Genomic DNA, 72,089 nt, shown 5'->3' with positions numbered 1-72,089 from the left:
TTTTACTATAGTCATTTGTGTTCAGACATAAATTGCATACAGTTGCCTTCATTGGCGTCAGGCCTATTTCTGAGCTATTTCACGCAAGAAACGCTACGCAAACGTACTTCCAAATGTGAATTAGGCCCAAAGAGTGAATTCCCCCTATACGTGCCCTCCCTCAAATCCCTTTTAAATAATCACAAGCTGCAAAACAAAATCTCTAGTGTTTGTATAACCAGGCACATTTGTAGCCCACACTCAGAAAGAAATAGCCCAATCCTCCCAGCTCCTGATATCAGAACATGCAAAATGCTTCCAGCCAGCCTGCCCGTTTCATGTGTAAAATCTATGCACGTTATATTCAGGCGCAATTGCGCAAAAAAATGGGTCATGTGATATATATATATATATAAACTGTGGAAGGATGAATTTCTGCGTTCTCTGGTATACGGTCCGGTTCCGGGCATACACAGAGTAACTGTGCACACTTTTATAGTCCTGTAAGCATGAAGCATGTTAGAATAATGTTCATTCATATACTTATTTTCATATACTGTTCCTATACTGTACTGTTAAGCTGTTAGTAAAGTTGTTGTTGTTTTGTTTTTTTGTAAAGGATGAGTGACAGGTAACTAGAATCCTATTATCGACATTGATTACTTGTGTACAGCTCAAAATAAATATTTGTAAATATTTTTACCATTTCGGTCTCTTATTAGAAGGTGGATTGCTTGTAATTATACATACAACAGGAGATGTTTGATCTGATCAATGAATATTTGTAGCATTACATGACAAATCAGTGATCCTAACAAGTGAAAACTTTGGCATTGTTTGAAAATAAACTATTGCTCTGAGACCTGTTGTCTTTTTCAGGGTAATGTTTACAGAGTCAGTTATATATTGTTCTATAAAAGTTATTTATGCAGACATTGTACTTGGCTTCCCTTGAATAAGGTCATTTTGTAAATAGTGCAGAAATAATGCTGTATGTTATTTAATCGTTGTCTGGTGGTTTTGCTTACAAGCTTTCTGTGCATCCAAAAAAAAAAAAATTATTTTATTGCTGAATTACTGATTGTATAACATTTGCTCCCCCTTGTGGCAAATGAGAAAATGACAACAGCTAATGTATACTTTTCAAAAAGAAAGAGAGTAAATGAGTAATTTATGCCAACACACGACAGGCAACGCATAAAAATATTGCGCCTGGTTCATTAAGGATTATAAATGGCGATATGTTACATATTTTGCGCACAATTACTCTGCGTATCCCAAAAACCGAGCCATACGGCAGAAAACGCAGAAACGTTCAATTCATCTTCGAGCGCAGAGAACTGTTACTACAGCCTACGATTTCATGGGTGAAACAGGGAGTGATATAGGCGTATGCATGTAGTCAATGTACAGTAAGGGCATGCCAAGCTGGAGCGCATGCAGCAGTGTCCAATTCAAACTTTGGGCATCTCTCAGGTACGAGCTTTTCAGTCGTATCCCTTACACTAGCTACAGGTCGGGTGTAAGTGCTGATTACTAGTGATGACGGCTGTGTATGTATGCTATAACATGTTTTTGCAATCAGGAGCAACTGTAACAATGCATTTTATGTACAGTAGACATTAAGAACATACTCAAAAATTTATTTTATGGGGGGGGAATGGAAAACATTTTTTATTTTTTAAGTATTGTCATTTATGACTATATGATTAACAGGTGCCCTTAATTCAATAGTTTTATTTTGTTTATGTGCTTTGTTTTGTGACTTGATATTCCACATATGCTTTGGACGTATCCTGCACTGTATTGTCTGTTACAGCAGAGTCGGCCGAGACAAGTATTCATCAACAATCAAAAGGCACATTGGGCCTGATTCATTAAGGAAAGTAAGGCAAAAAAAGGAGTACATTTACTCCCGGACAAACCATGTTACAATGCAGGGGGTGCAAATAAGTTTATTATTTTGCACATAAGTTAAGTACTGTCTATTTTTTTCATGTAACACACAAATACTTGATAGCTTTATTTTTACACTGAAAATTAAAGTTGATCTAGGACATGCCTTACCCCAACTATAAACCTGTCCTCGCATAAATCCCCCCCCCCCCCCTCCAATGCAACATAGTTTTGCTCAGGCGCAAAGTTACTCCTTTTATTTACTTTCCTTTAATTAATGAATCAGAACCATTGCCTTCGTTTTGTGTTTGTTAATGAATCAGGCCCTTTATGTCATGACTTAAAGAAACTTTAGAAACAAATAGACACCCTTAAAACAAACTGGTGAGTGATGCACCTAGCTCAGATGAGGTGAAGTGCACTGAAGAAGTTGAATTTCCTGCTTGCTGACATTTTACAGCAAACCTAATTTAAAAAACATTTTCTTAAGCCTACTGACTGTAGGTTTGTTTATGATATGTTGTGTTGCTGTGTCAAACTGTCGCCATTGAGCAGCTAATCCCAAACAAAAGGATTCTGAATGACATGATAACTGCTGAGCAAGGCCATTGAACCAGAGCCCCGAAACTTGCTGCGACACGCCTCAGATCTCTAAGAACTCAAAGATGCAGAGTTTAATAACACAAAGACAGTACGTTCTTTTTATTTAGTTATCGCTACTGGTTCATAACTCCTCAGAATTTTTTTTTACAAAGGAAATATCTTAGTTCCATTCTTGGAGACCTTTTTAAAGTCTCTAATAAGAGAGAAGCTGGACATATATAATGGATAACAACTTATTTGATACCTAGTGAACTTAAAAATAAGAGTTTAAATAGTTATTTCTTGCATTGTAGGGTCCAAATACCTCTTTGGACAAATGAATAGAAGACCATTCTAATATATTTACCTCCTGAGCTTAAAGGGGTGTTCCTCTTTAAAAAAAACAATTTACTAAAATAAATTCCAATAATAGTACTTTGATGGCTGTTCCCTCCCTGGGACTGTCACTACTTGCTTTATTTAACAGGTTCCCGGCTCATACATACAGCACATACGTTGGACATTGACCCTCTATACGGGATCTATAAGGTTTGGAATTTCTGTGTCAGTTCCTATCTGCTGTAAAATGTATGTTTACATTTTCAAACTTTTGTATAATTATATTTTCCGACTTCAAATTACAATGACCATAGATTCCTTCCTTACTGTAATGAACATTGAAAATATTTATCAAAAACAAAATTAAATGGTACCCCCTGAACATACCTTACTCCCATCGATCCCCTCTCCTCCAACACACACCCTTGAGCCCCCTTTCCCCCCATCCACCCCTCCCATAGGGGTAATTTACTGACACACCGAGTACATGCTCTTGTCTGTTTTCCATAACTCTTTGAGACTATGGGGTATATTAACTAAGCAACGGTTCAGACAAACTGCAGATTCTGGGCGGTGTGCCATCATTTATTAAAATGGCAATTTTATTAAAGCATATGGGGTTTTGTCTTTAATAAAATTGCCGTTTTAAGAAAATGACGGAAGACCGCCGAGAATCTGCAGTTTGTCGGAACCGCCGCTTTGTAAATATACCTCTTTGTCTTTCAAGTTTTTACTGTTTGGATATAGTACTTTTCTACGTCACTGTGTTTATTCGATCGATGTGTTATACATGTATGCCTTGTACATTGTACTGCTTTTCTGACAACATTTGAAAAAATTCCATAAATAAAGTGACCTAAAAAAATCTATATATATTAAATGTCATCTATATTAGGTGATACACAGCATTAATTACAACATCCCAATAATGAATAAATGATAAACTCTTTAAGACCCTGAAGACCCACTCTATTCCTCCAGCCAAGGAGTACCGCTTTTTAAAACGACATATGAATAATAACAAATGTCCCAAATTACATCTATATAACAAATTCAACAAAACAAAAACAAATAGGAAATAATAAATATTCATTATTTTGCGTCAATGACTATAATAGTTACATTTTTGTTACAAACTGTTGTCACATCCCTGATATCTTTTAACCATTGTTTCCTGTACATATATAATGAATATTTTCATTGACAGAGCGCCTATAATACAGTCCTACATGATTTTGCTCATCATCTGTCTCTCCTTGGTCCAGGACATATTTTGTGTCCGTCCGCAGACTATCCGTCTTTGGATATAACAGACAAAAACCTGAGCAGTTTGTAGAACATTTTCTTGCACATTGTCATGCTGTGTTGCTGGCTTTTTAGCTCTTGAGTAAACACGAAGATGACCGTTCTGAATAGTGACATGCAGGAGAATTTTTTAGTTGGTACATGTTCCTCGTTCTACAGGGATATCTGTCAATTTCCTATTTTATGCATTAAATGTTCCTCCCCGGTGATAGCCTCAGGGTGCTTTCACTAAACAATTAATGCCAGGCGTCTCTGGAGATCTTAATGGGTATTTAGAAATAAGTTCACTTCTACCCAGTTGCATAATGTGATATTTTGACAATTGCATATTTTGATGAGGTTCTGGAAAGATGTTTTACTAAAGATATTTACATGAAACTTATTTGTAAACAGCGTCTGTGTCGCTGTTTGTTATTAAACAGTTCTTTATGCTATAAACTAGTCTGTTTTGAAAACAAATATGCTGTTAATGTATGCAATAAAAGGCAATATCTACTGTGCAGCATGTTTGTTTTAAAAAGATGTATACATTTTAAATGCCTGATTGAATATAAACTGTAACTGTCATTGGTTCATGCTAATCACAATTCTTCAAATACTGCAATAAGTGTGATTTTCAATTACTTACATTTACTTTATTAGAATTTAATACAACCATTGCAGGGTAGATGACGTGTCTGTATATTTTTATGTACAATTACACAATTCCTAATTTGACAGATTTTAAAAAAGGGAATATGGTATATTTGAAAGTTTTTGCACATGCTGTGGTGAGGTTGAGATAGGACTGAGAATTCTGGGAGGCAGGAAAATAATAGAAGGAATTCCACTCAAAACAGTTATGGCTAGATTTACTAAACTGGGTTTGAAAAAGTGGAGATGTTGCCTATAGCAACCAATCACATTATAGCTGTTATTTTGTAGAAAGTACTAAATAAATGAAAGCTGATTGGTTGCTATAGGCAATATCCCCACTTTTTCAAACCCGCAGTTTAGTAAATATACCCCTTAGGGTCTGATTCATTAAGGAAAGGAAAGAAAAAAAGTAACTTTGCACCTGGGCAAAACCATGTTGCATTGGAGGGGGAGGTAAATTTAAAATGTGGGGACAAATGTATTATTGGGGTAGAGCATGCCCTAGATCAACTTTAAATTTAAGTGTAAAAATAAAGCTATCAAGTATTTCATCATCATCATTTATTTATATAGCGCCAACATATTCCGTAGCGCTTTACAATTGGGGACAAACGTAATAAACTAATAAACAAACTGGGTAAAACAGACAAAGAGGTGAGAAGGCCCTGCTCGCAAGCTTACAATCTATGGGACAATGGGAGATTGACACATGAGGTTAAGTATACATTTTGCATCTTGGCCCAGCCAGACTGCAAAGGTAGGGTGACTCATAAGCTAAATGATCCTGTCACACAACAATGTTGGTCCGGGGGTAGTTGTCTTGTGTGAAATTGTGTAACAGGCTAAAGGTAGTGAGGTTAAGATGGTGGTTGAGGAATATTATAAGCTTGTCTGAATAGGTAGGTTTTCAGAGAACGCTTGAAAGTTTGTAGAACAGAGGAGAGTCTTATTGTGCGAGGGAGAGAGTTCCATAGAGTGGGTGCAGCCCGAAAAAAGTCCTGTAACCGGGAATGGGAGGATGTAATGAGGGTGGATGAGAGACGCAGATCTTTTGCAGAACGGAGTTGCCGAGTTGGGAGATATTTTGAGACAAGAGAGGAGATGTATGTTGGTGCAGCTTTGTTGATGGCCTTGTAGGTTAGTAAAAGTATTTTATATTGGATTCGGTAGAAGACAGGCAGCCAGTGTAGAGACATACAGAGTGATTCAACAGAGGAATAGCTATTTGCAAGGAAAATCAGTCTTGCCGAAGCATGCAAAATAGATTTTAGGGGTTTGAGTCTGTTTTTGGGAAGACCAGCAAGGAGGGAATTGCAATAGTCAATGCGGGAGATGATTAGTGCATGAATTAAGGTTTTAGCAGTGTCTTGTGTGAGATATGTGCGGATTCTGGAAATGTTCTTTAGATGTATGTAACATGATTTAGATATAGAGTCAATGTGGGGAACAAAGGATAGGCGTGAATCAAGGATTACACCTAGGCAGCGAGCTTGTGGGGTGGGATTTATGGTCATGTTATCAACAGAGATAGAAATGTCAGGTATGCTCTTGTTGGCGGGTGGGAATATTATTAACTCTGTTTTAGAAAGATTAAGTTTGAGTTGACGAGAGGACATCCAAGATGAAATGGCAGAAAGACAGTCAGTTACACGGGACAACACAGATGTCGAGATATCAGGAGAGGATAGATAGATTTGGGTATCATCCGCATAGAGATGATACTGAAAGCCAAAGGAACTTATTAGATTTCCAAGAGAAGCGGTATAGATAGAGAACAGCAGAGGACCTAGCACCGAGCCTTGTGGTACTCCAACTGATAGGGGAAGCGGAGCAGATGTGGCTCCAGAGAAATTAACAGTGAAAGAGCGATTAGAGAGGTAAGATGAGAACCAGGATAGAACTGTGTCTTGAAGACCTAGGGATTGCAGCGTTTGTATGAGAAGAGAGTGGTCAACGGTGTCAAATGCAGCCGAGAGATCCAGGAGAATTAGGAGAGAGTAATGGCGTTCAGTCTTAGCAGTGATCAGATCATTAACAACCTTGGTCAGCGCAGTCTCTGTGGAGTGTTGAGAACGAAAGCCAGACTGAAGAGGATCCAACAGGTTGTTTGCGGAAAGAAAGCGTGTGAGGCGAGTGTAGGCAAGTCTCTCTAGAAGCTTGGAGGGGCAAGGGAGCTGAGAGATGGGACGGTAATTTGAGAGAGAGTTTGGGTCGGAGTTTTGTTTTTTTAGAATAGGAGTAATCACTGCATGCTTGTATAGTGATGGAAAGATGCCAAGTATTTGTGTGCTACATGAAAAAACAGCCAGTATTTAACTTATGTGCAAAATAATAAACTAATTTGCACCCCTTGCATTGTAACATGATTTAAACCAGGAGAGAATTTACTCCTTTTTTCCCTTACTTTTCTTAATGAATCAGGCCCTTAAAGTTGAATTACTATCTAGATTTTTTTCTCTAAGGTTGCCCCTCCCGGTGGCTGCTCCATTCAGTTACGTTTCCAGGGGCTTCTCTATTTCTCTCACAGGGGTGGGAGCTAGAGAGTGTGAGGATCAATCACAAACCACAATTAAGAGATAGCGGCTTGCGAATGGTCTTGCCACCCGCACCCTCGCTTTGCGGACATTTAATCTTGGATAATAAAATTAATTTGCCTGGTTTTGTATTGCAAAAACAGCAGAGCCTTGGGAAATACAGCTACATATAGCAGACCCCAGGGCTTCGGGTAAGGGTAGCTTTAATGCCAAAATTCCTACAAAGAATTTCACTATCAATTGTCAAAAAACCTAAATAAAGTCTTAAAAACTCATGAGATCCAAAGAAAAAACTGTTCGATTCGGTTAGACAAACCTACAAAGATCTTCTTCACAGATGCTGGACATAAGGTTTAGGTGGGACAGAGAAAACTGGTTCTCCAAACCATTGTCTACATAAGGATTTGGACTGATTGGCTAAGTAAGAAAAATGCAGGTGTAGTTTGGTATGTAACGGTGGTAGTATGAGTTCTCTATCTGTAGAGCAGATCTTGGTTGGTCAGATATAGGAGCTCGGAACTCTGGCTGCAAAGAAACCACTGAAAAGACTCAGTGATTAGCAGGATTCTAAACTTTTGTTTCAAATTTGCTTTGTACCTGGTGACCCTTAGAGGTACAGCTATAGACAGGATTTCAATTCTTTAGTCTGTACTCAGACAAACAGGATTTTATTTTCCTTGAACAGTTGACTGCAAGGTGAGCGTACATGAGGTTGTGATGGAAACTATGCTAAAAAACATTTATAGAATGAACTTGATGACTTTCTTCTGTCACTATAATTAGTAGAGGACAATATGGGGGTGAATGATCCAGCGAATTTATCCAATTGCTTTTTTTGGGGTGAGGATTAAATTGTCTTCCCTTATGAGGCTAAATTGATTTTGTTGGAGAAATTGCCGGGTGAAGTGCACATTATCTCACATATGGTGGACCTGGCAAAGTGAGCTTCTGGGGAGATGTTCATTACTTTAGCTAGGAAATTACAAAAGTTGGAGAACTTCCGTCCAACCTTTTGTATTCCCTCCTCCCTCGTCCAGTCCCAGACGTTCCAAATCATATTCTAAGACCAATAGGTCATATACTCAAAGCATCCAGGTGATTAGTAAGAACTTGACTAATAGAAAGCCCCCCCCCCCCTCCCACGTTGACTGCACTAAGCAATAAGATTTGGCAGATATTCAAGCGGAAACACGATCACACCAACCAATTTGGAATGCGTGGACCTTTTCCTATGAATCTACCTTATTCTCATCTTCCCAAAACACTTTAGCCTTGGATTACTCTCCTTAATGCCAACTCGGTCTCTGACCCCAATGTATTTTACAAAGTCTTTTTGGGCCAGTATTATATTCTGATATGAGAAGTTCTGTGGGTCCTGTTCTGAATATCAGCTGTTGGTGCTTATGCTACACTTTTTAGCCCTTTGGTTCCTCCACCTATTATAGAAGTTCCTTTTGAAAGGATGACAGTGGACCTGGTTGAAATACTATTGCAGTCCTCTAGGGGGCACCAATATATATATATATATATATATATATATATATATATATATATATATATATATATATATATATATATATACTGGTATTTCTGTATTATGTTATGGACTATCCTGAAGGACTATCTCTTATTATTAGTAGTATTATTATACTTTTTTTTATGAAGCTCCAACATTTTACATTGAACGGATCATGATACAAATAAATAAACGTACATGGAATGGAACAGAAGATAATGATGACCCTGACCGACTGAGCTTACAGTCTAAGGGATGTGGGGAACAATTGGCACATCAGGTAGTGTAATAACAATTTTAGCTCGTGGTGGGGAAGGTTTCTGTGGCTTCTGGAGGACAGTGGAAGGTGGAGACATGAAAGATGAACCAGTCACTGTAGAACTTCCTCTTCTAGAAGCGGTTATACCTGTCTACGTGCACTGACAATCCAATAGAGGTCCTTATCTACACCGTTACCCCTTCACTCTAAGGCTTCTTGTGTAAATAGTTGGATATCAAACATTTACATACGTAACGTTAAAACATTTAACAGTGCCTTGCAGGAGATGTTAAAATAAATTGAGGACTGGGACTGTTTGCAATAAGAAAAGTACCTTAATGTTCTACAGGTTTATCACAATTTGAGATGACACCCATGTATTCTTTTAGTAATTCCACCATGAGATACATCATTTATTAGGATGCTGTAAGGTCTACTGAACATAAAATACATTTTTACAGTTATTCCTGATTGCAAACACATGTTATAGCATGCATATAAGACTGTCATCACTACTGATCAGGACTTAGACTAGCCTTGTAGCTGGAGGCAGAAAGACGGCAGAAAAACAAAGTAATTTGTTATGCTCAGAGCTTGATGCAGATCTGACTGCATGCGCTAGAGTTTGGCATGCCCTTACTTTAAAGTGACTATGCCCAGACGCCCCTTCTCTGCCCCCTTGAACCCCCCCCCCCCATAAAAAAAAATTAGGTTGTAGTAAGTGACCTTTGCGTATGAAGACGGAGCAGTCAGGGCTATGTTTACTGGCGTATCTCCCATATAATAAGCTTAAATTCGGCAAACACTTGCCTTGATGAATCAGGCTCAATGAGTCATCCGTGGGTGGGTGCTTGAGAATAAGCGCGTAGAAAAGACTAAGGCGCCACCTTCACATCTTCACCCTCAGTAGCGCTCATTCAGGCGTCCGTTCTGCTATACAATTGATTTTAAGGAAAACGATTTCCGAGACCCTTTTGGAAAAATCAATGTGGAGCTGAGTTTAGAAAACGTGGGAACATATGCAATGGTTGGGGGGAGTTGGGTGATGGGAAACAGATTCTAAATTAAGGACAAGTTTGTTTTTACCTACTGCGTATTAGTCTGGTTGGAAGGTGAGTGGGCGCTACTAGCGTATTAGTCTAGGGCGGCCTGGACCCTTCATCAGCCCCTGGCTTTGTTGATGCCCTCTTTAGGATGCGTTGCCTTTGAGCAAAAAGTGTCTGTCTGACCCTACTGACTCGAACACAGAGTGAAGTATGTGAGAACGTAACTACAAGAGCGCTGGAGGAAAGATATTGTTCTCTCTGAATGCTGCATGTTTCTGTTGGGCAAATCTTTGTAACTCAGCCTATATAAATGCTGGATGACATTGTCTGGAGTTTGACTTGGACTGAGTTCCCCGATCTATAGTCTAGTAAAAGGCGGCAGCTATAGTTAGCGTATATATATAGATGTCTCAAATGTCATGATCTTATATGAACTGATCATACTTACCCATACTTGCCTACTTTTAGGCAGTGCAGTCTGGGAAAAGGGCGTGACTAGAGGGTGGGAGGGGCAGGGCATGGTCAATCACATCATTTTGGCCCCGCCCCCGTGACAAAAATTATATTTTGTTTTGTGGGGCGTGGTAAAAATGATGTGATTGACCGCGAATCCTGTTATTTTGATCAGGGATTTGCGGGATGCAGGAGACTTGCCTGCTCTCCCAGGAGTCCAGGAGACCGACCCAAGTTTCGGGAGTCTCCGGGAGAGTTGGCAAGTATGTACTTACCTACGCTCCCGGAATGTCCCAAATTTCGGTAAGTCTTTCTGAACTCTGGGAACAACAGGCAGGGTCTGGTCTTAATGATAATCAGGCCCCGCCCCCTGCTGGGCGATGTTGTAAATCTCATCATTACATAGAGGCCACGGTGATGCCCCTTCCCGCGCATGTCACCTAAGCTCAGAGATCCCGGGGGGAGTTAAAAAAAGTTCCCAAGCATAGAATTGTTTGAGGATCACAAATAACTTCAAATAAGTTATACAATTATGCACAGATTTACAAAACAGTCTTATCAAACTATAACACTGCAGATTGTAACACGTTCAAAGCAAAAAGAGACATTTTTGCTCCTAGAAATATTTGTATGTTTAGCTACTAATGTATATTATGGATCATATAATAAAGCAGACCTACAAATTAAACAGGCAGCAATAAGCTTTTGTGAGCATTTTTCTACCAAATTCTAAAGATTAATTTCCATCAGATATAAAGAGCTAGAGACTACCAGGCATTTTTATGAAAATGACAACAAAAGTTTGGCAATAAGACAACATATCAGCAATTTTATTATGTGGCTATAACGTAACTAAAAAATTGTTGTTTATTCATTAGCTTTTATATGGCGTCTTACGGAATTTTAAGTGCGGGACAGCCAATAAAACGTTAGCTTAACAATCGATTAAAAAAAAAAAGTACACTGCAAAACTCTCGGATGTTTTGTAGGCTGGAGATGAAACCCATTTTTTATCTTATTAAGCAATGTTTCTTAGAACACAGATCCAGTTATATCAAAAGCACAATATAAAGATTAATGACATGTGGTAAGGAAGTTGTTGTTTTTTTCTGTTAGTATAATATATGTCTCTCATAAAAACGAGATAAATGGACTGAGGGAGTTGCATGCGACTCTGGCAAGTATAAAACTGGTAATGATGCTCCAATAGAGAGGATTTATTCATTGGAATCCAATACGACACATACAGCATATCATGTTTTATTGCTAATTGAGTTTCCGTCTTTGGTCTTCAGATTGGACAGGGTATTCATGATTTAAAAGTGTGCAGCGATTTCCATTTTCTTTTAGACTGTTTCTTTCTCCCCTTTGAATGTGAAAGAGGCCAGCTATGGGCACAGCGCAAGCACAACATAAATCTTATTGTCTACTTAGCGCGGACCTCTTCTGCGGAGATGTGCGCAATACAGGAGGGGTAGGACTACTTGTCTATACTTCTGTGCCACTCTCTGACAACACTGGTCAAAAATAGCAATATCTTTCCCTACGGTGGCCAGTTTAAGACATGAATTTATGCCAGAGACAGAAATAATATACACTTGTGTTTGAGCAATACCTACAGCTTCTCTGCTTCATTCTTCTCTACCTCACTCTAAGCTACCTCATCCAGACTGGTGGTAGTCATTTTCGCATTGACTACATCTCCGACATTACTTTAAAGGACTCGCCAATTTTGATGCTTACAATCTACACATGTTGTAAAGACCACTAAAACGACAGCTAACATATCCGACGGGTGTGCTAAAATGTGCGACACCACAAAATGCTGGCAGTGAGGATTCGCGTCACTCAACATAGTAACAGGGGGCCTGATTCTTTAACAAAAGTTAAGTAAAAAAAATTGAGTAAGTAGTCTTCTGGACAAAACCATGTTACAATGCAAGGGGTGCAAATTAGTTTTCTATTTTGCATATAAGTTAAATACTGTCTGCTTTTTCATGTAGCACACAAATATCAACTTTAAATTTCAGTGTACAAATAAGCTATCAAATATTTGTGTGTTACATGAAAAAACAGACATTATTTAACTTATGTGCAAAACAGAATACTAATTTGCAGCCATTGCATTGTAACATGGTTTTGTCCAAGAGACTACTTGCTCAATTTTTTTACTTAACTTTCCTTAATGAATCAGGCCCAGAGAGATTGTCGGTTTTAAAGTGATAATGGCAGGACCAGTACCAAAGATTGCTTCACCAATTTTTACAGAGAATTTATACACAACTGAACTGTAGACAGACAAAGCTTCAGTGCTATGATTACTCCCTATCAAGGAAATGCAGCAATTGTCACATTGGGGTGTCAACAAGGACACTGATGTGTGAAACTGACTCTCCACCACAACCTGGTCCACCCAGTATATAATGTTCTGCTCCTTTTCTCCTATTTTTTTGTATTGCTGTAATCTGATTAAAAAACAGCAATCCCATGGAAAATATCAGGTTTGTATTTTTAACATATGGTAAATCCCTGGGAAAGGCTGCAAGAAATGTTGCTATTTACCATTTCCCTTGTTTGTTTCCTCTGGCTGCTATTAATGATTGATGATTCTGGACTACCGTGGCAACCACAGTCACATTGCCCATGATTGGAATAATGCTCTGAGCGCTGTCTGCACTGTGACATACTCCTTGTCACCCCTACCCACGCCATTACATGAGATGCTGAGAGCTGTGAGCCTGTGCCTGTGTGGCAGACTGACTGTGTCTGTGTCTGACAGCCATATTTGTTTACCAACCAGGGAGCTTTTGAAAAGGAGATAAAGACTTAAAGGCAAACAGCTAAGAAACATTACAGATCCGTGCTTAAGAAAGTACTTAACTTGCTATTTAAAGAAGAGGAAATGTGGGATTAAATAATTAAACTAATTGGTTATTTATTTTAATATTATTAAGTTATTATTAATTTAGCCAATGTTACTTGAACAGGGAAAAAATTGAATTAGGTCATGTTGGAGGATCAGGTGAGGGAGGTGAGGGGGGGGCTAGGGGCAGCGTCAGTCAGTATTTGGAATGTCGCTGGTTCTCCAACCGCTCCCTCTCTCACCTTCCCTCCGCAGTTATTTTAAACTGGTAAAATTAAATGTTCTGCAACTTACAGGGCGATGCAATTTTAACGTGAAGAGCAACGTACTTTTTCATCTGTTTTAACTTCCAGAAAATGTAGAAAGCGATGTCTATTTATAAAATAATTTCTGCTGCAATACAATTATGGTGTAAACTCTATAAACCAGCGGTAGAAGAATATTTTGCAGAAAGTTAGGTTAACAGGGCAGAGATTGTCTTGTTACTTTGTAGATGTACACACCGTGCTATAAATACCTTCTGCAAGCAAAGCTCACATTCCGGTTTATTTATTTTTATTTTAGCAGCAGTAACATCAGCAAGCCTATTGAATCCGACAGCCACAGCAAATGTAACATTTCAGCATTTAAACATCTAATACTGTAAATGGCTATTTGGATTATATATATATATATTTATTTATTTTTTTGCAGGAGATATGAATTTTGTGTACTGGAAGAAAATGACATTTGTTCGATACTGTGTCTCAGTTTATTCGGCTAGAAAAACACATTTCTGGAAAACATTTATGCTGTGATTATTAGACCGCCAAGGGAGTTTTATGAAGCTTCTTTTGTGCTCAGGAATGCGAGCTTCACACAGCAAGTCGCCTTCACTCAACTGTCAGACATGTTTTGCAAATACAGCCCCGATCCTATGTTTGATCACGTGCTAGGTACATTCTCTTGCAGATTGTATCTGGCACTTCACTTTGTTACAAACTCCCCATCTCATCACCTGGACATATACTTCTGTGATATCCATGATGGACCCCTATTACATTTTAATTAATTGGGTTGTTCCTTCCCCTTAGTGGAGCCCCAGTATCTGCACACTAAAATAGTGAAATGGAACCTGGCTGATCACGTGGATCAATAGGAATTCACAATCTCTCTTCTTGCAGCTTTCCATTGGTCCACACAGTCACGCCCCCATAGGCTGTGCTTCTAGAGGTCCACCTTGGTTTGGGGCCCATCAAAGAATCCTTAGGTAACCTTTAATGGCCAGTGTAAGGCTTTGTGGGGAGATAGCTCAGTGTAGGGTTACTGATTACTGATAGACATAGAAATGTCCCTCCCGGGGATTGGTGTGTTTTATCTGGCTCCCCTCATTCTCCATTATTATTTATGCCCACAGCTGAGGGTCCTCTATATGGCTCCTCATTAGGGCTCCATGTTCTGTAAGTAAAATGTGGCCCTAGGTCTAATGAATAGTACCAAGAAGAAACCTCAGAGATGTTTCATGAAGTGGATCTTCCGGTGATTCACTTCTTGCGGTGTCCCCAATACATTAATGAGTATCCCCCATTTGCCACTTTAATAGGATGCCAACGAGTACCAGTTTTACCAGGATGGTTCTGGGTTTTGACAATATAAATCTGCAATTAAGAAAACTTATTTTCATAGAAGTCGGCTCTCTTGATTATCGTGGAAAACAAGGATGGCTAGGAATAGATTTCTATCACAATATCGCTACCTAAAATGTTCTTTGTTGAGCCTCATTGATAACATTAAGGGCCTGATCCAAATCGGAACGCTACCTGCAAGCAAGCTGTTGTTTTAAAAAGTTGAACTTGAGTGTAGTTTTGATCATATCCAAATCCAAGCGGATCTCAAGATACATTACGGTTTGAATCTGGGTGTAAGTACGCTGAGCTTAAACAGTACGTACATTTACAGAACAGACCACAGGATACGTACAGACATGTGCGATATAAGATCACACCAGATACTTACCTCTGCCCTATAGCTGGTGCAAATGATATGTCTGAACCCAAGAGTACTTACCAGAAGTCCAGGGCTTGGATCTGCAGCATCTGTGTTGGCAAGGCCTGGGTACACCCTTATTGTAGAGCAATTTCACTTGTTGTATGTTGCACAAATGAACTTACGGCCGAACATGAATCAGGCTCAAAATGTGGGAGTGAGGGGATACAGATACTGTCGTTGTTAAACGTGGCACTTTTGTGTGTTTTGGAAAATTTTATATACATTGGACAATGATAGACTAGAAATGTGCTGAATGTAACTGTAAGATTCATAACGCATCTTATTATAAATATTTGAAGAGACCCGTTGAACGCCGACCCTCAGCTGGTGCAACAATGCGTTTGGCAAGTGAACAAGGCTGGGTGTCATTCCACAAAGCAAAACAATACATTAAATCCCTGCCCTTTAATAATAATAAGCTCCAGAAAAATAAATCTTTATTTCGCATGGGTAGAACTAGGCACAGCCATATACCCTGTCCGCAGTCCCACCGTCCTCCACCCATCTTCTCCCATCGGCTTGTGCAAACGTTTGCACGATGCATACATCACCTTTGACTGCAACCCCATGAGCTTTGTCGGAAGTCTAGGCACATCATCCCTAATCAAAGCATCTGACATCCCCAAAGCAAACTTTACACACCACCTTGCCCATTTTGCATGTTGGGCCTGATGGAGAATTAAACGCCGCTTGGACCTAATTTACGTCCAAGAAATGTGCATGGAAAAATAGTGTATCGCAACCCATATTCTGAGTCGCACAAATCGGATGTAACATATGCTCCTAGTTTACAGCAGGCACACATACACCCCCATACACAGACCCAGGCCATGTTCCCCGTTCATCAGTGCGCCCCTTACATGCTGGTGCAGTAATAGGTGCCAAGTGCTTAGTATAGGAGATACACAGGATGAAGCATACTTATACCGGGACCCTGGACGTCTTCTAAGCCCACCCCTTTAACATACTTCCCAACCCAAGCCTGGGGTACTGTATAATTGAGGTGTCTGGACTCTGCCCCGCTTCACACAGCTCTGCTTGAAAAGTGAGAGCTGCGTGCACCTAACAGTAGTGCACGCAGCATTGCCCATGTATATTATGGGGATAGGAAGAGTTGGAGAGCAGCCAAGCACTGTCTAAAATTATAGCTACGCCCCCATGCATGCTGGTCACGCCCACTGGCGGCGTGGTGTGGAAGCCTCCCTCTACAAATCCTGCGTTTGCCCCTGCAACCGTCCTGATTTCAATGAGACAGTCCCGAATTTAGGCTGCCAATAGGGGACACCGATTGGGGTCTCTTTTCATGAATGAAGAGTTTTTAAAAAGTAAAAAGTAAAAACTAAATAAATGAATACAAATCAAATCTGTTTCTGCCCAGTATAAATGCATAGGCTAATTAATAAAGGTACACATATTTGGATTTTTGGATAAAACCTAGTTGGCCTGATATTGTGAATGTTACCTTTGGCAAAATATTTTAAAAGTGATTTTGTTTCCCTATTTTTGGCCTATCATTTCCGCAAACCTGCATGACAAATGCACTTTAATATAAAAGTATAATTAGATTATTGTTCGGTACATTTTTGGTACTATACAAAAAGGCAAAGTAATCCAATGCCGCGTCTATATACTGTATGTCCAATACATAGATAGAGGAAACTCTTCCATTACAAATGTTCTTTTCCTGCAAATATGAACAATGAGAGGCCACTGTTGGCCACAAGTGGTACTGCAGCTATACCTCTCACTGGTTTTATGGATTCCTGTTGTATCGTGGAAGTCCTTAACTTAGAGTAAAATCTATACACCCATCATCATCATCATCATCATCATTTATTTATATAGCGCCACTTATTCCGCAGCGCTGTACAGAGAACTCACTCACATCAGTCCCATCACACTGTTATTATACATTGATATGTATGGGGCTTCACAGTGACCCAAAACTAGTCAGACACCCCTAGTCTGTCGCATTCCCAAGTACATGACGTTCTCTATTCCAGATTGTATACTGTAGGGTCAACCTTAAAGTCCTGTGTATACTGATGGTGATATGTGTATGCCATTTCATTATTAAATTATTGACGCAAAAATTATAAAAACTCTGAAGTGCAAACTGACTGAAGAGCTACCCATGGGAGATATTTTGTGGCGTTTCCACTAATGTGGGTCTGATTGCTTACATATACTATGTAACAATATCTTTACTGTATAGTGTTCTTTAATCCAGATAGTGAGCTTGTATGTGCACTGCCTGCCACTTCCGTTGCATCATCTGCCTGAGTTTGGAATCACCTGAGTATATAGCTGTAGGTGCTGGTGACGGGGACAGTAGATGTGTTTTGTGCTGCATCTCCCTGAAGAGAAACATAACATAGAAACATAGAATAAGAACTACTTCTCCCACCTAGTCTGCCCATTTTCTAACCTATGGTAACCTCAAACCCATTTGATCCTTAGTTCTTTGTAAGGATATCCTCGTGTCTATCCCAGGCATGTTTAAACTGCATTGCTGTATTATCCTCTACCACCTCTGATGGGAGGCTATTCCACTGATCCACTACCCTTTCTGTAATTTTTTTCCTCAGATTTCCTTTGAACCTACTTCCCCCCAGTGTCAGTGCATGTCCTCGTGTTCTAGTACTTCTCTTCCCCCCAGTGTCAGTGCATGTCCTCGTGTTCTAGTACTTCTCTTCCCCCCAGTGTCAGTACATGTCCTCGTGTTCTAGTACTTCTCTTCCCCCTTGTGTCAGTACATGTCCTTGTGTTCTAGTACTTCTCTTCCCCCCAGTGTCAGTACATGTCCTTGTGTTCTAGTACTTCTCTTCCCCCCAGTGTCAATACATGTCCTTGTGTTCTAGTACTTCTCTTCCCCCCAGTGTCAATACATGTCCTTGTGTTCTAGTACTTCTCTTCCCCCCAGTGTCAGTACATGTCCTCGTGTTCTAGTACTTCTCTTCCCCCCAGTGTCAGTGCATGTCCTCGTGTTCTAATACTTCTCTTCCCCCCAGTGTCAGTACATGTTCTCGTGTTCTAGTACTTCTCTTCCCCCCAGTGTCAGTACATGTCCTCGTGTTCTAGTACTTCTCTTCCCTCCAGTGTCAGTACATGTCCTTGTGTTCTAAAACTTCTCTTACCCCCAGTGTCAGTGCATGTCCTTGTGTTCTAGTACTTCTCTTCCCCCCAGTGTCAGTACATGTCCTCGTGTTCTAGTACTTCTCTTCCCCCCAGTGTCAGTACATGTCCTCGTGTTCTAGTACTTCTCTTCCCCCCAGTGTCAGTGCATGTCCTCGTGTTCTAGTACTTCTCTTCCCCCCAGTGTCAGTATATGTCCTCGTGTTCTAGTACTTCTCTTCCCTCCTATGTCAGTACATGTCCTCGTGTTCTAGTACTTCTTTTCCCCCCAGTGTCAGTACATGTCCTTGTGTTCTAGTACTTCTCTTCCCTCCAGTGTCAGTGCATGTCCTTGTGTTCTAGTACTTCTCTTCCCCCCAGTGTCAGTGCATGTCCTTGTGTTCTAGTACTTCTCTTCCCCCTTGTGTCAGTACATGTCCTTGTGTTCTAGTACTTCTCTTCCACCCAGTGTCAGTACATGTCCTTGTGTTCTAGTACTTCTCTTCCCCCCAGTGTCAGTACATGTCCTTGTGTTCTAGTACTTCTCTTCCCCCCAGTGTCAGTACATGTCCTCGTGTTCTAGTACATCTCTTCCCCCCAGTGTCAGTACATGTCCTCGTGTTCTAGTACTTCTCTTCCCTCCAGTGTCAGTACATGTCCTCGTGTTCTAATTCTTCTCTTCCCCCCAGTGTCAGTGCATGTCCTCGTGTTCTAGTACTTCTCTTCCCCCAGTGTCAGTGCATGTCCTTGTGTTCTAGTACTTCTCTTCCCCCCAGTGTCAGTACATGTCCTTGTGTTCTAGTACTTCTCTTCCCTCCAGTGTCAGTACATGTCCTCGTGTTCTAATACTTCTCTTCCCCCCAGTGTCAGTACATGTCCTCGTGTTCTAGTACTTCTCTTCCCCCCAGTGTCAGTACATGTCCTTGTGTTCTAGTACTTCTCTTCCCTCCAGTGTCAGTACATGTCCTTGTGTTCTAGTACTTCTCTTCCCTCCAGTGTCAGTACATGTCCTCGTGTTCTAATACTTCTCTTCCCCCCAGTGTCATTGCATGTCCTCGTGTTCTAATACTTCTCTTCCCCCCAGTGTCAGTGCATGTCCTCGTGTTCTAATACTTCTCTTCCCCCCAGTGTCAGTGCATGTCCTCGTGTTCTAATACTTCTCTTCCCCCCAGTGTCAGTGCATGTCCTCGTGTTCTAGTACTTCTCTTCCCCCCAGTGTCAGTACATGTCCTCGTGTTCTAGTACTTCTCTTCCCCCCAGTGTCAGTACATGTCCTCGTGTTCTAGTACTTCTCTTCCCCCCAGTGTCAGTGCATGTCCTCGTGTTCTAGTACTTCTCTTCCCCCCAGTGTCAGTGCATGTCCTCGTGTTCTAGTACTTCTCTTCCCTCCAGTGTCAGTACATGTCCTTGTGTTCTAGTACTACTCTTCCCTCCAGTGTCAGTGCATGTCCTTGTGTTCTAGTACTTCTCTTCCCCCAGTGTCAGTACATGTCCTCGTGTTCTAGTACTTCTCTTCCCCCAGTGTCAGTACATGTCCTCGTGTTCTAGTACTTCTCTTCCCCCCAGTGTCAGTACATGTCCTCGTGTTCTAGTACTTCTCTTCCCCCCAGTGTCAGTGCATGTCCTCGTGTTCTAGTACTTCTCTTCCCTCCAGTGTCAGTACATGTCCTTGTGTTCTAGTACTACTCTTCCCTCCAGTGTCAGTGCATGTCCTCGTGTTCTAGTACTTCTCTTCCCCCAGTGTCAGTACATGCCCTCGTGTTCTAGTACTTCTCTTCCCCCCAGTGTCAGTACATGTCCTCGTGTTCTAGTACTTCTCTTCTACCCAGTGTCAGTGCATGTCCTCGTGTTCTAGTACTTCTCTTCCCTCCAGTGTCAGTACATGTCCTTGTGTTCTAGTACTACTCTTCCCTCCAGTGTCAGTGCATGTCCTCGTGTTCTAATACTTCTCTTCCCCTCAGTGTCAGTGCATGTCCTCGTGTTCTAGTACTTCTCTTCCCCCCAGTGTCAGTACATGTCCTCGTGTTCTAGTACTTCTCTTCCCCCCAGTGTCAGTGCATGTCCTCGTGTTCTAGTACTTCTCTTCCCCCCAGTGTCAGTGCATGTCCTCGTGTTCTAGTACTTCTCTTCCCTCCAGTGTCAGTACATGTCCTTGTGTTCTAGTACTACTCTTCCCTCCAGTGTCAGTGCATGTCCTCGTGTTCTAGTACTTCTCTTCCCCCCAGTGTCAGTACATGTCCTTGTGTTCTAGTACTTCTCTTCCCCCCAGTGTCAGTACATGTCCTCGTGTTCTAGTGCTTCTCTTCTCCCAGAGTCAGTACATGTCCTCGTGTTCTAATACATCTCTTCCTTTGTAGAATGTTTCCCTCCTGCACCTTATTCCATTACTTGATATATATGAAAGTTTCTATCATGGCCCCCTTTACCTTCTCTGCTCCAAACTATACATATTAAGATCTTTTAGTCTTTCTGGGTAAGTTTTGTGCTGTCGGCCATGCACCATTGTAGTTGCCCTTCTTTGTATTTATATCCTTCTGGAGATATGGCCTCCAACACTGAAAACAGTATTCTAGATGAGGCCGTACCAATGACCTATACAGTGGTATTATTACTTCTTTCTTTCTACTACTGATTCCTCTCCCTATGCAACCAAGCATCTGAGAAGAGTCCTCAGCAGTAGCCAATGGTAAATACTGTCTGCAAAAGAGAGTATCAAACCAGTAGCAAAAGTCAAACTTGAGTTTATTATTCTTAATTATTCTTTAAAAATATTGCACCAATATTGTTTATTCATTCACATCAGTCCCTGCCCCAGTGAAGCTTACAATCTAATGTTTCTACACAAATACATATTCATTAGGGCAATTAAGTTAAAAGCCAATGAACCTACCAGTACATATTTTTACTGTGGTAGGAAACCAGAGCACTGGGAGGCACCCACTCTAACACTGGGAGAATATACATCACGAGGATAACACTGTGATTGTATTAACATTACTCAAAATTGTGTAATAAGTTACATTCTGTATAGTTTCGGTCACTTATAGATTTTATTTTTTAATTAAAAACTGATAATATTTTGCATGTTATACTAAATTGTAAAAGGCTACGAAAGTGAAAAGCTGCCAATGATTTTTTTTTTTACACAACCCAAACAAGTTTTTCTATATATTCACCACTTTTGCTAGGGCCGACCCAAATTAATCCTGAAACAATCAGTTAACTTTAGTTGTCACATAGGGTATTGTTTGGAATCCACCTAGTGGACAATGAAACTGTTTGCACTGAGTTTAAAATACATACACCTGTCTGTGAGAGGTCCCACGGTTGGCTAGTGCAGTCCCAAACAAGAGCTTCATCGTAAAGATCAAAGAACACTCAAAGCAAATCCGAGAGAAGGTTATTGAGAAGTGAAAAATACCAGTCAAGAGAAAGATACAAAACTTATCAAAGACCTTTACTATCCCTCAGGGTATTGTCAAGTCCAGCATAAAGAAATAATAAGAATATAATAAAACTATAAATAAGTTTTTCGGTGATTCATGGGACATTTAGTTCCTAATTACATTACTAGCCTCTATTTTTAAAACTTAGTTATTAACTGCAATCCAAGACTAATTAGCTTCATCCCCCCTGTAAAAATTTAATGATGAGTGAAAATATTGGTAAGTTCAGCGTGTGTCTTGTGAGATATGAGAGGGTTTTATGTTGATGGCAGACAGAAAATATTCATCGAATGTCACCATAAAAGTACAAGCTCTTCTCCTCTGAGGACCAATTAATGAAATGGAAGAAAATCTAGTGCTAGAGTGGCTGCCAATTGGGAGAATCGAGTCGATGGCGATGAGAATGAATAGATGTTTGGGATTTACTCGTTATTCCTATTCAAAAAGCAACACATGTCAAGTGCGTTAATTAATTTTTAGGAAAGATTGTAAATACCAATTTAATTATTTAAAGCATACGTGCGTGCATATTATTATTTAAAGATTAAAAGCGTGAATTGACATTTAATCACAAGTCTATTTCCCTAGCACATAGATACAGAAATATACATATTTCTATTGAAATAGTAATTTATACAAATAGCCAAAGCCTCCTACCCTTAGCCAGCCTAGAACACCTCATTGTGCTCAGAAATGACCTGTCTCACCTTCAAGTTCCATCTCAGGGTTTGTTAAACTTAGATCTTATCGCTATGTGAGTTGAAGCCAAATGACAGCCCGAGGTGTCAGAGGGTCAGCAATTCCATGTGAATCATTGGAGAAATGGTAGTGGGTAAGAAACTGTACCCAAAGTCAAAAATCTGGACTCAGCACAAGTAGGCAAAAGACATAAGGTCACCTCCCTCTGAATTTCTACTTTTCTGGACTAAGTCACAAGATCTATGACAAGTATCTAAAGTTGACCACACACAACTGGTCAACCTCAGGACATTTGTTTCCATACAGGCTAGACTGCTTCTATGCAGGTTAGATAGTGTATCATGTATGGCCCTCATAATATATAATTCTGAACTATCAAAATTAGATTATATTGGACTTGATCAGGTTGAATGTAAGATAATTATCACTCATGGCCCCAAGCTTGTGAAACCATCAACAGACCCAGAATTGGAAAGAGCAGCCTTCATTGTATGGTCGTGTTGTCCAACTTGGCACTGAATGCTTAAATCTGGACAGTTGTGGATTAAATCCCATAATCTTTCCACTAGAATCAGTATTTCACTAGCCCAAAAATCAGGGATTGGTCTGTACCCTATCAATTGGCTACAAATTTCACCATCAGAGACTCAGCACATTGATTTTAGTCCTATCTGAACACATGGCTCAAAGTATAAGAGAAACATGGTGAACATATTGCCCTAATTAGACCATTTTGCAACTACCCTCCTAATGAAAACCTGCAAGGTTAAAAGAAACTTCTTGCCTTCGCTTTGACACCCTGCTGCTCTTTCAGTCTGAAGACTTTATGTCATGCTGGCCTACTCTCTTGGATTGTCCGGGAGGCTCCTGAAATTCGGCGATTCCTCTCGGACTCCCGGAAGAGCAGGATGGAGATGTGGCTCATCATCATTAGGCATCATTAAGCCCCACCCCTACCTCACAATACAATAAATCATGAAAGGGGAGGGGTTATGAAGTCACAATGACATCACCACGTCCCCTCCCACACCTGACAGATGACCAACCCTCTGGGATCTCAAGTCAAATATTGGCAAGAATGCTTTATATTGTTGTGGGTAATGTAAAAAAAACAGTTTTTTGAAGTAAGAAAAAATGAAGACAACCTGAAAGGCTAAAGTGAAATAGGATAAATAAGTATAACATAATAATAATTGTCACATGTCTTCAGGTGGTTATTTCCCCCAGATATGTACCATTCAGCTAAGCATAGAACTACTAATTCATAAAGAGCCCCCCAACCTTCATTAACTTTTCGAAGAGAGTGAGGGGCCTTTGGGATTGTGTTTACCGTTTGTATAACTTATGTGTGCTACCACCCCTTGAATCTCATTTAACTTATTGCATTCATGCTCCTAGCCTATATCTAGCTATTTACACCTTAATCTACCCCACTCGTCCTATGAGAAATGCAGAGACGCAGCCACCGCGATGAACAGATCTCAAAGCGTCCTGTAAAAATAGTAGGAGTTCTAAATAAAGTGGGCACACAGCAACGCAGCTAATGCACAGATAGGGTACAATTTTGACCGTTAATATGTTTCTATGTTATCAATGGATCATTCAGAACATTGTTTAGGCTTGTGAAAGTTAAAGATGTTTTTGCTACTAAGCAAAACTTATAATCTGCTTCTTATTCTGCACCAATATCTATCTTATACAGCTGTCACTTTCTACTTTCTTGTCTTCAATGCTTTTTTTTACTTTATTAACAACTTACAGTTAGAAGTCCTTGAATTTTTTTATGTATTCCCATACCTGACATGGCCACCAGAAATGTGTATGTATACATCAATATATAGTTGTTTGTGTATTGTTGACTTACATCTCCTTACATCTGGAGAAACGGAATGGGGTGGCCATGGACGCGTATGAGTATAGTCTGGGTACAGTAAGGGTGTTTTTGCCTAATTCTGACACAATTAGATATGAATGCATCCGCAGAAATGCCTCTTAGGAAGTGTGTTTGTATTTAGTTATATTTTATATTGAAAATGCAACTTTAGCATTTATTTATAACTTTTCAGATAATATTATCCATGACCTGTGCTGATAATGATGATGATGATGATGATGATGATGAAGATGGTGAAGATGATGGTTATTGTGGTGATAGTGATGGTGATCATGGTAATGATGATGATAATGGTGATGGTAATGATGATAGTGATGATGATGATGGTAATGATGATGATGATTGTGATAGTGATGAAGATGATAGTGATGATGACAATGATGAGGATGGTGGTGATGATGACTATGATGGTGATGGTGATGATGATGATGATGGTGATGGCGATGATGATGATGTTGGTGATGGTAATGATGATGGCGATGATGGTGATGGTGATGATGATGATGGTGATGGTAATGATGATGGCGATGATGGTGATGGTGATGATGATGATGGTGATGGTAATGATGATGGCGACGATGGTGATGGTGATGGTAATGATGACGGTGATGCTGATGATGATGATGGTGATGGTAATGATGATGACGGTGATGGTGATGATGATGATGGTGATGGTAATGATGATGGTGATGGTGATGACGATGATGGTGATGATGATGGCGATGATGGTGATGGTGATGATGATGATAGTGATGGTAATGATGATGACGATGATGGTGATGACAATGATGGGAATGATGATGGTGGTGATGATGATGGTTATGGTGATGATGTTAATGATGGTGATCATCATTCTGACACAATTAGATATGAATGCATCCGCAGAAATGCCTCTTAGGAAGTATGTTTGTATTTAGTTACATTTTATATTGAAAATGCAACTTTAACATTTATTTACAACTTTTCAGATAATATTATCCATGAACCGTGCTGATAATGATGATGATAATAGCGAAAATGGTGAAGATGATGGTTATTGTGATGATGATGATGATGGTGATGATGGTGATGGCGATGATGGTGGTGATGGCGATGATGGTGGTAATGATGATGGTGATGATGGTGCTGATGATGATGATGATGCTGATGATAATGATGATGATTATGAGGTTGATGGTGATGATGGTGATGATGATGATGGTGATGATTGTGGTGATGATTACCCCAAGACCCAACAGCAAAGGAAGTTGGGTGGAGCCTTAATGCTTTCAGCAATGGACTGTGTTATTTTTTATCTGGGGAGGGGGCGCATTTATTTTGTGAACCCAAATTCCTTAGAGTATTCAGCCCCGCACTGAGTAGGCTAGGGCTCCATGAGATTAAGACAGGGGTACCCCATGCTGTGAGTTTCCCTGTTATAATGTCACCAGTCCAGCCAGTCATTTCCTAGTGCTGGTTGAGGCTTTTTCATGAGGACCCCGCAACTGTTTGTCCCACCACTAACATTGCAACCAGCCCAGGCTAGTTCTGGTATAATTTTATAGAGGGGTTGGGTGGAGCTGGTATTTCATTTATATAATTGTATATTTTTCCTATGTTAAAATACTTGTTATTATCATCTTGATGATGATGACTGTCATTTCAACAACATGGGGTAAGTGTATTAAACCTTCTGAAAATGAAAAGTGGAGGGGATGTCCATATTGACCAGTCTGATTATAGCTATCCTTTTCTAGCACATTATCTAAACTAGTAGCTATAATCTGATTGGTTGCTATGGGCAAAGCCTCCAATTTTCCTTTTGGTCACTCTGTTAAAGTCTGTCCACATCCTGAGTCACGGACTAGGATCAATAAACTGTCCCTTTAGTACCAGTTTATACACAGTGCCCCCTTGTCTTACTCCTTCACCTATTTACATATATGAAGGCTCCCACTTATACATACTGGGCCTGATTCATTAAGGAAAGTAAGGCAAAAAAATGAGTAACTTTTCTCCTGGACAAAACCATGTTACAATGCAGGGGTGCATATTAGTTTATTATTTTGCACCTAAGTTAAATTCCGGCTGCTTTTTCATGTAGCACACAAATACTTGATAGCTTTATTTTTACACTGAAATGTAAAGTTGATCTAGGACATGTCCTACCCCAATTATAGATCTCTCTCCACATTTTAAATCTACCTCCTCCTCTAATGCAACATGGTTTTGCCAAGGTGCAAATTTACTCATTATTTTTTGCTTTGCTTTCCTTAATGAATCAGGCCCACAATATAAAGCAACAATTAGAGCCCGAGCATTAAATTCAGTTTTATTTTGCCATTAAACTAGAATGTGTTGCAAATATTAAACTTGTTAGGGAATAAAAAAAAAGTATTTATCTATTTAATTCAAGCATTTTTTTTTTTAAACAAGGAATTTTTATTTTGCATTAGTGATCTTCCAAGATGAGAAGTAAACTTGCCTTTCCTTAATACAGGATACATTTGGTGCAAAGTTCTCAGTTATTTTTTTGCTGATATTAAGCATTTTTTTTTCTGTTTCTGGGAGAGATGCAAATGTTTAAGAATGTGAGACGCTATTGTAATAGAAGAAATAGCTGGGCTGATTTGCTGACCCAGTGGTAGTGCTGTATATAGACTTTTGAGAAAATGGAATCTCAATCACAGCATAGGCTTTCTTTGCCCCAGGCTAGAGAAGGTTTGGAGGTGATGCTGGGATGAGGCATGTGTTCAGGGAAAAGGCAGTGGGTTGGTTTAAGAGGCAGCGATACTGTGCTCATCAGACAGGAGTCGAGTCCATGGGGAGATTCTTGGGAACACTTAGCTGAAGATGAAAGAACAGTCACAAACCAAAGATCCCACAAGCACAGACCGCAATATAAGGCTGAAAATCCTCTGTATTAGGAAAATATTGTATTGGATCATTTTTGGGTGCCGGTATAATTAACAGATGCATCCACTTGATGATCGATATCTGTTATATGGAGCAGAAATTAGGTTATGTAAAATATAGATTGCACTTAAACAGCCGACATTCTGCAAACCGTAATAGCACATGCTTTAAATAAAACATCAGTGTTACATTTTTAACATGATACCAAAAAGGTGTTCAAAAATAGTGGGTGTTGTGTTGGTATTTGTATGCATTAATCTATATTTGTATGTTCTGTTAGTAATATAGGTGTATTGCAGAAGGTCGTGTAAAATTAAGAGCTTCGTTACATGCACTATTATGCACAGAGAAAATTAATTTTCTCTGTGCATAATAATGATTCTGATTCTTGATTAATTTAATCAGGAATCAGTCACAGTCAGTCCTACAATCTGCACTTTAGTAACTGAACTGCTTTAAATAACAATCTCTAAATGTCTGTTGCTCGTATTTGTTTTACTTTAGATGTCAACAAGGGGGTACAGTTCAGCTGTGCTATATATTGCTGCTAATAAACGCTGATTATTGATCCAAGTCAGTGAGTTGGGGTGTGGGTCACACATTCACGGATATATGGCAGGGTTCACAGAGCAACTCGGGAAATGAAGAGTTATTCTGATACTCAAGGAAAGGATAAAACACTGTAGCATACCTTCTACTACAAACTGAAAACATTTCTTGGTCCTATTTGAAGGATTTACTAAACACACACAAACATTATTTGCGGTGTGTGAGTTTGGCAGCATCAGAATGTTTAGGGTGGATTACATGGGTGCTTGGAAATATTAATAATAAAAAAAAGGTTGTAGTACCATTTGTGACCACCAGGTGATGTAGAACACTTCTAGCTAGTGCAGTGATAGGTAACCTTTAAAAGACCACACATTACCCGTAATCTCAGTATTAAGTTAAAAAAATACATTTATTCAATGAAAGAGACACCTATCTGTAATAGCATTATGTTTTTGGAAGGTAATGAGGGGAGGAGGGCAGCACAGTAGCTCAGTGATTAGCACTCCTGCCTCACAGCACTGTGGTCAAGGGTTCAATTTCCGACCATGTCCTTATCTCTGTGGAGTTTGTATGTTCTCCCCATGTTTGCGTGGGTTTCCTCCAGGTGCTCCGGTTTCCTCACGCACTCCAAAAACATACTGGTAGGTTAGTTGGCTGCTATCAAAATTGACCCTAGTCTCTCTGTCTGTCTGTGTGTGTGTGTTAGGGGATTTAGACTGTAAGCTCCAATGGGGCAGGGACTGATGTGAGTGGGTTCTCTGTACAGCGCTGTGGAATTAGTGGCGCTATATAAATAACTGATGATGATGATGAGGAGGGGTACATAAGAGAAAAATAGGGAGGGACAAATAGCATACTAGCAAGCAATACAGTCCTTATCTCTACCACTCTCAGTGAGATAACAAATGTAGAACACGTAGGTGATATTGCTTGTTACAATAGGCAGAATTCCACTAGGCAGCAGATGGGAGTGATTGTATTCACTGAATAGCCACAGGGGAAGTGGGGAAATATTAGTAAGAGTAAATGGGGAGAGGGAGGTCTATGAGGAGACTCAGACCAAGACGAGATGAGCTAAGCCCGTTTTTAAGAGATATTTCAGCATAACAATATTGATGGTTAGATCTCATGGCAGGCTATCCAGGCCGACCAAACACTGTTAAATGTGTTAGGGCAGCCATGGATGGTAGATCTTATATATTCTAGACTCTGTTGATCACATCTATGAAACTCTGAGGACTATTTTTCTTCCTGTGAAACGCCATCAGGCACATCCCTGCTCTCAGAATTTGACCGATAGCTTTCACCATGTGCTTAGACACGTCTGAAAGTGGTCATGAGAGAAGCGAGAATGATTGACCAGTGGGTAAGTGAACTCCCATAATTGAGTAAACTTGTGTACTTCACGTCAGAATATAGGTATCTTGGGACAATGCCGCCAGACATTGGAGAGAGTGCCCTTGGTGCTGGCCTACCTTGAGCAACGATCCATGGAGGTTGGTTAAGGTACATGGAGGCCCACTTCAATTCCAATTCTTTAGGTGGTTGTACATGCCCCACCCACCACACACATAACTGCATGGAAGGTAATGTGTACTTACAGGTTACATACACTGTACTGGCTGCTCCCACAAAATTAACTAGCTCATTGTGGATGTAATCTTAATTCTTTTTGATGAACGTACTATAGTTATATACTCAGCAGAGAAACATTAGATATACAGTAGGTTGTTTGAGCACATAGGGATATAGTAAATAATACCAGAATTAAATTAAACAGATTCAACAACTTTACAGTTTCTTAAGTTGAACCTTGCACCCGTGGCTGCTTAAACCATATTATATAAGATACATCCAAGATGAAGAACCTGCAATGGTAAATAAAGTGAGGGACAGAAGAAGCAGTAAAGGACAAAGGACATCAGGATTGTCTTTATTTTATGTGTCACATTTGTACATTAACCCTATAATCACATAGGCTTACATAGGCATATAAATGCATATCCCTATATATATATATATATATATATATATATATATATATATATATATATATATATATATGTATTTATATTTATATATATATATATATATATATATATATATATATAATCCCAATTTCCTAGAAACCCAGGGCTGGGAGAGGATAAAGGATCTGCCACACCTGGGGATGACCCTTTATACACAAAATCCACCTCTTGCTGCTCATTACAATATCTCATCCTGCAACAGAAAAATTTCAGATCTGCATGTGGGTGAGATACAAGGTACATTGCAGTATCTAACCCATGTCCTGCAAGGAGAGCGATGTAGTTTGCAATGTGCAATGTACAATGTAGTTTACAAAGGTTTGTACATTATACATGGCTGCATACTTACATTACCCCCTTAACAACAGCGATAAGCGCGTCGGCATGCTCAATGACGTCATCAAGTGCAGCCGCCTTCTTACTTCATCGTCATTGGGTGAAGTCGTGTGAAGAGGAGTCATCATCGGTGAAGGTCGGGAAGCAGCCCTTCGGAGTCCTCAGGTCAAGGTCATTCTTGTCTGGGTTCTCGCCATTGATATGCCGTACCCCACCCTGGACATATAACCCCCTTTATAGAACCGATATATTAAAGTGACTAACTGTTATATTATCACAGAAAAATGACAGTGATTAATTGTTCTATGGTGAACAAAGTTAGCACAACCCTGGCATACATAGATGTGTTTCCCCTATTTGGTGGAAACAATGTCATGTGCTTTTTGTAATTGTCTCTCCGTCGGGGGTGTAACATTAAATGGCTATGCTGTTCCCTACAACCCCGTGCACCCAATCCAAAAGTTATACTTGTCCCACTGAGAACTACTCCATCCTGTACCTCAATATAGTAAAAACACGTCCTTCAGTTTCAGGCTCCTGTAGGTCCCATAACAATACCATGGTCTAATAAGCCAATAGTTATGCCCTTGCTCTCTGCCTCTAACATCACCAGGGATGGATGTTTGCCCACTCCTCCATACAGAATGACTTCACCTGATGTTTGAGGGGTTTCTTGCATGTACATCCCACTTCTAACCCCATCATTTCAGTTGGATTACCATCTCTCAATTTCTTATTTCCCAGCCGTTTTGTTATAGATTTGCTGGAGTTCCCTGAATAATTGTGCTCTGTAAGATGCATTTTAGTTCCACATTTTGACAGATTACCTAATTTTTTTAAAAACTCCACTCTCTTTTTTCATGCTCCCGTATTAAATAAAAAAAATAGGGATAAGAACCTTCCCATCAGAGTCCCCCAAAGATATTTGAAGACGAGAGCTAGACCTCCCTGTTTACCTGGATGCGGTTACTGACGCTAACAGCACACATGGACTGAGTCTACTCTGCTGAATCGGACTGTGTGCTCCAACGCTGTAAGCTGCAGATAAATAGTGCAGACTAGATCACAGTTCTGGGAAATGGTAGGGGTCCTAGAGGGAATCCCCTGTTTTATATGCTGGGGAGCAGGACATAAAGATCCAAAAATGACAACACCTTTGAATTCTCTACTGCAGTGGTCAGGGAACATGGGTAAATTACCCCAAATGGGGTAAAAATGAAATTCCTGGGGGTAATGCTGCCAATTCACATGCTGTCAGTTGTATTGTAGACCCCTTTAAATGTGAAATTACTGTTGTACCAGAAGTGCCTCAAGGGTTGGCAGAGGCACTTATTGAGCTTTGATGCAATAATGAAGCACGTATTGCATTTGAAAACAAAGCAGATCTGTCAAATTTTTGGATGTCAACAGCTACAAAGGCATCAAAATTGCACATGAGGAGGCAGTCAGAAAGTTGCTGCCTTTTGCAACAACCTACCTTTGCGAACAAGGATTTTCCACTCTAACGAACATAAAAACAAAACGATTGAACGCTGAAGACTGTACCCAAATTACTCTGACATCAAAATGCTCCAATATTGATGCTCTCGTATCAAAAATGAAGCAACATCATTTCTCCAAAACCTGAAGTTTTGAAGTTGAAGCTTTCAAAGAAATTTTAAATTGATTTAATAACATTTTGAATCCAATAATTAACAATATATGATTTCCTTCCTTTCAAATTAAGGGGGTAACATCGGCGTATCTAAATATATTTGGGGGTAAAAGGTAAAAAAGTTCCCTGAACCCTGCTCTACTGTATTGTGGACTTCATAGCTGCCAAGTTCTAAATACTGTCTACAGTTAGCACAAGTTTTATTTAAAGCCTCATTGCAATGAGGGCCTGGTATACTGGGGATTCTGGGTAATGTTACTGACATGCAGTAACCATCACCCAACAATGGCAGTCAGTCCTGACTACTAAACAGGAAAAGCAATCTCAAAGTATTTCAAACTGGATCTCCCCCAAGAGTGGAAGCTAGTGGACTAGATCTCTGTATGTCGTTCACAAACCGGCAGATCTGGTTATTTGTCCTGACCACTGAACGAGAGGATGTGTAGACGGCAATCTTCATGAATTGCCCATTTGAACTACTAGGTCACAGGGGGCTCTAGGCAATCTAGTCTTCAACAGATGACCTCGGAATGTGGTCATTGGTCAATCAGATTTACATGTATGTTTTTAATAATCCATTTGCTCCAATATATTTTATTTTCAGGTCATTCAATTGTTAGAGGCCTGCAAATACAATAATAGTGGGCCAAACTGGCATGTTTTCATGTGTGGCCATGATGATTATGACTATGTTCTTCAGTACTGGTCTTTAAGTTTCTGAGTCAAGTGCACTCAAGCATCCATATTAGTAATTAGAGTTCCACACTGACACTTGGGGTCCCAGATCAATGGAACACTGGTACTAGGGGTACCAGATCAATGGGACACTGAAATTTGGGGTCCCAGAACAATGTAACATTGATTCTATGCGTTCCAGAACAATAGGACACTGACACTTGGGGTACCAGGTTAATGTGACACTGAGACTTGGGGTCCCAGAACAATGAAACACTGGTACTAGGGGTCCCAGAACAATGGCACAATGACACTTAGGGTCCCAGAACAATAGCACACTGACACTTGGGATCCCAGAACAATGACACAATGACACTTAGGGTCCCAGAACAATGACACACTGACACTTGGGATCCCAGAACAATGACACACTGACACTTGGGATCCCAGAACAATAGCACATTGACACTTGTGGTCCTAGAACAAAGACATAATGACACTTAGGATCCCAGAACAATGGCACACAGACACTTAGGGTCCCAGAACAATGACACGCTGACACTTGTGGTCCTAGAACAATGGCACACTGACACAATGAGTTATTTTAGAATGATGTGCTTCTACAGCACCTTCCACATAAACAACCATTTTGCAGTGTGTTTGACCCTTTTGTTATCGTTCATCGTTTCTTGTTCATCCATGTGTGCACAGATTTGATGTAAGGGGTGATAGGCAGGGGTCAGCTGGCAAATTTTAGCCCCCCTGCCCAGCCAGACCCTGGTGATAGGGCAACCTGTAGCCAATCAGATTAATCAATATTCATAGCAGCACGCTGTGTTTAAGGAGATGAACGTCATGGTGGTGAAGAGAGGAAGTATGTGGGAAGCTACAGACGGAGAGTTATATAGTGGAAGGAGCAGGGTCACCAACAGCACAGCGTAGAGATGTGAGGCTTGTATTGAAATTATGCAGGAAGATTGGGGAGTCTAGTGGACCTCTACATGACATGGCATTCCTACATCCAGCTTGTCGTTAGACTCCATAGATATTAGCACTAGTATTTAAGCATGCCGAGCAGTCAATATCTTCAATATAACAACGTTTCTAGGCCTTGAATCTTAAAAACAGGTGATTTTGTTTTCATTTTATGTTATTCATGTAAAGCAATTTATTGTATACTCTTTAGCTGTTGTATGATTTCACCAGAAGCAAATCGAAAATAAACAGACATTTGTATGTATTTTATTGGTGGCTTCTGTAACTTTAGACTATGGGGGAGATTTATTAAAAGCTTCGAAAAGGAAAAGTGGAGGTGTTGCCCATAGCAACCAATCAGATTCTAGCTATCATTTATCTAGCACATTCTAGAAAATGAGAGCTAGAATCTGATTGGTTACTATGGGCCACACCTACACTTTACCTTATTAAAACCTTTACTAAATCTACCCCTCATCGTGTGATGGTAGGAGTGACTATGAGTCGCATACGTTGTATTATGGCTTTTGTGAACCTAGCAATGCCTTTGCTGCAATAGATTTGCTACGTCTATGGCGTTCAGTGGGATCGGTTGTATGGCTTCAACCTACAAGAGCTTCTAATAACTGTGCCCTCCGAGTGTGGTAAGGATTATCATCTGACCTAGCAGGGTGTTTGTTCCAAAGAATATATTAAGTGTAATGTAAATGTGGCGCTTCTCATCTGTTCCCACCAGTACCAAAACCACATAAACAACATTAGTATTTTGCCACATCATTCTCATCTCATTTGACCACCGACTGTAATGCACATCATCTTCCTTCTGCGGTTAGGGACAGACTGCTGGGCTATATAACAGTGAGGACACAGCACCACTAAGGCCAACGAAGCTTATTTACTAACATGGATTGAAAGGAGCACTAAACCCATGACAACCAATCAGACATTTGCCTTCACTGTCAAATGCGTACTAAACAGATTAAAGATCATTGCTGATTGGCTGCTGTGCTCAGGGCAGATTTGCACCTTTCAGCGATGTTAGTAAATAACTCTTAATATGTTTTATTATCCTTGTGAGGTTTTTGGAAGTCAATGATGTTGGGAGATATGATAATGTCATTGGTTCCTACCAAATTGATAAGCTGGATTGCGGTCAGTTCCAATAATGGCTGCCTTACCTGCGCGTAGGTGGCAGGCCATATTTAAGGAATGTATAAAAATACACTACATGATAAATTAAATCAAAAACTGGATGGCTAATGCACTTCCTTAGATTTATGGTATCATCATCATCACCATTTATTTATATAGCGCCACTGATTCCGCAGCGCTGTACAGAGAACTCATTCACATCAGTCCCTACCCCATTGGAGCTTACAGTCTAAATTCCCTAATATACACACAGACAGACAGACAGACTAGGGTCAATTTTGATAGCAGCCAATTAACCTACCAGTATATTTTTGGAATGTAAGAGGAAACCGGAGCACCCGGAGGAAACTCACGCAAACACAGGGAGAACATACAAACTCCACACAGATAGGGCCATGGTCGGGAATTGAACTCAAAACCCCAGCGATGGTATCAGAGAGAAATGTGGAAATGAGTGTAACATTATTAAAAGCAACACAATGCACTGTATCATTAAACCATAAGCAGTCACTGAATAAAACATGTAACCAGCTTGATACCAATAATATACTACATTTAGGTGAGATGTACTATATTATTATTTCTTGAAATGTGTTTGTTTGTTGTAAATTGGATTGTGGAAGATTCTTAAACATTTCGGGGATAATTGCAGCTTTTGTAGACTTTCGTACCTCAAACCTTCCACAAATTACAATACGAATGGATGCAAAGCTTTCATCACTGCTCTCGACCTGTATAACACTGTAACAGCTAGCTGCATGCTAGTAGAAGCGGAGATTCACCTAAGATTGAACCTATATTACAGTATTAATAAAAGATAGAAGGTAAATTGCATAAGACATTGCAGCGTTTTAATGCATTTTTTTTAAGTACTAAAAATAATACATTGCAGCTCATATTTTTCTATAAAACCACTTCTTTGACTCCTCAGTAATGCTGATGAGCATCTACCATAGCTCTGGAGTGTACGCTATTGTTGTCTGAGTTTCCTGCTGAAAAACTATAATATTTCTGGTAGACATTCAGGGTCTAATGTAAAGTTGGACACAACTTCTGTCTAAAACGCAAATGGAAATTGCATCCCAAAGGAAGACACATCTTATAGCGGTATGTTGAGCTGGGCGATTCTAAGGGGCATATTTAATAAAGCACGATAGTGCTTTTAACGGGTCATTAAGGTGTCCTCCTGTCCTCCGCAAATTTATTAAGGGTGCATCGCAGCAGATATCATGGATATCTGCTGCTTTGCATTCCTCTTCGTTTTTGGGAGCAGTCACCATTCAACAGAATGGTGACTGCTCCTGGCCGCAATCTAACAACATTTTTTTCGGTAACTTGTCATGTTAATGTACCAGCTGAAGCTGGCGTACATCATCGGAAATGAAGAAATCTAATGCTGTCAGCTCTGCTCCGAAGAGCAGAGCTGGACAGCGCATGTGTGGAGGGATTACATGATCCCTCCCTGCCACTCAGCGCGCTGCAGAGACAGAGAGGGGATCTGTGTGCGCATGTCCAGTTCTTGGAACTGGACATGCACAATTGAAGAGTGAAGAGAAGACCCGGAGACAGCGCTTCCGAAGAGGGGGGTAAGTATGATTTTTTTTTTCACTGAAACAGCAGTTTTTCGGAACTGCTGTTTCTGTGCAGGGCTGTACATAAATGTGAGAAATAGTTCAATCCTTATCATTGTGATAAGGATTGAAAACTACTTTTCACTTTATGTGAATATTGATAAATGTGCCCCTAAGCTGCTTCATCATCGCTATCCGTTCGTAACTTGCGCTAGTGATCGACAATTCGCAAGTTTCCAGTCTACTGGCAGGCTCATGCGTCTACATAAGTCGCGTTTGCTCCAACACACCCTTACACGCCCCCTTAATTCCCCAGCTCCGCCTCATCAATCATAAGCAGCCATTAGGGCAAAATGCACTACAGATCAGTCTACATATGTTACTAGTGCTTTGTGGGCATGCGCAGAAGTAAAAGATCATATTATACACTGAAAACGCAGTTTTCATAGAACGGTATCGCTGCACTGCCAATAAACTCGATCAATATATCAGTTTCTGGAACTCTGGAACAAGGATTGAACAAAAAATGTATGAAAATACAAATAATAATACTATGAAGATTTTTTTTTTTTTTTTTTAACACAGTGTATGATTTATTTATTTTTGCCATAACTTCATAAATGTTGCTGAATGTATTGATTTTATATATTCTGAATGTATCCTTTCTTCATCTTTTCTATAATGCTTACACTTAAGGACAATAGAATGTAGCATTTTCTACCTTATAACTGACTAACCCCTTCATTTGATAGTACAAAATAGTGTATCTTGATAGACAAATCTACTCACATACATTAGTATTCAGCAATGTCTGTTCAATGCTCAATCAGGCTGTTGGTTAAGTTAAATGAAATAAAAAAATGATTTATATTATAAGAGGTTCATAATTGTGTGGGGGTAGGGAATATATTTTTTAACTGGACATCCCCTATAATGTCTATTAGTTTTCATATTGTTTAGTTTCCTAATGGAAATAGCAAGACAATGCATAATAAAAGAACTCTGCCCCCTAGTGATCAAATGATCATCAAAAATAATGAAAAGCATTTATTTATAAAATGTATTAAGATGTTTAGAGACCTAGAAATGGCATTACTTTATTTATTGTAAAGACCATTCTCCAGCTCTCCACCCACCCAATAAACAAACGTATTGGGGGTTTTTTAAAACATGTTTAACGTGTCTTTAAAACAGAGTTAGATAACCTGACTTTCTTTAGCTGTTGTAAGACTTGCAGGCATCCTGGTACTTGTAGTTCTACAAAACCTGAACATCCACATCCTGACTGTTATAAAAGTTGATGCAAGAATCAGCTGTTGTACATTGTGATGGAAATCAGATGATCTCATTGTTTAACACCTCTGCCACAAAAGCACAACGGTAATACAGATTAAAAATTAATTGCCCCCAGAAAAAAATAATTTGAGATAATCCCCTCATCTAGTATGCAAATTCATGTGACGCCGATGACATGGAAAAATGAAGATGTACCAAACTCTCTTTTATAATCACACTGCTTTTTTTTCCTATTCAACCCTGTGACATAGAATTTAGGCTGAATTAAAATAAATGTACTAGTATTTAGTGACTAATCCTTTTAAGTATTTTAAAGCCTAATGAAGATTTATTGAAGGGAGAAAAGACATATGCTCTTTCCGTTAGAGCTTGCCTGCAGGCGGGGATTCAGCAGATTGGACGATATTAATTAATATTTCAGTCCTTTTGTAATTGGCGCGCTGATCTACTGGTGCTGAAAGAACAGCTCCGCTCTAACTCTATGGAAGTAGCTGCGTCCTGCGTCATTTCTCACAGTGTGTCGCGCTGGTTCCCCCATCCAAAGCTACAAGTCGACTCTCTTGCTGTAAAAAAGTCCACCAGAGCGAGTTTTAGAAACTGTATTCATGATATGCACCATATAAGCATGAATAACTTTAAATTGTAAGCTCTAGAGAGCAGAGTCTTCCCAGACTCTTGTTTTATCACACATTCCTGCATTTTTATTAGCGCATATGCATCTTGGCTCCGTTATTGTACCGTGCCGCTATGTATAGATAATAAATGGTGACGGGATGATAATTGGAGGAGGTATTTATAGAATTTATTAATGGATTAACATTCCTGCATTTTAGATACTGATATTAAAATAGGTGTTTTTAAGAATTGAAGACTAGCATGATGCCTTATACCGGTCTAATATACTTTTCTTTTGTTATGCAAAGTGTCGCAAGTTTTATTTACATGTTAAACACTATTCATACATAAGTTTATGTTTCAAGTCAACTCCAGATTGTGTGCACCGTTTTATTATATAGCGTGCATTAATATTATGTAGAAAATCCGTCTGCATTATTTATAAAGGTGTAACGTCTATCAATTATGAATTAGTACTTTTTTTTCCTTTTCATAAGAGTATAAAGAGTGTGTGTTGTAGAAATCTCCTTACTGGTATCGATTCACGTATTAATTCTCAGCCATGAGGAACTGACCTCCTTTCAGTGGTTTTTATAGATTAAAAAATCAGGGACCGGTTAGAGCTGCCAGGAAAGTCGTTTTGATTTTATAGTGTTTATTTATATTATATTATCTCTTCCTTTTTTTTCGCCTATATTTTTGTCGCCTGTTTACGTGGTGATTTAAGAAGGACTTGACGTTGTACACTGTTTTGGGAACTCATTTTTTTTTATCGTTAAGCTTCGTCTGTATATCTAACCATTAACATGTTGAAGTGCAGTGTATGAAGGTAATGAAGCACTAAGGAAAATGGTTCTACACAAGGATTAAAGTGAAAAGTCGCTAAATTTTCATACTTTTCAGAGGACAATCTTTCCATGACTATAGCAAGATTTTCTATCTTAGATAATAGTATATTACTATAATGCTTAATATTATTATTATTATTATTATTATTAGTAGTAGTAGTAGTAGTAGTAGTATTAGTAGTAGTAGTAGTAGTATTATTATTATTATTATTATTATTATTATTATTATTATTAATAATAATAATAATATTGTTATATTTATAGTAATAATATTATGCCTTGTAGATATGAAACTTTTTTAATCCATTTATGATAGCGTGTAATACTGAAATGAGATTTGTGATCAAAGCATTTATTGCTTGAAAGGATTTAAAAGATAAATATGTATAATGGATACAGTTTATAACACAAGACACACTGTTGTGAGTGCAATACTGTCGCTGAGATTAGAATCGTGAGAAAATCGAAGTTGCATCGCATTACTTCGATTTTCTCAAGATTCTTCATTAACTTGTTTTTGGACGATGTTTTTCCCTGTTGGCGGAATAAACCAACAGGATGCTAAAGGAGTGTTTCTTTCACTCATAAACACGATGGGCGTCTTTGGTATCCCAGGACCAGCACAAGAAATGGGACTTGATGACATAAGGATGATGACATTGCATTACACGCTCGCTTTGAGGCAAAAAATACAGTTACTGGTGAAATGTCAGAGTAGTTTTCCTCACACAGCGATAACAGATGCTCACATCTTTACCCCGTTATTGTATAACAGTTGATAATGTGATCAGGCTTTTTGTGGTCATAGAACATAGCGTGTAACCCTAGAGGGGAGATTTGTGTGGAGCTACAGTGGATCCAATAACAGACTGATATACCCTGGCTTCATTATAGGTCCTGTATATAGACAAAACCTGAGGGCTAAGACCAGACCTTCTGTGCAATATAAAACATATAGATGTTCACTCTCCAAATGTAAGTATTTATACATCGATGCAATAGTCTTAATAATTTCAGTTTGGATCAAACACCTTGGTCACAGAATGATTTTATCCCTTTACCCCATACAAAGCCTACTTTCAGCTGTTTTCAAAATTGACATATATATATAGGGGCAGGGACTGATGTGAATGAGTTCTCTGTACAGCGCTGCGGAATCAGTGGCGCTATATAAATTAATGGTGATGATGATGATGAATAACACTCAATTTGTAGAAAGCATATATATATATATATATATATATATATATATATATTCACTCTACAACAGACACTGTTACCTTGACTCATCTATGTGAAATATAAAGTGTGTATTAAAATCACAGTCATAGTTTTATATATATATATATATATATATATATATATATATATATATATATATATATGTGTGTGTATGACTGTTATGTTAGTGCACATTTTTTAAGCTGTACTGATTTATTATGTACTTGTACTTTCCTGTGTGTCCATGTACATTTCAATTCCTGCCTAGAAAACAAAGTTTGCATCACTAATCGTGCACCTTGGTTTAGTTTAGATATTTGGCATACCAAGCGACCAGTGGACTTAGATGTTGCAAACGTGTTTAATAACCCGTCTCAGGCGTCATCCTGGTGAACTAAAGCTCCATCCATGCGCTGCTTCTTCTCCACTTTTACATTTTGTAAATTGTATTTTCCCTGGTAGATGCCTGAGTCTTCCCCCCCCCCCCCCCCCCCCCCCCTCCAATCCAGCGTGACGCGCTCCAATGCGTCCTGCCCTCCTCCTCCTCCACCCCCTGCTTTATTTCATTAAGTGAAATGGAGCACATTGGCTTGATGAGGCTGTTAATAACATGTAGATAATGCTAGCTGTTGACCCCTATGAGGGCTAGTGAAATGTACTTTTTCTACTTCACACAAAAATGCCTTGGATGGAGGCGTGCGCCTTTGTCCATTAGTCTAAAGACGAGAAGGGTCTGAGTGACAGGATCCAAGGCAGTTAGGGCTGTGCCAACTCCTCTCAAATTCTGACCCTGAGCCTAGTCTTTGTTTGCCTGGGGCCCCTTATTAAGACACCTTCCTCGTTTTAACACTTGAAAGCAAGACCATATTAACTCCCAATTAAAAAAACTAGTTTCAAGTCTATGTCTCCCGGCTGTGTCTACACTTCTAAGAACCTGCCCATTATCACAATGCATACATCCATGCATGGCTAGATTGCTAGTCTATTTGTTCACACTTCCAATCCTCGTGTATACTTACATTTAAATGCCCCGTGTCAATACAACCTGTTTGCTTTATGTCAGGCATACGTTGATTTAGAACACGTGTAGTAATTTCCAACACATCTACTGTACATTATTGCTTGCTTAATGTCTCCCCGGCACTGTCAAATACACTACAATGCGATTTATTCTGCAAGGCGACGGGTCTTGTTCTTCTTGCATTATCAAGCCTGAGATGAAACGTTATTGCATTTTATTTGGAATCACACAGTAATATTTATTTAATAATATTTATTTAATTGGAAGGCATCTGCTAAATAAGCAATTGCTTGTTTTGATTTGATGGCTTATGTTTTTAGAAAAGCTATATTTTTAAAAAAAATATAAGGTTGGGCGTTTCTAGATATTTGTTAAATATTGTTATATTGTGCAGTGTTTTTTATTTGTTTGCAAATATTTAATATTAGATCTTGCTGGTAGTCTTGCATTTTTTTCTGCCAAACCAATGAAAAAACGACACAATCCCAGTAAAATCCCAACGTTAGAGATCATTTTCCAGGTTAACTTAAAGCAATAAGATTAGAAAAAAATAAATAAAATGTCGAAAGATCCCTCAGTTCCTTATTAGGGGAAGATACAATATTTATTCCTTGTCTCTTGGGATGAAGCTCTTCTATCTATTGTCCTCCCATCTCTCTCTGCTGATGCTTAATTTTCAAAACTTCTATATTACCAAGGGACCTACGACATCAGCTAAAGAATTACCCAGCAAGTACAAAATCTGATCCAGGGAGCTGGTTTTGAGCAGAGGGGAAATTTTTTTCCTACAGCTTTTTAAGGAGAGTAGGCGAAGGAAGGTTTATCTGTTTTACAGCAAGCCCTGTATTTATTTTGGAGAAATACACTTTCTGACCTACGGGAGGATTGTCGCCTACAGGAGAAGCTGTTTCCTTTATATATAAAAAAAAGGCAAACATGTCAACTTCATTCCCAGGACTTGTCCACGATTCAGAGGTATATTTCGTATCTTTATTTGTTAGTTATGTTTTTTTATGCTACCCCCCCCCCTTAATCCATGTAACCGTTACAGTGAATTAATATGTGCTTCTCAAAAACTTACAGAAGAGAAACGAAGGAAATTCGTTATGACATCTGTCGTCTGGAATGGCATTCTGCAATACAACAGTTGTTATAACGAAAAGGAGAAAAAATAATCCCTTATAAAGAGCCAAAGCATAGGGGGGCAATGCTATAACACAACTGATCATCTCAAACATCAGATGTTCTGATAGACAGACTGAGAGGCTTGTGTGGGGGAGACTGGGTGCGTGTGTTTACTTAGTAGAGATATTTTCTATCATTTTGTCTTTTTTTTAAATCGGATTGAGGGTCATGTTGCTTGTTACACTTTACCAGGCGTAATTGGAGTTTTGCGCTGCGCCTCTATGCACAATTGCGCTCCTTTCGAGCTGGCACGATATACCTGTCCCTTTGTAAGATAAATTCAGTATATAACGACTTCAGAATACAGGTCTGCTGTCGGTACATGCTATTTTAAGTGACAAACCTATTTTTTTTTTACATTCTTTTTCTCTCCCTTCCTTCCAGATACGTCATGACGGATCAAACAGTTACCGTTTGATGCAACTTGGATGTCTGGAATCTGTGGCCAACTCTAGTGTCGCCTATTCTTCCACATCTCCTCTAGCTTACTCCACCACTGGCACTGACTTTACATCCCCGTACTTCTCCACAAACCACCAGTACACCCCTCTGCACCACCAGTCCTTCCACTATGAGTTCCAGCACAGCCATCCAGCCGTCAATCCAGACGCCTATTCATTAAACTCCCTCCACTCCCAGCAATATTACCAGCAGATCCATCATGGGGAGCCCACAGACTTTATTAACCTCCATAACGCCCGGGCGCTCAAGTCATCGTGTTTGGACGATCAGAGGAGGGACTTTGGGTGTCTAGATGCATATCGCCGGCACGACCTGTCTCTTATGAGCCATGGATCTCAGTATGGCATGCACCCAGATCAAAGGCTCCTACCGGGCTCTAGTTTGGGGCTTGCAGGCGCTGGAGGGGACGATTTCCAGGTAACCCACTAAAATGCAGTTTTGTTTTTCATATTATTCCATCAAATCTCAACAACCGCTAACCAAAATCGCACAATCCCTATTATTGATTGGGCGTGGCTGGGAATCAGGTCTGTAAACTGCGAAAAAGAGAAAAAAAGCAAATACAAATTCTTTATATAATAAATACATAATAATACATTTGACATATAATAAATTATATATATATATATATATATATATATATATATATATATATATATATATATATATATATATATGTCACTTTAAAGAAAATATTACATATTGAAAATAGATTTTATATATATATATATATATATATATATATATATATACATATATACACACACAAACATATATATATATATATATATATATATATATATATATATATATATATGTATATATGTATTTATATATGTTTGTGTGTGTATATATATTTACACGGCTTGTGCATGATTTGTAATGTTTTTTTATATATATGGTGCATGTAATCTAATAAGATGCAGTGTGCCACATTATATATATATATATATATATATATATATATATATATATATATATATATACATGTACACACCACATGCAAATTATATATATATATATATATATATATATATATATATATATATATTTACTTTCTATGCAAGTTGTAATTTCCCTGTGTATTGACGACATAAAAAATAGCCTTATATTATACACATTTGTAGTTTATTAAACAATCTCGATATGGAACACTTTTAATTTCTGTTTAAAAAAAATCTCGACTTTTCTTTCCACCATTCTAAGTAAATTTGGCGCTTTCATTTTTTTATTTTTTTTTAACATAAAGTCCAAAACGACAAAGCAAATGAAAGGATGAAAAGTGTGTATAGCGTCAGAAGGAAGTTGTATGGTTTAGGTGGCTGTGTAAATGAAGTGTCAGATAAATGTGACTTCCCTTGTTTAAGTGAGTAAAATCATTGTATTCGGGCTGTGTCTTTCACAAGCTCTAGACCTCGGACAGGTTTCTTAAAGTGGATAAACCGCTCCGGCTTTCAATGACAGCCCGATCCTCCCTTTCTATAACCCCTCAGTCTGCTGCTGATTTTTCCTATCTGTACAAATTTTTTTGTGCTTTGCCCGTCAGCGAGCACAGAGTCCCTCAAAAGAGGGATTAGGACACTGGCAAGGGGGAGACAAAAGCTAATTCCCAAGCAAAAGAGCACCGTAGTTTATCCAATTTTCGACTTAGAGCCATTCAACTAGTCATTAATGCAATGTCATCCGACCAAACAGCGTTCTTCACGTTACCGAAATATAAAAGCTGGAGAAATAGGGACAAGTCAGGGGAAAGAGATCAGCCAGCTGTTGTCTGCCAGAATAATATTTACAGGCCTGTAATATATATCAGCGATTTTGGTTTTTTTTCATTGTAAAAAAAAAATGATGTGCGTTTTTGCTGCGTTGGAGCAGAATAATGTATATAACTTAAGAGCAATCTGCTGCGACTTTTTCTATTGAATGCTATATTTTGTCACTTTAGGGGGTAATGCATGCGAGAAATGTAAATATATTTCCCTCTGTGGAATATTAAGTGAGACCCCAAATACTTTCCAGGGTGTTTAAGTCAACGGAACAGATGCAAACAGTCTTCAGGCTGCTAGACGCATCTTTCAGTCCCCTAAAAAGATTTTCCACGGGTAACAAAAGACCCTGTCACACCTTTTCTCATCACCGGGCTAATTTATACAGCGCTTCAAGTTTTCTCTTCTATTGATTTTCATAATCACTTTAAGGCAGAACCCGAAACGTGTGTTTCTCTGAAGAGATCTTACAATTCGCTTTTAGGCTGAAGGGGGGGGAATAGGATAAAAAAAAATGTAGACACTGTAAAAGGCCGTTCTGGGGAATAATGGGGTGACATGACCCGACTGCCTTATCCCACCATTTGCTGGCCCGGATTCCTTTCTTATTGCTCCCAAAGCTTTGGAGGCCTGGTCTCTGTGTTTAAAACATGAAATATAGAAGATTATAGGCATTATAGAGTCAGGAAATAATCCGTATTGTTGGTAAAATGTAAATTTATTTTTAAATATACTCTCAATTGTAATGTTAATGCTCAATACTGTGCATATATTTGATCTAATAATATATATATATATATATATATATATATATATATATATATATATATTGTTGTTATTATTAATTGTCATTATTATTATTATTATTATTATTATTATTATTATTATTATTATTATTTACTACCACTACTAGTATTATTAAATTCACAATTTAGTTAGGTGGAGTTACCTTGTTGCAGTCTCATTACACTATTACAAGTCTCCTGTATCTTGTTTTAAGAATCTGTTTTAATCTATTTCATTTTTCCAGGGATCAGTGGAAGCCCAGTGTGGATTAATGCTCAACAGCCAAGGAGGAGTGATCAGGAGAGGTAAGGACCTTTATCGTGATTGTGTTCCTGTGTTTGTGTTTAACTCAAACAGAATATTACAAATGCTATGGGGGGAACATTTGGAGAGTATAAGTTGCTCATTGTCATAGTCTATTCTTTATCTGTGTCCATGGATTTTAACTGGGTGTGGTAAAAGATATAGGACTAAATATAATTTCCTTAGTATACTGTTTCTCACAGAAGGCAAGATGTTTCGATCCTGCTTTGTGGAACTACAAGTCCCAGCAATAGGAAGATGCTCGTGTGGTTTCACAATGCCATGGCTGTGCCCAGGTCTAGCTCAGGATTTTGAGGCTTTGCATTGTTTAATTCTACGTGTTTGCTACATTGGAGTGACCCTACACCTGTATGTATTGTACTCACACAACCTGATATATATACTGCTGGTGTTTGCAGTGGGATCACCTGTCAGGTACTGGGGGTCCTCAGCTGTCTGTGGACCCCTGTGTTACACTCACTGTTCATTCTTCACTTTCACACATTATAGGGAGCAGCTCCCCGCCCACTGTCAGTGTACGTGACCTGTACTGTTATATTCCTCTTATAGCCGGCAGACACAGTCTAGACGGTAGGGGACGTATAAACAGAGAGTTAGGGTACCTACTACTAAATCCCCTGTATCAGTGTCAGTCACAGCACCTCTCCGGTCTGATCATGGTATCAAAATACACAATATATCCCAAAATGTTGTGTGACTTATATGGCATCGCCTCCTGTTTAACAAATGATTAGACCGCTGGAATAGAAATTCATTAAAAACACAGATTGTGATGTCCGCCCGTTCTTCAATAGTTAGGATTTTATGTTTCTGTTCAGTCTCTTTCACTATATATATATATATACTGTATATTGAAAGGGTGATATTGTAAATGTATGCACAGTGCATAGAATACAGGGACTGATGAACAGACTAAGTAGGATCAAGGTTTGACAGGTTTTTAAAAAGCGGGATGTGCTCCACAGAAACGTGAGTGCTTCCATTTTATATACAGAGACAGATAGATAGATAGATAGATAGATAGATATAACTGAAAGCCATATATTGCAATTCGCCACATTGTCTCGTTTACCCTACTCTCTTTCTAATATCTACCTATCTATATATATATATATATATATATATATATATATATATATATATATATATATATATATATATTTGTGTGTGTGTGTTTCTACATATTTATATATCTCTACATTTATAAATCTATATATACATATATGACAGGGAGTATATGCATATATATATGACATATACGTGTCATATATATATATATATATATATATATATATATATATATATATATATATTAGGATGAGGGTAGAATTAATTGGAAAATGCATTGAATTGATTTAATTCAATTATACAGCATATATCTATTTATCTATAGTTATCTATGTATATCTATCTATGCATCTATATAATGTGTGTGCATGCATGTTTATATATATATATATATATATATATATATATATATATACACACCACACATATAGACACACTTATGCATACAGTACCCCGGTTGCTGGCAGCGATGCACGCCTAAACTGCCTCTCTGACTGTGTTTGACAGCTGGTATTACTGGCATTACTGGTATTACTGGTAATCTCACCAGTCACTCACAGTCTGTGTGTTACCCCCGCGTGTGACAGGTCTGGTGCTGAATGGACAGCTCCGCTCAGCCGCCTCTCCTAGTGCTCCCTTATTACACATTATTACACATTATTACACATTATTTTACATCGCTGATCTCCGCATTATGTGCAGGAAGCAGGGTGAGCAGCACTGGCCGTGCACTTGGTGCACTTTGCATTGCAATGATTAGTATACAATCATCCTGAATAAAAAAAAAACAACGTATTTTTCCACGGACCAAGTTTATATTATTATATACTATTATATACTATTATATACTATTATATACTATTGCTACAGTCGTTTCTATATTTTTTTTGTGCGATAATAAATCTTAATTTGTGACCAACATAACGCTATAAGGAATCTATATTTACCTCCTATGACATAAATCTAAACGGATCCTGCGATTTTGTAGCTATAAAAGTTAAATAAAGCCCCAGTTTGTAATCAGTATTGATAGCGTTTCAGAAACATATTGCTGATTTGTATTACTTATTCCAAAACAAAAAAACATATTTTAGTCCTCGTTGTATTTTGCTGCAATATCGAAGACCAGTTTCCAGTCTCCCATTTAACAGTAATTTATTACAGCAATCACTTGGACATATCGACAGATTGCAGATAACGCGCAATTATTTTACGTTTTTTTGCACCTGTACGTTTATGTTTTGGAATTGGAAGAAAAAACCCGTTAAAGATCTTTTTTCACTCCTTTGTCTGTTCTTCAGAGAGCCAAAGGGCTGACCCAGAATTCAAAGTAGGATGTAGAATGACTGTAGGGTTCAAGAGCATCCAAAAGATTAAGAGATTCGCCGAATAGTTTCGATCTGTGGCTACAAGTGACTGGAATCTCAAGTTTGATAACTGACTTATTTTAATTTCCCAATGACCTTTCACTTGGAGTTTTATAGATTAATATTATTTTTCACTGCCTTCGTGTCTAGTGTTGGGAATATAATTAAGCCCTCCATCTGCAGGAACGCACAGTGCACAGAATCAGGAGAACCAAATATAATATTTGCAGCTGAATTGACGCAATGATCCCCCTGCTATCACTTCCACTTAATGGTGTGCAAGATGTACCCTCCATATCCTCAGCTCTCTCCATCACAACCAATAATCTTTACACTGCTTGCTTCTTGTGTATCGATGCTTTCTACAGCCTGGGGCATGTACTTTGATATGCTAATATTTCAAGAGTACCAAACTCTGCAGAGATCATATTAATGTTGTTCATACAGAGTAGAGCCTTTGCCTTAGTTGAATATTCAGATATCTAGTTTCAAAAGAAATTACTGAAGGAACGAGGCTGTTATTTACAGGAGCCGTCAGTGTTTTTAATCATTAAAAAAAAAAAAAAAAAATCCAACTTTTTTTTTTTTTTTTTTTTTGGGGGGAATTGATGCTTAGCTGAAAAGATCAGTGTGTTTTCTGAAGAATTGTTTGATGAAAAGTAAAATGTACGGTGTATCTTAATATATGTGGTTGGGGTAGGGGGGAGGGCAGAAGGGGGGTTCTAAGTATTTGGATACAAAGAATTAAAAAAAAAATGGTGACACTTTGGCCTGTGCAGTCTCATGAAATCTAAATGGCGGAGTCCAAAAAAAAAAAAAACAACTCGTGTTCCGCTTTGTGATCATGCAGCCTGGACGCCCCAGGCAAATTTCAAAAAGCTTAAATACTACTATCGCCTCTAGGCCATGAAGAGAGGACAAGACTACCGGCATAGCGATTTTTTTTCTTTCTCGTTCGCCCTTGGCAACATAAAATACAAACTACTTTGAATCAAAACATTTTTGGGGAATTAATATGATCTGAACTCTTTTCGTTTTAAAAGATCTTGAGATTGTCAAATCGCTTAGAGGTGACTGACATGCGAATGGCTAGGCGTTTATTTCTAGAGAGAAAACGTCAGATCTTATTTGATTAAAACTCCATTCCAGACCGGCATCTCTAGATATAAGTGGCTGCCAGTCAGCAGAGGCTATGCCCCAATGCTTCAATGCCAGGGTGAGGATGAACGTGGAGACAGAGCTACTGTGGATGAAGCGCGCTGCGTCTTGGCACAGCGTTCTCAAGACGCACGATTCAGAAATCGCCTTTTGTTGAATAGTGGTCGGCGACAAATGCATCTATGTATATATACATTTCTCCCATGTGGTGCCATGGGCCTGTTATAGAGAATTTAAGTTTTTATCCATTAGAATCGGAATCACCTCTTGGAAAATAATCTGTAAAACTGTTAATATATTGGATACAGGGCGTGAGTCAAGCTCATGTATACCAAAGTCCTAGCGTGTCCAAAATGACTGGAAAACTGTTTTCCAGAGGAAATTTCTCTTTAAATATCCCTTTTAATATAGTACATTTTTCTAGTTTACTTGTTTGTTTGTTTGTTTTTCATTTCCATGAAGTATTATATAGAATTGTGTTTATTTCTTTACACACCTGAATTGAATAATAATTGCATGTCTTAAACCAGGACGTCTTAACTTTATATGGATCCTATGGTATGCATGCATAAGTGATAAATTGCAATTCATAATATATTATTATTCTTTATTTATATAGCAATGATATATTTCAAACCGTTGTACAATCAGAGGATGTTCATTCCTTCACATCAGTCCCCACTTGGTAGAATATTTAATCACACACTCAGGGCCTCATGCCGAGTTAGGAACTGAGCAAAACAAAGGAGCAAATTTGCACCTTGGCAATATCATGTTGCATTGGAGGGGGAGGTAAAAACTAAAATGAGGGGACAGATTTATATTTGGGTACGGGCATGTCCGAGATCAAGTTTGTGTTACAGTGTAAAAATGTAATGTATTTGTGTGCTACATGAAAAAGCAGTGAGTATTTTACTGGCTGCAAAAAGTAAATTAATTTGCACCCCTTCATTCTGACACGGTTTGTCCGGGAGCAAATTTACTCCTGTTTTTTTTACTTCTTGCTCCTTACTCAGCATCAAACCATCAGTAGATACATTTTACTCAGAAGCCAATTAAACTATCCAAAAGTTTTCTTTGGACTGTAGGAGGAACCTGAAGTACCTGTGGGGAAACCCACAAAAACATGGGTGGAACATGTAAACTGTACCCAAATAGTGCCCTGATCGGTGTCCTATCTAGATCTCCAGGGGACAGAGATGAAAATATTTATACTTATACACATTTCATTTATAATTACTAGTCAAATGGCAAAAGCTGATGTATTTAAATGCTGTTGTAGGATCCAAAATTATGAAGGGATTCACACCCCCTGGGCCTGTAGACTAAACAATACCACATATTGTTAGTCTTTGGGCTTTGTGCAGAAAATAGACCTCTTAAAAGCTACAAAGGTTAGGAGTGTAATACACCACTTAGAAAATACGGGGCAGCTTGTAGCTCTGTATTATGCTTGAAAGTAAGGACTGGGGCACTGTGGAGTCCTTTAAACAGATTACAACAACATTGATGATGAGAATCGTTTGCAGAGTGAGATAAATTTCAGAACAGAAAACGATTCAATGTTCTAAAACAATTATATTAATAAGTAATCTCTTGCCTAACACAAGGAGTAGTACAGACACTTAGAACAAGATGCCAGTAGGGGAAGTTGGAAACAAAGAAGTGGCGGAATGTAAAGTATAATGGGCATGTAAGTGAATGGATTTGATCGTCTTTACAATGAAGGCAGTATATATATATATATATATATATATATATACACAGTGTAAATTAAATTGTAACTGGTAAGTGACAGGAATGTGATAGTGTTACAATGAGGGCAGTAGGAGAAGTGGCGGTATGACATACCCCTGTATACTGCCCACTTCCACCACTGTGTATATATATATATATATATATATATATATATTTATAATGTAAGTGATGGAGTATGAGAGTGTTTCAATGAGGGCAGTAGGGGAAGTGACGGTATGACATACCCCTGTATACCCCCACTTTGACCTCTGTATATAGATAGATGGTTAGATAGTTAGATATATAGATAGATAGATAGATAGATAGATAGATAGATAGATAGATAGATAGATATGTTTGATTGATAAATATTAGATAGATAGATAAGAGATAGATAGATAGATAGATAGATATGCTAGATTGATAAATATTAGATAGATAGATAGATATGAGATAGATGGATAGATAGATATGTTAGATTGGTAAATATTAGATAGATAGATAGATATGAGATAGATAGATAGATAGATCGATAGTTATGAGATAGATAGATAGACAGATAGATAGATTGATAGATAGATAGATCGATAGTTATGAGATAGATAGATAGATAGATAGATAGATAGATTGATAGATAGATAGATAGATAGATAGATCGATAGTTATGAGATAGATAGATATGTTAGATTGATAAATATTAGATAGATATGAGATAGATAGATAGATAGATAGATCGATAGTTATAGGATAGATAAATAGATAAATAGATAAATAGATAAATAGATAGATAGACAGATAGATAGATAGATAGATAGTTCGATAGATAGATATGAGATAGATAGATAGATAGATCGATAGTTATGGGATAGATAGATAGATAGATAGATAGATAGATAGATAGTTAGTTATGGGATAGATAGATAGATAGATAGATAGATAGATAGATATAAGATAGATAGATAGATAGATAGATAGATAGATAGATCGATAGTTATGGGATAGATAGATAGATAGATAGTTATGGGATAGATAGATAGATAGATAGATAGATAGATAGATAGATAGATAGATAGATAAAGTGAGATAACATAGCTGATTATTAGGAGCTCGGAATGTTGAATTTAATGGTGCTGTATTGGCTGTTCCTACACATCATAGTGTGTATGTAAGTGTGATGTGGGTCAGGGGGCTATGTGTGCGCCTTTTGTCTTTCCATCAGGGCTCTGAATTTCACACATCAGAGACTATGGTGGTTTACAGTAAACCTGGATATCACAGGAAAGTCTTGAACAAACATGGGTCATTCCAGTAGATGATGCCTTCTGTTCCACCATCCGCTAACGCATAGTGCTGCTCTGCAGTCTAGTTTGACATGTGCTACCCCTACAGCAAATTCTCAGCTGGTGACTAGGCTTATGTACTGGGGGCTGCCATATTTGCAGCCAGGTTGCCTCTCTCGAAGGGTGAGTGTAGCAAACATATTGGAAGCCTGCTATTGACCACGTACTACCGTAGAATATTCTCAGATATCAGATATACTATATATATTTTCTATAGGTACGTGACGTTGATAATCTCATTATCATGATCAATCTATATAAAAGTACAGACAGAATGTCAGCTATGTTTTTTGGTTGCTGTATACAGATTGGCATTTGATTTCTGTACTTCAATATCCAAAGTCCTAATGGTTACTTTAATCATTCATTTAGAATACTCGCAGGACAATAAGCTTATTATTCATACTGGTAATCAGCAGATCATTGAAGTTTTGTAACTATTACTATGACAGATAGAATTCTACGTTTGTACGGTATCTTCTACTTGATTTATATCCCTACTTAAAACCAGCAATAATTTCAGCATTGTGTATAGTCTTTATTTTATTGTGCATTACTATGCACGTCCCCCTGAATATTGTAAGCAAAGGTCACATCATTAGTATAATAATATACTGATGTATAATGTGGGTGAAGAACGTGGACTTAGAACAGACTGTGCAGAACTTGTAGGACTTGTAACCTTTGTTATTCACTGTTTAGCGATGTCTGAATTAGTGATATTTCGAAAGAACACAAAAAACAGTTCACCAAAGAAGTTATTTCATGAAACAAACCTCCTTTAGGACCATGTTCAGGAAGTGTCAGCTCATTGGTCTATGAGCACAAGATGTTCTGTTGAACATATGATTGTGTGCGTCATGGGGTCACTGGTAATCTGTGCGGTTTATGTGTTGGTATATGGTAGAGTTACATGTGTGTAAAGGGCACATTAATACTGAGCGGGTGAGTGCCAACATGCTGGGGAAGAAACGCTTGTTTATTTAAGGATTAACAATCCCTTATACAGCTCTGTTCAGTTTAACACAGAGAACAATTATGTTGTAAACCAATTTAATGTATTGCTTTACACCCCAATTTTAAATAAAGCCACCAAATCATTATAAGTTATCAACTCAAATTTGCAATACATAATGATAGAGATAGATATGAGATAGATAGATAGATAGATAGATATATATATAGATATGAGATAGATAGATAGATAGATAGATATGAGATAGATAGATAGATAGATAGATAGATAGATAGATAGATAGATAGATATGAGATATACAGATAGATATAGACAGATAGATAGATAGATATGAGATAGATAGATATGAGATAAAGAGATAGATAGATAGATAGATAGATAGATAGATAGATAGATAGATAGATAGATAAATAGATAGATATGAGATAGATAGATATGAGATAGATAGATAGATAGAAATGAGATATATAGATAGATATAGACAGATAGATAGATTAGATAGATAGATAGATAGATAGATAGATAGATATACAGATAGATATGAGATAGATAGATAGATAGATAGATAGATATGAGATAGAAAGATCAATAGATAGATAGATAGATAGATAGATATATAGATAGATAGATAGATAGATATGAGATAGATAGATAGATATGAGATAAAGAGATAGATAGATAGATAGATAGATAGATAGATAGATAGATAGATATGAGATGGATAGATAGATATGCGATAAAGAGATAGATAGATAGATAGATAGATAGATAGATAGATAGATAGATAGATATGAGATAGATAGATAGATATGAGATAAAGAGATAGATAGATAGATAGATAGATAGATATGAGATAGATAGATAGATAGATAGATATGAGATAGAAAGATCAATAGATAGATAGAGAGATAGATATGAGATAGATAGATAGATAGATATGAGATAGATAGATAGATAGATAGATAGATAGATAGATAGATAGATAGATAGATATGAGATAGATAGATAGATATGAGATAAAGAGATAGATAGATAGATAGATAGATAGATAGATAGATAGATAGATAGATGTTGTATGAGTACTACAGGTATATAGGTTATAACATTCTTGCACAGTTGCTCAGTAAACCTGTGTTGTACATAGCTGTGATTTTATTGTTAGCGTCCCCTTTATTACCATACACATTTCTGGTTTTGTATACAATTGTACCTTATACATATTAGATATTAGAGGTGGTCCATGAGTGGGTAGAGATCAGGCCACCATACCTCTATATTAGATCTCCATGTTAAGATACAGCAGGCTGTGTGTTACTCCGTACAATACACAAGTTCTAATACAACCTTAACTGCTGACATGACAGATATTATGTATAAAGGTTTATACATATTGTAGCATCACTTGTGTATATTAAGGCCAATAGAACACAAGTTTGTAACCTCATTTTCATCACCATCTGGGTGATAACCTCCTTATTACAATGTAACAAATTGCAGAATCTGCAGTCTATAACATAGCCAGCATATTCTTCCATAGCTGGGCTGGTAAATAATACATTTCTCCAGGAATACAGGCGGCGCTGGGCTGCAGCTAAGACGTAGCCTTCAGCGCTTCCATTGTTGTGAGCAGCAGGATTCTTTTGTGGCCTTGTTCATGATTTATTTCATACAGCAATTGTCATTCATGTACATTAAAAATATATAGTGTACAGTCAGCCTCAAAGCAGATTGGAGAATAAAGAAATATAGACTGCGGCTAATTTAAATTTCACACGTCAAAGTGCATTACGAGGAAATGCTTGTGGTATAGATTTATAGACTTTACTGTACGGCTACACTCTTTAGCTATAGAATATTGCTTTTCAAACATCATTTTAGGCAATCTGTGACTCTTGAGGTGTTGGGGTACCACAGATCCCAGCAGAAACAGCGAGGCCTATTTTTAACACAAAGTTCCACAGCGGTTGGAAAGTCGGCTAACCGCTACCGTAGAGCAATTGCAATGTTTTCCTTTTAACCGTTCCTCTTAGGAGACTCGTACATCCATTTTATTCCCATTGAAATCTTTATCTCAAAATGCTTATTTGCCTACAGCTTATCGAAAACTATTTTCCTGTTTGTTGTCCTTGGGTTCTAAAGGGAAGCAAATTGGGGCAATTATGGAGAGGAGAATATTTCATGTACGGTAGATTTTCTGGCTTCCTGCTGTAAAAAAAAAAAAAAATCAGTGCCTTGTGAATTGCTCGTTTGGCGCTTATTGAAATGTCTGTAGGCAAACTGATGCCGGTGAGGAGGCGATAGTGTCCTAAGAGTTTTGATCTTTATTAGGGGTGATTGTGTGCTTAGGGGCTCAAGGAACTGATATTAGGCAATGGATCCGTGTCTGCGACAATGGTCATAGTTTAGTGTTTTTGTCCCTCAATTAATGCAGTATTTGCTGTGGCTGATAAATAGAACAAAGGCCGACTATTGTTTAGGTTAAAATAGATTATCAAATAGTTTGTCACTATCCTTGTAAATTGAAGCTTAACTGGGCTGTCATCTCCATAGTCTGTTTCGACATGTTATTGTGGGAAATAGCTCTGTAACTTGACTGTCTTATTGACCTGTACTGAATAATATGTTGGTGCTTTATAAATAAAGAATAATTCTACTTCATGGGACTTGTTCCTTCAGAAAGGGCATTGAACGGGGTGAATCCGTCAAAAAGCGGAGTTTGTAAAATAGAGAGGACATTAATAAATGATACGTATGTGAGTGATTATGATTGGCATCTATGAGAATGTTATTTGTAGGCTGGTTTTAGTATAAAAGGGATGATTTTTGTGTGTTTATGTAGGCGGTATTAGGTTGGATAACAGCATTTTTCTATAAGGTGCTAAAAATGATAATGTAAGACTGCGTACACCCTCTAACTATGGAGTATAATGATATCTAAGGTTGCTGGGGTACAACATTGAGCCAACAGAAATATTGGGAGCCACTAAACCCTCCCTCATATATTACTCTACTGATATCAGCATTTCCCAGTGATGGAAACTGTAGAATTTATAATTGTTTTGAATGCATTTATAGTCATATTTATTAGACCGTAGGTATTTGTTATTTTTTACAGTCCACACTGTGTGTTTTGTTTACTATAGTTTATTCATTTAAATTGCAACATATCTTTTAGCTAAACTTATAGAAACAGGCCAGCTGTCCAAAACAATATGTAGAAAATAAAAGTAAATTTAGAACATTAATAAAAGATTTCAACCTTTGCTAAAAACAAAATACTTTTAAGACATGTTTCATCCTTCTAGGACATAATTAAATTATATTAGAGTTGTACTATGTATTTTGCATTTTTGGACTAAAGTAATGAAGTAATGTATTTAGTGCACATTACACAATTGCAACCAAGGGCCCGATGCTGAGTTAGAAGCATAGCAAAGAAAAAGAGCAAATTTGCACCTGGACAAACCATGTTACAATGCAAGGGGTACAAATTGACTTATTTCTTTGCACGCAAGGAAAATACTTTCCGCTTTTTAATGTAGAACACAAATACTTAGCTTTATTTTTATACTGAAATTAAAGTTGTTCTATGACATGCCGTATCCCAACTATAAATCTGTTCCTACATTTTAAATTTACCTCCCCCCTCTATTGCAACATGGTTTTGCCAAGGTGCAAATTTGCTCCTTTTCTTTGCTTTGCTCTTATCTCAAAATAAGGTCCCTGGGGGTATAGTCACTAAATTATGGGTTTGAAAAAGTGGAGATGTTGCCTATTGAAACCAATCAAATTCTAGCTGTCGTTTTGTAGAATGTACTAAATAAATGATAACTAGAATCTGATTGGTTGCTATAGGCAACATCTCCACTTTGTCATACCTGCAGTTTAGTAAAAATACCCCCTAGTGTCCTTGCATTGTACTTTTGTTAGAAAATGACCCTCAATAAGTCATATATGTGATCTAAAGTGGCATATCTCTAGAGGGCCTCTTGTATACAGCCATTTAGTTAGGATCAGTTAAAGAGTAGCTCCCATTCAAAAATAATTTCCCCATGCCTAAAGTCTTTAATTTTTTAATGATAGAATTAACAGTGCCTCCATCCTCACTCTTCTTAGCCTTGGCTGTAATATATAGCATGCGTAGAATTCTGAACTTGTCATCTCTCCAAGATGCTGCCTGGCTGTTGATGCCTGAATACTATATCTATATGTGTTATCATACTATACTATAACACAATACTATAATTAACCATTAAAATAATCAATAGACTGATCAGATACTTCATCATTATCATTATTTAAAAGTTGCCACAGATTCCGCAGCGTGGTATAACTAGGGTTCACCAATACGAAACAAAATACCTACAGTAATAATACATAATTTGATAGCACATAAACCAGATAATACTAAGGCACAAAGTAGCAAAAAATAAATACAACAATACAGGCTGCTAGCATAGTAAATAGCAGAATACCGCACTTGCGAACAGCAGACAAAGGCTAAAGACGTACCTGAGTTTTTCACAAAGAAATCATTATCATAAATTTATCACAGAATCTGAGATGTTAAATTTTCCTTCTGTAATCCTGAAGCAGCTCATCATACATTTTAAATATTGAGAATGATTGACCTGCTGAATATACAGCATATAACAACTTAAGTTTTGTAGTATTAATGTAATTCTGTTGTAAATGAAATGTCAGTGTAGTGACAGGATATTTTTGCCTTTTAGCGCTTTGTATTGTTTTTCTATAATGTTATAAGTATTATTAAGCATTATGATGCAAACACTACATCAGCTGTCATCCAAAGCAACCAATCAAATATGAGCTTTCATTCTATGCAAATATGATTAATGAAAGCAAACGTCTGATTAGTGGCTATGGCTTGTCGGTGTGATTTCATAGAAGACTTATATGTTCTAGATGTTCTAGATGTTTTGGGAAAGCTGTAGTAATAAATGACAATTTTATCAGATTTGAGACTTTGGATGCACATAGATTATAGAGAAATTATAGGAATGGGGTCATTTAATATTTAGCACACCAAAGGAAGCCTGGGTGGCTTTTATGGACCATGTTATTAAACACACTATGACATACATTGTATGTACTAGGCTGGGTTTATAAGCAATATAGGAACCAATGTTGTTTGTGCAGTTATATAAATATAATTTTGTTTGCTTTTTAGGAGGCACCTGTGTTGTAAACCCCACAGACCTGTTCTGTTCTGTTCCTGGCCGTCTCTCTCTTCTAAGCTCTACGTCCAAATACAAGGTCACCATAGCAGAAGTGAAAAGACGACTCTCTCCGCCTGAATGCCTCAACGCTTCTCTCCTGGGGGGCATATTACGAAGGTAAAAATCTATTCAATATTTGCATATATTTCATTTTGCTAAGCACTAATGGGCTTTCAGGAATCAAAATAACCCCTTGCTGAACACAAAGTACTACACCTTTAACACGACATAGCCTTTGGATTTGTTTGACATATAGTTTTCTTATATTTTAAATTCCTTCAGTACATCTTTAACTTAGATGTTATACTGCCATGTCTGTGTGGTCCTCTAAGGGAAGACTCACAGTCCTCTTGACCAGAATAATTGCCTTCTTCAGACCACTTCCTGCCAATATGATATTGCAATATCAACGAGTGAGCATGATGCGTTCACACAGTCTGTGCAGGAAGTTAGACAATGTAGCAGGTTGGACAATGGTATACTCCCACCATTGGTTGAAGTACTACAGAAAGGACTGCCCCAACACATACTGCGCTGCTTTTTTATAAAGTAAATTGAATACGTGGTTCATTTCTGAGACCAACAGCCTTTCAGGAAGCCCCTGATTATATTGTTAACTATCTCTGTAAAGTATAAATAAAAAGTACATCCAGTAGAAGAAAAGTGGTACTGTGCAGTTGTCCTTACATACAGAATATTGCATACAGGACAAGGGAAGTAGAGCTATGCAGTATTCGAAATATACAAAACAGGAGGAGAAGCTGGAAATAAGAATAATTCTCAGCACACAGAATATATACTGCGGTGTGTTATGTTTTCTACATAAGAAACCATCAACAGCATGATGGCAAAATTCCAGGTTGGAGTAGATTTTAACATGACAGTTATAACGATAAGACAGAAATTATTCAATAATTACATTAATAATTAAGCAATAAAAGTGCTCACGTGCTGATTGCAGTGAGACAGAGATGAGCCACATTGTTTAACTGTCCTGCAGAATAAGCCCCACAATCTGGGTTTGGATGCAGAACTTAATCTGTTGTGGAGGAATTTGGCTTTTATTGTTCTTCCTGGAATTCTTCTATCACTTTATTCTGCTGGAATTCTCCCAACCTCAACATCGAGCAGAATGAACTGACAGAGTCGTCCAGCTCTATTTATAATCTATAAGTGATGCAGAAAGGGAAATTTACAGATACAGAGCAGAATACCGCTCCCTGAAAAGCAGAACTCAAAGTTTGTATGGTCGCTGTTTGCGCCTCTGCGAAACAGTCTCCAGTGAGGAAAGGAAGGAGAAGCAAACAATTCCGGGAGCAGAAGTATTGCCAAGACTTCCCTTAAAGTGCACTTGTCTCTGACACACAGTGAAGGCAGCAATTTATTTGGCTATATATATATATATATATATATATATATATATATATATATATATTTAAACATATAGATTACAGGTGAGGCGGCACTCAAGAATTTAAGACAAATTGTAGTTTGTATCAAGAGGGTGTAATTAATACATTCCAACCTTTTAATGTAGTACTTTCCTCAGGGACATCATACCTGAAAGTACTATACTGAAACATTGGAATGGATTAAATACACCCTTTTGATACAAACTACAATTTGGGTATGTTATTTTTGAGTGCCAAGCACCTGAATGCTATATATATATATATATATATATATATATATATATATATATATATATATATATATAAATGTATATATCTACTATATAAATGCCTAGTGGCGTGTGTGGGAAAAAAAAAACAAGCTGCAGCGCCACCTGCTGTACAGAGTTATACACTGACCTATATATTTCTTGAAGGAGAAGTGACAGTTGGGAGTGGTTGGTGGTTGCCGGGGGTGACAGTGGGGAGTTTTTAACACCTTAAGTAGCTTGATGAAGGATGTGGCGATGAAGGATGAGGTGATGGAGAAAAATGATGAGGTGTTGACATGTGGACAAAACCACGTTAAAAAAGGGCGCTTGCGTCCGGAAGTAACGCTCTTCCCCTGAGGAGGCATGGGCTAGGCCCAAATGCATGACAAGAACCTTTTTAACACCTTAAGTAGCTTGATTTGACTAGGATGCATGAGTATCATGCACGGGTTAACTTGTATATATATATATATATATATATATATATATATATATATATATATTGTATATATATATATATATATATATATATATATATATAAATAAAAATATATATATAAATAAATGAATTCATCAACTTCATTTTAGTCCATTTTAAGTGTGTCCACCTGAAAAACCCACCAAGTTCATCTAGATTTAATGGAAAAGCAAAATACCACAATAAAGATAGACACTGTATAATCCTCACATTTCTTAAGATATATATCAGTATATATTAAGACATGTGTGTTTGCATGAATTGATTAAACCTGGGAACACTGAATCGATTAACAACATTTTAGATAATATTATATAATAATAGTATTTTTTATAGCATTTTTTTATCTAATTTATTGTGCAATTTATTTTATTTCGTTCTATTTTCTTTTCACTCCACAAAACATTGTCATTAAGCGTTCTCATGTCACTAAACTTACACCATCAAGTTGGTCCTTGCTAGATTCTGGGTATTAATCATGTATCACTTATTTATGATGTTGTTTCTCCTTCTGCAGGGCAAAGTCCAAAAATGGGGGCCGTTGCTTAAGAGAAAAGTTGGACAGGCTTGGTCTAAATTTACCTGCCGGCAGGAGGAAAGCTGCCAACGTAACGCTGTTGACGTCTTTAGTAGAAGGTAAGGCTGCCTGACCCACCCACTTGAAATCAGGTTAACCATGCTGTTCTCTGGTCCTCAAACAATTGCAAATCTTTGCTGTTGTTCAGAACTTTCAGATCAGATGAATCTTTCCCACTTGTCTTTGATCATTTTATATGAAGTCACGCAGTATATGAGAAAATAAACACCGGATTTGGAGTTCTACTTTCAGTCAGAGTCGGATGAAAGTAGAGCCGCACATATTGGGCATTACAAGCCCTCTATCCTTTATTCCCTTGAATGTTTGGAAATACTAATCAAATCAAGTAAGATCTTTCTTCTAAGGCTTTAAAAAGATCTTTCAAACGCATTTCTAATAATTTCCCTTCATTAAACTGACTCCTCTCTGCCTTCCATGTGTTTCCCTGGCCGAGAATGCAAAACTTTAATTTCGAAAAAGGTATTTTCTTAAGTAATTCATAGATTTTAGTTACCAGCAAGAACACTGTCTTATGGGTTATCCCTGCAATGGGTTTGCAATTATTGCGGTTTCTGGAATAGTAATGAATATGTTTAATTGCTTATATATATTTCTCTAGGTTTTTTTTGTTGCTTTTAGCTAGTTCCAGGCTTTTACAGTTTTTTTTTGTTATACTTGGCGTAATTTTTGTTTGAAACATCTGTTGTGTTTTTTGGACTTTTCTATGCTAAATATTTCTGGAAAAAATATTTGCCAACGACATAAGCTGGATGTTTAAAGCACCAGGGGCCTGATTCATAGAGGATCTTAACTTGAGAAACTTCTTATTTCAGTCTCCTGGACAAAACCATGTTACAATGCAAGGGGTGCAAATGAGTATTCTGTTTTGCACATAAGTTAAATACTGACTGTTTTTTCATGTAGCACACAAATATCAACTTTAAATTTCAGTGTACAAATAAGCTATCAAGTATATGTGTGCTACATGAAAAAACAGTCAGTATTAAACTTATGTGCAAAACAGAAAACTAATTTGCACCCCTTGCATTGTAACATGGTTTTGTCCAGGAGACTGAAATAAGAAACTTCTTAATTTAAGTTCCTTAATTAATCAGGCCCAAGGTGTTTATTCCCTAGTTAAAATGTTATTTTGTTGTGTTCACCTTTAAATTTTGTATCTACGCCAGCAGTGTTCAGTCCAAGAGGAGGTGAAAAAGTGACATTAAAGGGTCTGCCCATGGCTTGCCCCCACCTCCTTAATATAACCTGCTCCTGGTGTAGCAGAAAGGGAGATCCACCTCTCTGCCCCCCACCCCAGTTACCTTAAGCCCGGAGACTGAACGGCGCCAAAGCTCACAGCTCTGGAAGAATCCACCCATCCAGACCGCCCTACGGATCTCTGTTGAAGGGGATTGGATGTACTGTAATACAGTGCAGGGTATATGAGCTGGTCTAAAATAGGCTTCCGTGATAAGCAAGGGCCCCTGGGGTGCACAAGATGTGAATCAGTCTACATATGGCTGCAGACGTAACTAGTGCTTTGTGTTTGTGCACAGAAGCAGAAAAGCATATTACATAATGAAAGCACAGTTTGCCAACTCTACATGAGCCCCTAAATAAACAGTAATAATAATAATAACAATAATTATAATAATAATTTTACGTTACTTAAATGAAATAAAATATATTATTACTTTGTGGTTATTTTGTACTAAGCATCAGTCAGTAGTTAGTAACCTGTATTTGAGAGTGTAGTTACTATATAAGACTCAGTATCTGGATGCTTGGTTCCCTGCAGGAGAAGCCTTGCATTTGGCCAGAGATTTTGGCTACACCTGTGAAACCGAGTTCCCGGCGAAGGCGGTGGGAGAACACCTGGCCCGGCAGCACATGGAACAGAAGGAGCAGACTGCAAGGAAAAAGATGATCCTGGCGACAAAGTAAGCGAATGGTTTCTAAAACGTCTGGAGGGTTGCCAACCCGGAAATACATTTTACTGACAATTTGATACAAATTTGCTGACAGCTATTTTACTGACACACATTGTTTGAAGCATTGTCCAGATCGGAAAGGAGAAACTGTATCTACAAGACAATTGGGTTAATTAATTTTAAATAAAGTGCTAACAACTCTATGCAATATAAATATCATGTCTGTTATATTGTATGTATTATTATGGGGACAAGAAGGGTCTGATGTTTACTAACCAGGGGCAAACGCAGGATTTTTAAGGGGGGTTTCCCCCCCCAAAAGAAAAAATATATATATATAGAACTGCTGCGCATGCGGCCACGCATGCGACTGCGCATGCGCAGCAGCTCCATTTCTGCAATTGATGCTGAATTGCTGTCAAAAAGCATCCGCAGCAGTGCTGTATTATAGTGTATTGTAGTGCTGCTGTGTAGGGGCAATGTTGAGCGCCCGTTCGTTCGAGGAGGGGAGTGCACCCCTGCTAAACGCCTCTATTTTCTTACTGAACAAATTTTACTGTCTGTCAGTAAATGTACTGGCTTGTAACCTTGAATGCGTAACATTTTAACTTAGAAGAAGTAACTCTGTGATTCCCAAATACATCCTTGATTCTGTCAGTTTCCCAAAGACATCTATGAAGATGTTGTACTTATGTATCACTGCTGAGCTCCATGACCTTGGGAGTGGTTAAAATGCAAATTGTAATGTAGACTTGTTTCATCCTTTAGGGTGGAATTGCTGTAAAACAAAGGTTGGCTAATGTTAGGTCAGTAAGCGGAAACTACGCATAGGCTGAGGGCTGGATTTATATTGCAAGAGCCAACGTAGAGCATGAAGACAAAGGCGTCGCTATAGCATGATTGTCATGGCCTGTTCAAGCCAACACTTGCTTCCTGGTGAGTGTCAGTGGCTGAATAGAGGAACTGTTCCCCTATTCATATATACGTACAGGTGCATCTAGGGGATCTTCATTTCCAGCAGAACAAACATGGACTATCCTTATGCACAGGAAGCTGACCTATTGCCATCCTGAGCATGACCCAAAGAGAAGAGTTATAGATGGAGCACTACAGATTAACGCAGAGGGTGTGGTCCTCCGGACGTGAGTAGGACTTGCTAGATCACACCGCGAAAACCCCACCCAATCCATTACGTTACAATGACAGCATAACGCCGTTACATGTGTGCGGTGGTATTGGCACGCAGAGAGGAGCGTCCTTGGGTCATCCATGTAAAATAAGAGTGCTCCATCTGTATGAATACGACCAGACCTGGAATACAATCTCTTACAAGATAACAAATAAGTTTCGTGATGTGTAACAATTACATAGACCTCTTGCAGAGTGGTGACGAGATGATATTTGAAACCCTCAAGAGTCCTTAAATGTAATCAGCCCTGAATACCGAAATTGCAATCGTACCTTTGCCGTGGTTCACATATGGTGGAGCTACCAAGGCTTAGGAAGAACATGAAGACCCTTATGCATGACAGAGTGAAATGTGCTATAATCATCATCATCACCATTTATTTATATAGCGCCACTAGTTCCGCAGTGCGGTACAGAGAACTCACTCACTTCAGTCCCTGCCCCATTGGAGCTTACAGTCTAAATTTCCTAACAGACACACAGACTAGGGTCAATTTGATAGCAGCCGATTAACCTATCAGTATGTTTTTGGAGTGTGGGAGGAAACTGGAGCACTCGGAGGAAACCAACGCAAACACGGGGAGAACATACAAACTCCACACAGAAAAGGCCATGGTCAGGAATTGAACTCATGACTCCAGTACTGTGAGGCAGAAGTGCTAACCACTAAGCCACCATGCTGCCCTATAATCCTAGCCTCATGACCACATAAGGGAATAGATGAGCTAGGAAAATATAAAGGGCAAACAAAATAATGCATTTAATGGGCACAAATCAGACCTTTGGGTGTCTGTAAAAGACACAATAGACTATTATCTCTTTATGATACTTTAAATAACAGTGAAATACACATTAGATTGGAGAGGATGGCATGACTTTACTTCTCTGTGTGTAAAAAGTGTTATATTGTTGTTTATCATTGTAAACTTAAGGAAAGTAAACACAATGGGTGTGACTGTAAACTAAAATAAAATAAGCTATTGTACAACAAGGGGGAAAGTTAATTTGTAGGACAGGCATTGTTTATGTTATAAATTCCAAATTGAACCCTTATAGACTACGTTTGAGTTAATTGTTATTGTGACACATGTTGGTGTTTGGGAGGTTTGAGGTTAATGTTGGGTAAAATATTTTTTTTTTTCAATAATGTTTTGATAATTGTTATCATTTGTTACTGAACGTTGTTTGTTGCCTTTTAGGCAAATTTGCAAAGAATTCCAGGACCTACTCAGTCAAGACAGATCACCGCTGGGCTCTTCTAGACCAACCCCAATTTTAGACCTTGATATTCAAAGACACTTAACGCATTTTAGGTATGAGAACAATCTTGCATCTTCAAATGTGTGAGATCTGCTAACTAACCATGTTGGCTGGACCTCATAGTTAAAACCTTTTCCATGTGTACCTATTGCTTCTTGCATCAATAATGTACAGATTGTTACGTCATTAAGACAGCAACAGAATGCAATACTGGAAAACCGCAGGGTAACATTGCAGAATGGAGGTACTTTGATCTCGAAACATTGAAAGGATCTTAATGCACTATTCTATCATTGTTACCTTTGCTGTATTTATCATTGTCGTCATTACAGACAGCTTATGCGGCACAGTATAGAGATCAGATCAACAAAAGACAGCTCTAGGGCTACATTTTCTAAACTGCGGGTTTGGAAAAGTGGAGATGTTGCCTACAGCAACCAATCTGATTCTAGTTATCATTTATTTAGTACATTCTACAAAATTACAGCTAGAATCTTGATGGTTGCTATAGGCAACATCTCCACTATTTCAAACCCGCAGATTAGTAAATATGCCCCCTAGTCTGTATAAACTGTTTTGTTACCTACCAGGGGTTGGCTGGAAATTTTTAGCCCAAGGGGAGAGATTTGGCTCAGCAGCCTATTAAGGACATTTCAAAAGAAAAATAATGCAGGTAACCCAGTGACCCAGCTCACTATGGGACCAGCCCAGGGGGCAGAAGCCACCCTTCCACCCCAGGGGTGCACGCAGGGGGGGATTCTGGTTCTCCAGAAACCCCTCCCCTCCGTGAACGAATGGGCAGTAAACATTGCCCTGTACTGTACAGCAGCCGTGGCGCTGTCACAGAAGCGTCTGCAGCGGTGCTGTATTGTACTACAATACAGTACTGCCGTGAACGCTTCTTTGACAGCGCCGCGGCTGCTGTACAGAACTGCGTCGCTAAAATGGAAACCCCCCCTTAAAAATCCTGCGTTTGCCCCTGCACCCAGCCCAGCTTGACCCTGGTACCTACACACTAGCTAGGTCTCTAGTTCCACTCCACCTGCGTGCAGCTACATATTCATTATGTAACCACACAAGCACAGCTTAAACAGAGGACACTCATTGGGGGGGAGATTCCATTTGGAGCGAGGTGTCTCTGGAACGTCCGCGGAGACATCTCACGCCGATGTTATGGCTGGAACCTCTGCTTGTTTTTCTTGATATCTGCGTTAGATAAAGTGTCAACACAAGTGCTGAACACCCTATGAATTTTCCTTGTTTTATTTCGGTTTGTCCAGCATATGCCAGAGTATCAGTGTGTAATGACACTACACTTATTATAGCGATCAGTGGGGCTGATTCAGTTTTGCCACGAATTGCGCGGCATTAACAGTATTACCGTTAATACGGTAATATTATCTTGGCTTCCATCTCGCAGCTCAGGGAGCCGCGAGTAAAAATCCACCGTTGAAATTACCGAATTAAGGGTAATTATGCGCAGTTTTACCGTATTAACGGTAAAACTGCTAACGCAGCGCTGTTCTCGGCAGAATTGAATCGGCCCCGGTGAATCTCAATGATTATATTATTACCAGAAGGATATAAATACATTAGAGACTGCACAAAGAAGGGCAACTAAAATGGTGCATGGCCTACAGCACAAAACTTAACCGGAAAGACTAAAAGGACTTAATATGTATAGTTTGGAGCAGAGAAGGGTAAGGGGAGGACATGATAGAAGCTTTCAAATATATGAAGGGTTTAAACAAGGTACAGGAGGGTAACATTCTACAAAAGAAGAGAAGTATTAGAACACAAGGACATGTACTGACACTGGGGGGAAGTAGGATAAGTGGAATAGCCTCCCATCAGAGGTGGTAGAGTCTAATACAGTAGAGCAATTTAAACATGCATAGGATAGACATGAGGATATCCTTGCAAAGAACTAAGTATCAAATTGGGTTTAAGGGTATAATAAGTTAAAATATGGGCAGACTAGATGGGCCAAGGGGTTCTTATTTGCCGTCAAATTCTATATTTCTATGTTACATCCCCCAATATATGTTCATTTACAGCAAAAAAATGAAGACTTTGCTGTCAGCTAATGATGATTTTATATGGCTAATAGTCCTTAGTCATGCACTCCATGGGAATATGTGGATGTTTTTAATTTAAACAGATGGAGTAGAGTAAACAGTGCACCATTATTACGGATTAAGTAAAAATATGCTATGATAGAGCTGTAATTAGTTATGCTGTAATTAGCTCATCATAGTCAAGTTAACTGCAAAAACATTCTAATGCAGCAGTGGCTGTAATAAACTCCACTCCATCTGTAGTTATGTAAACAATGGATACATTAAGTAATTCATAGCCTGTTTCTATCCTTCACAGTAATCCGGGTTCTGATACAAAACTTCTCAAGGTCAAAATTATCATTTAGATACCCAGTGGGTGCATGATTATCCAAGAAACGTCTGGCTAATGTAGACATGATCCGTCTAATGTCAATATTCAGTATTCTAAAATGTATCTACCCATATAAATTCAATGTGATGTTATTTTTGCTGGTGTAAACAAAAGTACCTTAGGAATTGCAATAGACATTCTTCTTCTCCGTAATCGTCTCCCCCACTTCAAAAAAATAGAAGTAAAATATTCTGCCTACAATATAAAGTAAATGAAGTTCTTGTAATAATTCTCCCAGAAGAGTGTCTGTATAATTCCGAGAAATAAATTGATTTCAAAGCAACCTCATGTTATATCTTCAAGGCTATCTGATATTCTACCATTCTGTCAACCACTGTAATAAATCACTAACATTTTTTTTATTTTTTTTTTATGTTTGTCTGATTTTTGTGTTGTAGTTTGATCACCCACGGTTTCGGCACGCCAGCGATATGTGCGGCTCTCAGCACCTTCCAAACTGTTTTAAGCGAGATGCTAAATTATTTGGAGAAACACACGACAAACAAATCCGTGGGAGTGTCGGAAAGCGGCCAGGGAAACACCAACTCCGAAAAAGGGCCCCTGCGGAAATCCTCCGATATTCTCGCCAAAGATGCCAAGACCGAAAAGACTGACTGAGCCCGGTCGATATTATTCAGAGTTTTTTTGCTGCTGACTATTTTTTGTATCTATATCTCATTAGGTTGAACTATTTACACGGGACCAAATCACTTCCTTTTAAACGACGTTGTAAACTCTGTGATGAATTTTTTCACATTTTTAGTTTGTTTTTGAAATTATCCAAAATGATTATATATATAAAGAAGCAATTAATGTCCATACCCAAGGACGGGTGTCACTCTGCCAATAAGTTTCAATTGGGGACCTTTCTTTCCTCAATGGTTTTTATTCTCATCTCAGATTTTTTTTTCTTTTTTCATTTTTTTTTTTTTAATTCAACGTTTACTGTTTTTGGTATGAAAAAACAAAGAAAGAAAGCACCATATTGAGTAAACTTATAGAGGATAATAAAATTGGAAGCAATTAAAATTTTATTATGTTTTATTTTCATTGTATTGTGTTAAGAACCTTTCCGTTGATTTATTTGTAACAACTTCGAGTTATTTGCATGTAGAAAAAGCCTCCGTTGCATTAGAAGAACCTGTCTTAAGTAAATGTGTTTTGCTTAATATCCCTAGATTTTTATTATTTCACTGTAAATTTACATCTGGAATCCTGTCAAAAAATATGAATTATATATTTATTTTTTTTGTCTCCGGAGTTTGTAATGGGACATTGAGAAAATTGGATTTTAATGGTTAGTATTTTTCGTTTTTAAACAATTGGTAAACTTGTTAAAGTTGTCCTGTAGCCTGCACAAAATGATAACAGGCGTTCTGTGGGCGATAACAATATTTATGAGAACAGAGCTATCATTGAGGCAAAAACATTGACTCACTGAAATATTGGTTCTGGCCATCAATTGCCGGCCACCACTGTGTCTACCTTAACCAAAAATGATAGGTATTGCTTATATTAACTATATTTTTCTATTAATCAGCAGAACATATGGGCGGCTTGTTTGTTAGGCCTACATAATAAATACTAGCCCACTCTCCCAGAAAGTCCGGGAGACTCCCAAATTCTGGGTAGCTTTTCCAGACTACCAGGTAAACAAGCCACCCACCCGCATTGTGCCCAAATCCCAGTGAAGTGGGTGGGACGTGAACCTTGGTGACTTGATTTGTGGCAGATCTTATTTTTTTGGCCCCTCACCCATGGTGCGATGATTAGATCGTGGCTTTGCTCCTTGGGGGCAGGACCAAAATTACGTAATTCGCTATGCTTCATCCCACTCCCACCATCCCACCTAGCCCATTGACCTCCACTTAGAGTTTGAAAGTTGGCAAGTATGGCATAATTTCACCCACATACCGTAATGCAGCAGTCTATACTTTGCCCAAATAACCGGAAATAATGCGGTAATAGTGGGCAAAGTATAGTGCCACAAAGGATAGTGGCACTATCAGTGGTGTTGTTAGATTCCTTGATGTCCTGGTGAATATTTGGAGGCTGGAGGGTTTTGAAACAATTCCTTTCCCAAATCAATTCCCCAATTGCATCCACAATTTTTACAAAATGTTATTTTTGAAAATGTTTTTCTTTAACAAAAATGTTATTGTTAAAACTAGAGGAGACTTTACAGCATCTTGTAGGAACCTATATCAGATCTGTCCTATTCTGTTTATCTGTATCCTTTAGCTATTATGAGACTTCTCTGCTCAGAGGTACTCTCCCTGTGACATCGACGCATTTCACCAAAATGACATCCCTTTGAAGTGTTTTATTGTTTGTGCCTGAAGTTGTGTGCACTGATTACGGGATTAATAGACCTTACCGTTGACTGACACCGATACTGAGGTTGAAAGTGTCCTGTAGGGTAGATGCACGCTGAGCTCAGACCACGCAATTACAATAAAATGGGACTCTTAGAAAAAATTTAAAAGGGTCTTCAAGGGTTTTAGGTTCCCTCCCCTCACTTACTATAATGAGCAGGTCATCCTCTTTTCCTGCTTCATATAAATATAAATATATATATTTATATATATATAGTTCTTCTTTCATTAGGCAAATTCATTAACGGGTTCTTGTTTGGATTTTGCTTGCACTAAAGGCTAATTCTACTGAATTTAAAATACCTATCATAATTAGCTTATAAATCACTTTTGTTTACCTCAATGTAACTGTCCTGCAGTTAGGGCATGTGTTGCTTGCTGTGTCCACTGACTGCTTCACTGCTTGGCCAAACTCAGAAGCTGCTAATTACTACACTACACTAAGTGGTCATCATCATCATCATCAACATTTATTTATATAGCGCCAGCAAATTCCGTAGCGCTTTACAATTGGGATCAAACATTAATAAAACAATACTGGGTAATACATACAGACAGAGAGGTAAGAGAACCCTGCTCGCAAGCTTACAATCTATGGTCCCTACGTGATCCAGTTATTGAGCCTGATCCCTGAGCGACTGACTCTTAGCAGTTAGTCCCTCCGTGTGTGTGTCCAAATTACACACTGACCAGGTCACCCAGCAATCATCATCGATAAGGCAAATCCACTGACAATGATAACTGCGTCTTCCCACCAATAGGCTCCCTAGTATTTGGAGACCTCCAATAATTTTGCCTAATGTGTTATGTAATGGACATGGATCAGGTAATAAATATTTATACAAAAAGCCTAAAAAATACTTAGTCCTGTTGGTGACATTGAACTTTTTTCTCATTTTTATTTTTTTTAACTGTAGGTGTTTAGTCATATAAATACTATAATTGTACATACGTTTATGCACTTCTGTTAGTGTGAGTTTAGTATGGTGACTAAAGTTGTGAAACTCAGGCTGGCACTGCTTAGAAGAGTTTAACACCACCGTGTGTAAACCACGTTTTAACTGGTTCTCTGGAACCAAATGCAATGGTTGCGGCAGAACTTTTTGGAGCCAAAGGTTTTACGTATTAGCGAACCAAGTAGTGTAACCACTAAATCACAAGTGAACACTTCAGTACCAGAGTCTGATTGATGCTTCTCTCAGACCCTTTATCACCACAGCAAAGGACTTGTGATTTTAAGATGAGACAATTGAGTCTATTGCAGGTGAGTCAAGTCAGGATTTTAGGTTTGGTAGCATCTTCTAAGTCTACATAGCGACTTAGCTAAAGG

The 72,089-nt window shown here is 38.3% G+C and overlaps 1 protein-coding gene across 2 annotated transcripts; it reads left to right on the top strand.

Moving 5' to 3' along the window:
- Positions 1–42,125: 42,125 nt before the first annotated feature.
- TFAP2D (transcription factor AP-2 delta) lies at positions 42,126–69,637 on the top strand. 2 transcript variants are annotated; one of them, XM_075201234.1, is made up of 8 exons: positions 42,126–42,405; positions 43,000–43,494; positions 45,871–45,931; positions 58,788–58,953; positions 61,495–61,613; positions 63,353–63,494; positions 65,873–65,986; positions 68,783–69,637. In XM_075201234.1, the coding sequence occupies exons 1-8, from the start codon at positions 42,367–42,369 to the stop codon at positions 69,000–69,002; spliced, it is 1,356 nt and encodes a 451-aa protein (XP_075057335.1). In that variant the 5' UTR covers positions 42,126–42,366; the 3' UTR covers positions 69,003–69,637. The 2 variants fall into 2 exon arrangements, with proteins under 2 accessions (XP_075057335.1, XP_075057336.1); XM_075201235.1 differs by lacking the exon at positions 42,126–42,405 and adding an exon at positions 42,610–42,715.
- The last annotated feature ends 2,452 nt before the right edge of the window (positions 69,638–72,089 follow it).

The sequence above is a fragment of the Mixophyes fleayi genome, chromosome 3 (genome assembly GCF_038048845.1).
Source record: "Mixophyes fleayi isolate aMixFle1 chromosome 3, aMixFle1.hap1, whole genome shotgun sequence".
In the NCBI taxonomy this organism is placed as follows: domain Eukaryota; kingdom Metazoa; phylum Chordata; class Amphibia; order Anura; family Limnodynastidae; genus Mixophyes; species Mixophyes fleayi.
This window is presented reverse-complemented; position numbering and strand designations above follow the sequence as displayed.

What these genes read in the sequence shown, in the direction of transcription:
- TFAP2D (XM_075201234.1), top strand. Translation starts at nt 42,367, where the DNA reads ATGTCAACTTCATTCCCAGGACTTGTCCACGATTCAGAG. An exon ending in AGGAGGAGTGATCAGGAGAG is followed by an intron (nt 45,932 to 58,787) that starts GTAAGGACCTTT and finishes TTTGCTTTTTAG; the next exon opens with GAGGCACCTGTGTTGTAAAC. An exon ending in GTTGACGTCTTTAGTAGAAG is followed by an intron (nt 61,614 to 63,352) that starts GTAAGGCTGCCT and finishes GGTTCCCTGCAG; the next exon opens with GAGAAGCCTTGCATTTGGCC.